Source organism: Oryctolagus cuniculus, chromosome 8 (genome assembly GCF_964237555.1).
Source record: "Oryctolagus cuniculus chromosome 8, mOryCun1.1, whole genome shotgun sequence".
NCBI lineage: Eukaryota > Metazoa > Chordata > Mammalia > Lagomorpha > Leporidae > Oryctolagus > Oryctolagus cuniculus.
The window spans coordinates 140,688,068-140,760,156 of record NC_091439.1 but is presented as its reverse complement, the minus strand read 5'-3'; the positions used below and the strand labels follow the sequence as shown (position 1 = coordinate 140,760,156).

At 40.2% G+C, this 72,089-nt stretch overlaps 1 protein-coding gene across 1 annotated transcript; it reads left to right on the top strand.

The window, feature by feature from the left end:
* The first annotated feature begins 18,921 nt into the window (after window positions 1-18,921).
* Window positions 18,922-44,600, top strand: LOC138843177 (zinc finger protein 717-like). Its single transcript, XM_070047285.1, has 5 exons — window positions 18,922-19,360; window positions 35,803-35,859; window positions 38,391-38,517; window positions 39,326-39,418; window positions 42,486-44,600. The coding sequence occupies exons 2-5, from the start codon at window positions 35,824-35,826 to the stop codon at window positions 43,913-43,915; spliced, it is 1,686 nt and encodes a 561-aa protein (XP_069903386.1). The 5' UTR covers window positions 18,922-19,360; window positions 35,803-35,823; the 3' UTR covers window positions 43,916-44,600.
* Window positions 44,601-72,089: the final 27,489 nt, after the last annotated feature.

Sequence of the window (72,089 nt, the reverse complement as noted above, 5' to 3'; positions counted from 1 at the left end):
CACCTAAAAACCTCCTCACAACATGGCGAAGAGAGGACCCGGATTCAGTTTACCTGATTGATAGGACTTGTAAGAACCTGTGGCAACTCTAGCAAGTAGAGCAGAGTGTGTGCCGTGGGACACCGAAGACAGGCGCGTATCAACGCCAAAAAATAAAAAGAAAGGGGGATCTGTGGGGAGCAGCTTGGACTAGACTAAGTTCCTGGAATTAAGACTTATTCTATGCATCTGCTCTCCCACAATATGGCGCTGGGAGAGGAGAAAACAGCTTCTACGCAGCTGCCTCCAGTTCAGCCAATAAACTGTAGGACCTGCTCCTGATTGGAGGAGAGCAGCGTACTCGGCATGTGGGCAGCCGAGTTGGGATTGGCGGAGGAGGACTATAAAGGAGGAGGGAGACGGCATGCACCAGGAACATCTAAGGGGAACATCTAAGGGGAACATCTAAGGGGAACACCTGTGCAGCCCCCGAGAGAGCCGGCCGGCGGTGTGCCGCTCCCCTGCGGAAGTGGGGAATGTGGCAGGGGGAACCGCCCTTCCACGGAGGTGGAAGGGACAGTAGCCACCCCGGGAGGAACCAGCAGCAAACCCGGGGAGGGCCGAGCAGACGAAAGAACAGCGCAGGGTTTAGTGTCGTTCCTCCACGAAGAGGGGGAGCGACAAAAGCCCTGCGTAAGTTGGTTAACATCCAACTATCCAGTGTCATTGCCATCCACTTTTTTTGCAGATACGTTCCTCCATATTCTCATAATCTCTGAAGGCTTATATGTTTTTTCTCAGTCTGGTCTATGAACGTTTCTTTACTCTTGTAAAAATATGATCTATCACTCTTGTAAAACTCTTGATCAGAGTAATTACAGTAGTGCTGAAGATCAGCATAATTAACTTCATGTAACCCTCATTTTAAAATTTATTTTGAATTTTGTTTGGTTAATACCTGCTTTGAGGGGAGCTGGGATCCATTTTCACTTAGTAAAAAATAAGGGAATGGAAATAATCTGCAGAGTTTTGATTTTATTGGAAAATATTTGAAGGACAGAACATACCAGCCTTGTAAGTCTTAAGAGAAAAAAGTCATCCAGAATACTGTACCCTGCAAAACTCTCAGTTTTGAATGAAAGTGAAATAAAGACCTTACATAACACACAGAAATTGAAAGAATTATTCAACACTCATCCAGCCTTACAGAAGAAGATTAAGGGTGTGCTACACCCAGAAACACAGAAAGATTGTCATCATTATGAAAGAATGTGAATGCAGAAAATCTCCCAGTAAAAGTACAAAGAAAAAATCAAAGCAAACCATAGGAGTTTTTATGGGAAAATGGCAGGGCCAAGTTGTTACTTATCAACAGTAACTTTGAATGTAAATGTCCTAAACTTTCCAATTAAAAGATGCATGCTGGTTGAACATGTTCAATGCAAGTCCCATCTATTTGCTGCCTGCAAGTAACACACCACAACAACAAAGATACCACACAGACTGAAAGTGAAAGTATTGAAAAAGATACTCTGCTAATGGAAAGCATAAAGGACCAGGTGTAGCTTTCCTAATGTCAGATAAAATAGACTTTAACACAAAAACTGTTAAAAGAAATAAAGAAAGGAACTATATAATCATTAAGGAATCAATTCAACAGGAATATGTGACTATAATAAAAGTATATGAACCCAATGCTGGGGCACATGGCTATTTAAAACAAATGTTGGGGCTGGTGCTTTGACACAGTGGGTCACTTTGACACAGTGCCCTGGTCTGAGGCACCAGCATCCCATATGGTGCCAATTCTAGTCCTGGCTGCTTCTCTTCCAATCCAGCTCTCTACTATGGCCTGGGATAGCAGTAGAAGATGGCCCAAGTCCTTGGGTTCCTGAACCCGCATGGGATACAAAGAAAAAGCACTTGGCTCCTGGCTTCAGATGGGTGTGGCTCCAGCTATTGGGGTCATCTGAGGAGTGAACCAGCATATGGAAGACCTCTCTCTGTCTCTACCTCTCTCTGTAATTCTCTTTCAAATAAATAAAATAAATCTTTAAAAAACAAATGTTAAAGGATCCATATGGAGACATAGATGCTAATACAATAGTAATGGAGAATTTAAATACTGCACTTACATCAATAGATAGATCAACCAGGCAGAAAATCAGCAAAGAAATAAAATGTTAATCTACAATATGGATCCAAAAACTAACTGATGGCTACAGAACAGTTAACCCCATAGTTGGAGAATACACATTCTTTTAATCACTGCAGGGAGCATTCTCTAAGATCATATACTGAGCCATAAAGCAAGAAAGTCTCACAAATTCAAAAAAAAATTAAAATCATTCCATGCATCATTTCTCACTACAATGAATGAAGATGGAAATCAACAACTCAAGAATCTTTAGAATATGTGCAAACACATGGGGACTGATCAAAATTCTCCTTAATGAACAGTAGGTCAAAGAAGAAGTCAAAAGAGAAATAAAAAAATCTGCAAATAAATGACAATGACAATACAACATATCAAACTTATGGCATACAGCAAAAGCCATGTTAAGAGGGATGATTATAGCAATTGATGTCCACATCAAGAAGTTGGAAAGACACCAAATAAATGAGCTATCAATGCTTTTCAAAGACCTAGAAATACAACCAAAAAACTCACAAAATTAAGGATGAAAGAAATAAATAAAATTAAAGGTAAAATAGACAAAATTAAAAACAAAATATACAAAAGATCAGTGAAATGAAGAATTTTCTTAAAAAATAAACAAAAGGATGCACCATTGGCCTAACTTACCAAAAAGAGGAAGAAGACCCAAATTCATAAAATTAGAGATGAAAAGGGTAATGTAGGATAACATTAACAAATTGAAGAATAAAACCCATATGATTATTTCAATAGATGCAGAGAAAGCATTCAATAAAATACAACATCCTTTCATGATGAAAACTTTAAGTAAATTGGGTATAGAAGGAACATTTCTCAAGACAATCAAGGACATTGATGACAAACACACAGGTGGCTTCTTATTGAATTGAGAAAACTTGGAAGCATTCCAACTAAGATCCAGAACCAAAGATGCCCACTCTCATCCTTGCTATTCAATATAGTTCTGAAAGATTTATCCAGAGCTATTAGGCAAGAAAAAGAAATCAAAAGGATACAAACTGGAAAGGAAGAGTCAAACTTTCCCTATTTGCTGATGACATGAGGCTATGTATAAGGGAGCCAAAGGACTCCACTAAGAGACTATTGGAATTCATAAAAGTGTTTAGTAAAGTGGCAGCATATAAAATTAATGCAGAATATTGTAGCAGGAGGTTTTGAGTCATGCAGGGAAAAATAGATACTTAATGAGCAGAAACAAACAGGCAGCAGAATCTAGAGAAGTTTGTGCAGAGTGGGCCAGGAGTCAACAAGAGACTACTCAGGTCTGTGGTAAACAGAGAGGAGGGAGATGTGGTCGATGTGTAGTGAAGGAGTGGCACAGGGACTGAGAGAGTAGATTGGTGTCACCACCCCCTGAAGCAAACCAGATGAAAGGTAGCAAGTCCACAAGCTGTGGATAGTGGTGGGCAGAGAAACATGCTGAACTGCATTTGGAGCTCTAAGTGGGAAGAAAGAAATTGTAGGGGGATGGGCAGAGAGGTTGAGCATGCCATGGTCGATCTGCGTCTTCCCCTTTCCCCCAGCTGGACTTACTGCTGTCAGGGAAAAGCTATATTGATTGTTTACATTTTAGAATGTAAGCAGGGGACTGCTGCATTTGCCACCCATGCACGTAACCATCAATTGCAGGGTCACCTCACAACACTCCCCACCTGGGAACAGGATTCACAACATTTCAGAGTGATTTCCTCCCCACCACGCAAATTGTATAGCAAGAAGTAATCCTAAACAGCAAAAACCCAAGTTCCTTCATGCAGAGTTACACTAGTATAAGAACCCATCTTTTGAATATGTGATAAAATTTTGAGTGTGGCCTGGTAATGCTGAGGGTAGGACCCATGCTCTACCCTGAGAATTGTAGCTAGTTGTAAATTCTCAGGCAGCCCTAGGGGCAGTGGGAAAACATAGAATAGAAGAGCACTTCAGAGTGGGGTTGGGCAATCTACCCATGGTTTAAAGCATCTATGGCCTTTGGAAATATCCTTGGGCCAAACTAAGGGACTGTAACTGAAGACTTCACATCCTTAGTCTGATAATTTCTGTTCATGTCCACAAGGATGCAGACATTCCTCTCTGGGTGGGTAGTTGGATTGCTCATTATATAAACTCCACAAAGCTGGGGACAAAGGGGTCTTTTTTATTAAAGATCCATTTATTTGTTTGAAAGTTACAGTTACACACAGAGAGACGGAGAGGCAGAGAGAGAGAGAGAAAGAGAGAGAGAGAGAGGTTTTCCATCTGCTGGTTCACTCCCCAGTTGGCTGCAATTGCCCAAACTGCACTGATCCAAAGCCAGGAGCCAGGAGCTTCTTCTGGATCTCCCATGAGGGTACAGGGGCCCAAGGACTTGGGCCATTCTCCACTGCCTTCCCAGGCCACAGCAGAGAGCTGTATCAGAAGTGGAACAGCCAGGACTCAAACTGGCACCCATATGGGATGCCAACACTGCAGGAAGCAGCTTCACCCATTACATCACAGCTCTGGCCCTGATCAAGGGGTCTTATAGGCTCATTTTTTCAAGGGCTTTCAGATGGAGGATGATCAGATATCTTTGTGGTTAGCAAGACTTGTGATGGAGCAACATCAATGGGTCAAATCAGAGTGCTAGCCTCCCCTCCACTGTTCCAAGAAAGATGGATGAAGAGCATATTTAATAAGTCACCCACATTTCTGACCATGAGTTTCATTCCCACGTTTGAGCTGTGGTGTGGGGATGTTGCTGTACATGCTCAAAGCAAAGGATACATTGTTGTGCATGTTCAAGGCAGAGGATTCAGGCCCTTCAGAAGTTCTTTGGCTCTTAGCTCTAGGAGGGTTTCAGATAACATTTAGGATTTTAGTGGTAGTGAGCAGTCTTCTTGGGTAAGTAAACTCACACATAATCAACTGTAAATTAAGAAGTAACTGAGACACAAATATGTATGTGCATATTTGTTAATATGTATAAAAGGAGGTAACAATACAATGAAAATACCTGGAGAGTCTATGAAATACATGTTTATTCAAACATATATTTCTCAATGGATGATTCACCTTATCATATAAGACACTCATAAGTTCGCTTCATTATTTATAGGTATACTTACACATGTGCTGATTTTTCATACTTCCAAATGAATTACATGGACAAAGATAATTTTTAAATGTCCCAAACAGGAGCATATAAAAATGTATATGCAGCTATATAATATATATATATTAATATATATATTATTACTGATAGGAACCCAATACCTGACACAAACACAGTGGTTCAAACAGGGTTCACTGAAGCTTTAATGGAACCCTTGCCCTCTTCTGAAAACTGTCAGTGGAAAAATAACCACAGTCTCATTGCTATCTGTTCCAGCCTTTATGGACTAACAGCAGGCTCAGACTTATATACTATTTCCCCTTTATGCCCTTTTTTAGGTTATTCACTTCATTTGTGGAACTGGTGAATCATACTTCTTGGTTTTTACTTATTTACATATATCTATACTTCCTCTTGAATATAGGGCGGAATCCATCCTCTATGTATGTTTTTTGCTTCTCTTAGGATTCTGTCTATGATATGGTAGACACAGTAACTGACTTACTGAGTGGGTGAGCATATAAATAATTGTTTTTTAAGTTCTTTTCTTTTTTTAAAGGATTTGCTTATTCAAGTGAAAGGCAAAATTAGAGACACAGAGGGAGAGACAGAGAAGGAAAGTCTTCCATCTCCTGGTTCACAGCTTGGTCTTGGCCAGGCCTAGGCCAGTAGCCTGGAACTCCACCCATGTCTCTGATGTGGCCAGCTGGGGCCAAAGTATTTGAATCGTTATCTGCTGATTTCTCTTTTATATTATCAAAGAGCTGGATTAGATTCTGAGCATCTGGGATTTGAATCACTACTTCACTGTGGAATGCCAACATCAAAAGTTACAAGTTAACATGCTTAACCATGATGCTGGCCCTTTCTGCTCCCATTTAGATTCATTTTTGTCCATATTAAAATGGAAAGGAAGTTATCATCATACTATTTAGAATAATTGCTCCCACAACATAAGTTTACGTAGCCCGGGAAAAAAAAATCAGTCACTAAAACTGGATTCAATTTTTTTATAGGAGGATTTTTTAAAAAGATATATTTTATTCATTTGAAAGACAAAGTTAACAAAGAGAAGTAGAGACAGAGTGAGCAAGACAGGTCTTCCTTCTACTGGTTCACTCCACAAATGGCCACAATGGCCAGAGGTGAGTTGATCTGAAACCAGAAACCAGGAGCTTCTTCCTGGTATCCCATGAGTGTGCAGGGGCCCAACCTCCACACCTTTCCCAGGCACATTAGCAGGAAGCTGGATTGGAAGTGGAGTATCTGGGATTGGTACCAGCTCCAAAATGATGCCAGCATGCAGGTCAGGACTTTAACCCACTCCACAACAGCGCCGGCCCCTATAGAAATATTTTAAGTCATTTATTTGTGCCTCTAATAATTTTTCTTCCTCTTCTAAAATTTCCAATTTCTCCACTTCCTTTGTTGACCAGATCTAATGAACACACAGGCTCTAATGAAAACCTGACTAATTGGCCGGCGCCGTGGCTCACTAGGCTAATCCTCCGCCTAGCGGCGCCGGCACACCGGGTTCTAGTCCCGGTCAGGGCGCCGGATTCTGTCCCGGTTGCCCCTCTTCCAGGCCAGCCCTCTGCTGTGGCCAGGGAGTGCAGTGGAGGATGGCCCAGGTGCTTGGGCCCTGCACCCCATGGGAGACCAGGAAAAGCACCTGGCTCCTGGCTCCTGCCATCGGATCAGCACAGTGCGCCGGCCGCGGCGGCCATTGGAGGGTGAACCAACAGCAAAGGAAGACCTTTCTCTCTGTCTCTCTCTCTCACTGTCCACTCTGCCTGTCAAAAAAAAAAAAAAAAACAAAAAAAAAGAAAACCTGACTAATAAGGACTTCATTGGGATGCTATCCTATCTGAGACACACTTCTCCAATTCATCTTCTAAGCTTTCTCTGAATATAATTAGGACCTCACTACCTGCAAACCTGAATGAAGACTGAACAATGAGGTAAGTTAAAGCTGCCATAATCAGATCTCAAACTGTTCATCTCTTTCCTGAGATGATCCGATGGGAGTCAACAGATGTCTGACCCCAAAGTCACATTCTCACCTTTGTTCAAAGCATTGTGGAGACTTACTAAGGCCAAGTTACATTTCATTTTTACTGGCCCTAGATCTACTCAAATCCATCACTGTGACAATAAGAAATTAAATAATCCTAATGGTTTTTTTTCTTTGTTACAAATGTATATAAGTTCAGTACTCCAGACGTTTCCATCTGTTTGCTGATTGATTATCTGACAATCAGGTCAAGTGTCTCCTCTGAAGGGCTGGCATTGTGGCACAGCAGGTAAACCACTGTCTACAGTGCCAGCATCCCATATGAGAGTGCCACATTGAGTCCTATGTGCTCTTCTTTCAATACAGCTCCTTGAAAATGCACATGGAAAAGCATCACAATATGACTCAAATATTTGGGCCTCTGCTACCCAAATGGGAAACACAAATGGAGCTCCTGCCTCCTAGATTTGGCCTGGATGACTCCCTAAATGACAGCAAAGGCCAGAGTTAGGCTAGGTCAAAGCCAGGAGCCAGGAGCTTCTTTTAGGACTCCCACATAGTGGCAAGGACGTGGGCCATCTTCAGCAGCTTTCACAGGTGCATTAGCAGGGAACTGGATAGGAATTGGGGCAGCCAGGACTCAAACTGGCACCCATGTGGGATGCTGATTTTGCAGGCAGTGGCTTAACTTGCTATGCCACAATGATGGTCCCTGGAAATAATCTTTTTTAAAAAATATTTATTTTATTTATTTGAAATACAGAATTAAAGAGAGGCAGAGGAAGAGAGAGAAAGAGAGAGAGAGGTATTTCATCTGCTGGTTCACTCCGCAGATGGCTGCAATGGCCAGAGCTGTGCTGGTCCAAAGCCTGGAGACAGGAACTTCTTCCATGTCTCCCACATGGGTGCAGGGCCCCGAAGACTTGGACCATCTTATACTGTTTTTCCAAGCCACATCAGAAAGCTGGATTGGAAGTAGATTAGCCAAGAATCAAACCGTTGCCCCTATGGTATGCCAGCACTGCATGCTTTACCTGCTTTGCCATAGCACCAGCCCCAAGATAATCTTTAATCAGGCCCATATCCTGGTAAATTGTGAACTATCTTGCCCTAGGTCTGGAAAGCCTTGATGCCTAAATCTAGGAAGGAAATTAGTGATACAGGTATTTAAAATATGGACTACATTATGTCATAGGCATTTAGATGAATAATTAAATAAATAAGTGTGGGGAGCAATTCGGACTAGACTAAGTTACTGGAATTAAGACTTATTCTATGCATCTGCTCTCCCACAATATGGCGCTGGGAGAGAAGAAAACAGCTTCTACACAGCTGCCTCCAGTTCAGCCAATAAACTGTAGGACTTGCTCCTGATTGGAGGAGAGCAGCGTGCTCGGCGTGTGGGCAGCTGAGTTGGGATTGGCGGAGGAGGACTATAAAGGAGGAGAGAGACGGCATGCACCAGGAACATCTAAGAGGAACATCTATCTGAAGGAACACCTGTGCAGCCCCCGAGAGAGCCGGCCGGCGGTGTGCCGCTCCCCCGCGGAAGTGGGGAATATGGCCAGGGGGAACCGCCCTTCCACGGAGGTGGAAGGGACAGTAGCCAACCCGGGAAGAACCAGCAGCAAACCCGGGGAGGGCCGAGCAGACAAAAGAACAGCGCAGGGTCCTGTGTCGTTCCTCCACGAAGACGGGGAGCGACAAATAAGTACATATCCTAGAGAGAGATGCAAAATGGCCTCGATAGACCAAACTGAGACACAGATATGGTTATACCTTCAGAAACATGGATGGGGACCTCTCCAAGAGACGATAACAAAGCTCCATAGTTATCTGAGTTTACTCACTTTACTGAGTAAACTCACTTCAAGCCTAGAAACATCCATACATAAGCCATTGCTATGAAGCAGGAGGCAGTAAATGCCGTAATGGAAGTATCAAGTGATTATGAGGATTCAGGTTCATAGGCAATAGGTATGTGTGGGATTTTAGTCTCATGACCCACTAATGTTTACTCATTGACTGAAATCTATATCTGTGAGAGAAACATTACAGTATATTAAGATTATAGATACTTTTTTCCCAAACTAGGAGATCTTACATCATCAGATTCCAAAAATACAGCCAAATCCCTTTGCCTGGATAGGCAAAGGTTGCCTTGTGTTTCACTCTTGAATCCCTAGGAGAGGCAAAAGTGCCAACATCCCTTTGGAAAACAGAATTCAAAATAACTCTTTACATCACCCTCTTCTGAAGGCTGGCTGAGATGGGAGATACTAATATTCTCAGATTTTTCATTCAAGGTGTGATGCAAAGTCCTTTGGTGCCTCAAACTCTTCTCTACTCCCATCAACTTAGGTCATATATAAGACCTTTTGGAAGTCTTAACCTTGGGCTAGCACTCTGGCATAGCAAGTAAAGCCATCGCCAGCAGCTCCAGCAACCCTATGGGCTCTGGTGGGAGTCCCAGCTGCTCAATTTATGATTCAGCTCCCTGCTGATGTGCCTGGGAAAACAGTGGAGGGTGACTCAAGTTCTTGAATCTCTTACCCCAAGTGGGAGGTACAGAAGAAACCCCTGATTTTGGATCCGTCCACCTCTGGCCATTGCAGCCATTTGGGGAGTGAACCAGTGGATGGAAGACTTCTCTCTCTCTCTCTCTCTCTCTCTCTCTCTCTCTCTCTCTTTCTTTCTCTCTGCCTTTCAAATAAAATAATTAAATCTTTTTAAAGAAAAACATTTTGAAATCTGTAGACAGTGTGTATATATATATATATATATATATACAATATATACAATCAACTGGACTGACAAATCCAAATAAAAAGTAACCATCATCATTAAGAAATGCTTACAGGTTTGAATGCTGACTTTGTCATGCTTAGCAATAGCATGTTGGGTAATCTCTGTTCCTCTTCACCTGGAAAATGATGACAATAGTTATATCTAGTGCTTAAGCAAAAATGAAATGGGACAACACATTTAAAATACTAACAACCATGTCTTGCATATAATGACTTAATAAATACTAGTTAACCACTATTACTACTATGTCCTAACAGGCTATTTCCAATGGGCCACACTTGAGTTCCCATACTCTGAGTTTATAAGCCCAATCAACACATCATGCAGTTGCAGAGAGATCAGTATCTCCCATATTCCTCCCTAGAGTGCTCTAGACCACACATAAGGCAAACTATATCCAAGGAGACTTTTAAAAATACACAAGAAAAATGGAATTAAAAAGCCAGCGCAGTGGCACAGTAGGCTAATCCTCCGCCTGCAGTGCCTGCATCCCATATGGGCACCAGTTCTAGTCCTGGCTGCTCCTCTTTGAATCTAGCTCTCTGCTGTGGCCTGGGAAAGAAGTAGAAGATGGCCCAAGTCCTTGGTCCCCTGCACCCATATGGGAGACCAGGAAGAAACCCCTGGTTCCTGGCTTCAGATTGGTGCAGCTCCAGCTGTTCTGGCCATTTGGTGAGTGAACCAACAGAGGGAAGGCCTTTCTCTCTGTCTCTCCCTCTCACTGTCTGTAAATAAATAAAATCTTTTAAAAAATGGAATTAAAAGGTAAGTTAATTTTATTACAATTAAAAATTTATACCTAGTTTTTCCCTGACACACATTTTTAATGGAATTTTTGAAGACTCCTCATGTACCCTAGTCTCTATTATGGACAACATATTGATTTTCAGAGTCCTTTTGCTTGCACACTATATTTTATCACTTGATTTACTCACATATAAAAGCTTTAGGAAATCATAGGAGCAGCCATTAATAGGTCAGGCCTCCCACTGGGTTCCACATTCCCCTTCCTTCTCATAACTAAGTTCAGCTAAGTCAAAAAAAAAGGGTAGTTCTTTGTATTTTCCTCCTGAAAACATCAATCTTAAAACACTGTAAGTCCTGTTTCAAAACTTCAAGTTGGAGGGAGAACATTTATCCAAGGTCCATGATCTAGGTAGCTGATTATTTTTAGCATCTTTGAGCAAGAATTGTTAATGAGCTTTTAATCTGAAGGTCTTAAATCACCAAAGTGTTCCAAGTTTCAGGGAAGCACCACAGAATTCAAAGGAAATCTTATCAATTCCTTTCTATCAGTTCACTTCCTGACACTCACCTTCCAATAAAAGCAGCCAAAAGAATTTCTAAGATCACAGACACACTTTAGTGGAGCCACATTCCAAGTCCATGTTTATAAATTGGTTTTGAAATGGTCAGGAATTGAGGTAATATACTTAATCTCCATACACAAGTCCACAAAACAAGAGAAGCTGTGTGCCAAGAAAGAGGAGACAGGGCATGGAGCCACAGGCAGACCAGGTTTATTCAGAAGGTTGATTCACTCCAAGGTGAATGCATGGCAGAGAGTTCCCAGCAAACACAGCAAAGAGAGAACTCCCTGTCTTACAGACTGGTGCTTTATATAGCACAAAGTGGTGGGAAGGAGCTTGGAGGTCTGAGCTACAGCAGGGCTGCTGAGATAGAGAAGAGCTTGGGCTAGATTTAAAGGTCCTTTGAGGTCACAGTGTGAGCTGGGAGGGGTTTGGGCTGAGGCTGGACTCTGAGGCTGAGTGCTGAGATAGCGGGAGACAGCTTGGGAGGAGTGGAGATCTCAGGCTGATAGCAGAGTTTTCACATAGTGTTGTGTCCAAAAGTTGAGGCAGGGCAAGGCTGGTCAAGGCAGGAGTGGGGAGGAGAGGCTGTATTAGCAAGACAGAGAAACAGGGGCCTGCTTGTTGTGTAGGTGAGAGGTCAACATGGATGTAAGATTTTTTTCCTTCCTCCATCACTGTGTATGATAAATCCAGAATAAAGGATACTTTGATGGCAAATTTCTGATATAAATTCTATAATAAAAATTTAGCCATCACAATCTTTCTCAGTTCAAATAGATTTCTGTGGGTGATCCCATGGGACTGCTTGCCCTGCCCATGTGGGAGGTTGAGAGGGCATGGTGTGCCATGCCTCCCTAGAGGGACCCCACAGCCTGGCTGCTGGCAAGTGGCAGGAGCTCCAGACCCATTTCCTCCATCCTCCCTTCCTGTTGGAATCCTTGTGGCTGTGCTTTTGTGGTTCATAAACAGAGAGCTGAGAAGCAACTCCCAGATGTGGGCTGGTTGCACAAAGGAGCCCAGGGGCCTATGTGTCCTACGTGACCTATAAGTCAATTAGTTAGAAGTCTTTTTGCATGCTGCTCCTTCTTCCCTATAGAATTCCTGTTACCACCCAAGGATTTTTCTTCCCCACTTACCCTATAAAAATCTGTGCCTGATTGCTAATAAACAGACATGCCCATCAGACCTGTCTCCGGTGCTTCTTGTTGAGTGATGCCGTTGCTCTTCCAGCCTGACAGCTGACGGTCTCAAACAAAGAGACCACAGATGTCAGCCTTTAGATAATGGGATTCATGTTTGGCTGCCTTTCAGCTGGAAACCTGAGGAAATGTCTAGCAAGGGTAAATATCATAGGAGTTGTCAGAGACCTAGTAGAGAAAATGATGTGCACCACCAAAGGCAAAATCCAGCTCTAATGACAAAGCTCCAAATCCCTAATATGGAGCCACACATTTAGCATCTTTCAAGTCAGCAAGGAGTACTTATATTTTGCAAGAACTCTCAGTCAAGTCTCAAGTTATATGCATGCCTATATTTGTTTTAAGAAAATATCATTTGTTGGGCCATTTTTAGGAAATACAAGCAGAATATTAGCCACATTAGGCCCTTTATTCACAAGTTCTAACATCATTACTGGCACCAATTCAGATTTAAGAGGAGGGCAATTGCTAACCTTGGGTGTGCATCTTGGGGAAGGGGCAAAGGATATGTAGTATTTCCTATCTCTTTGCTCATTTTCAAGCCTGCAAACCTCCCTTCCCCTTCTCTAGTAGCCCCAGGTAAGAAATCAGCCTGCTTCACTTGCTCACACATCCTTCTTGAAAATCCTATGGCCCACTCTCCCTCTGTCCAACCCTCATTCATATCAGGCATGTGGGTGAACACATGGGACAGCACCCAACATTGCACATACAATTGTCATTATGACCCACAACCTGCATACATTAACCAGAATCTCATCTGGTGGTCTCAGCATCACCCACCCAGGTTGTTGCACTCAACTCAGGCTCATCTAAGTTCAGAGGAGCATAAGGGGAAGGACATGTAGTCCGGAGTCCTTCCTGCCTTGCAGGGCTATCCCTGCCACATCATCTTCTGAAAATATTGTTGCCATGGCAACTTTCCAACCTTGAGGCCAGTGCTTCATACTTCCTCTGACTGTAGGTCTATACACATTCCTTGGCCTCATCAGGCACTCCAGGAGCAGACTCACTGCATGCATACTGCAGTGCTGGCCAGGTAGAGGCAGTATTAGCTCAAACCACTGCCCACTAGTCATCCCTGATGTGTGAACTGGGCTGGTGTGTGGCTGCAGCCAATACCATGAGGCCACAACTCACAAAACGTCTTCAGGTCTTCTGTGATCATCCTACTCTGTGGGCAGATGTGTGATGCATCAAGCCTCTAAATCTTCTGCTATATCCTTTGACCAATGGGCTCTAGTGGGGCAGGGATTTTCCTCCCCAAATGCTTTCTACACTGTCAAGATAGTGCCTTACCAATTCTGGTCTTTGGGGATTTCCCACTTTTCCAAGAGCATGTACTCAGGAGGTGGGTGGCTGGGCACTTCTGAAGTGTGAATAGGATTTTTTTTGTAAGGAGTACTCTATGGTTGAGCATGACCAAAGTCCCCTGCCTCAGTTTTCTCACCTTCAAGTACACCCATAAGGTGAGAATAGATTCATGAGTCTTCCATTTACATGATACCTCAAGATTCTGTTCATTCAGCCATTCATTATCATGTGCCCTGTGATGTGGGTCTATGGGAGGTCTGGTGTCATGAGAGGTTTATGCTAAGACAAGGCCAGAAAAGCCTTCCTATGAAAGAGGGAATCTCAGGGTTAAAAAGATTCTGGCTTCAAATGTGGGGAGCTCCCACAGTCCCCTCATCCAAGGCCAGAGATGATTTTCTCTTTCTTGGTTATGCCTCTGCAAAGACATGAGCACTAGGATAGAAGTTGGGAGATCCCAGCCTTGTCCAGATTAATTATTGGTTTGACAGCCTGCCAGTCAAGATCCGTGTTCTGATCCCAGCTTCAGTTACCAAGCTTCTACCTGCCATCTGCCTATTTTTATTTTATACAATTCTGTCATTTCTGGGCTCTGCTGCCTCTGATATCTGGCCCTTTTTTAAAAAAAAGATTTATTTATTTATTTGAAAGTCAGAGTTACACAGAGACAGAAGAAGAGGCAGAGAGAGAAAGAGGTATTACACACGCTGGTTCACTCTCCACTTGGCTGCAATGGCTGGAGCTGCACTGCTCAGAAGCCAGGAGCCAGGAGATTCCTCCAGGTCTTCCCATGAAGGTGCAGGGGCTCAAGGACTAGTACCATCTGCCTTCCCAGGCCACAGAAGAGAGCTGAATCAGAAACGGAGCAGCTGGGAATTGAACTTGTGCCCATATGGGATGCTGGCACTGCTGGGAGTGGCTTTACCCTTTACACCAGAATGCCAGCCCTGAGAGCTGAATTTAACCTTATGGCTCCTGTCTGATGGACATGGCATCCAAAATGATGTAGGTGATTGTATTGTACACCTACAACTTTTGTCACATTGTTTTTAATTATCTATGTCCTTGTCATCTGTCCACCAGGACTGAAATTGCCTTTAGGGTAATCATGATATTCACATTATTTGTGTTGCATCAGTTATACCCAGGAGAATACCAGGCATAATGCAGATAAGTCATCCTGTCTCCATTCACCCTCTGCTCCTCATTCCCACAGTGCTAGGGGCTCTTGCTCTTCTCCTCCTCCACTCCTTCCTCGGCACAGCTACCACCACCATGAGACTTACACACCATGCTCCTCTACTCCCTCTGACCCTATACACTCTCCAGTACCAGAGGCTCCAAACAAAATGACATATCAAGTGTGGAGGTTTAGTTGTCCTCATGAAGTGAAGCTACAGTGCTCCACTATCACTAAGTGAATTGTGGATGTTGGACTTGAAAGCTCTGATTGTTGTGCTCAGCTCTATGGTCCTATGACAACTGAGGACATGGCAGAAATTAAGGAGACGCTGGCCTGCATATCACATTCAGTTAGGAGCCACAGAGCTCTGCAGCATTGTTGTTGGAGCCCTTTCCATTTATTCACTGCTCAAACCTATTGCTTTCTTTTCTGCTTTATGTCCATCCACTCATATCAGAGTAGCCAAGACAGAGTGAGTTTTTATGAGTCATGATAGTGAGCTAGTGGCTAGACACCTTACTTGGACTTTATAATGTGCATTTTGGTTATTCCACAAAATTATTTTTTTAAATATTTATTTATTTACTTATTTGAAATAGTTACACAGAGAGAGAAGGAGAGGAAGAAAGAGAGGGAAAGGTCCTCCATCTGTTGGTTCATTCCCAGTTGGCTGCAATGGCTGGAACTGTGTCAATCCGAAGCCAGCAGCCAGGAGCTTCCTCCAGGTCTCCCATGTGGGTGCAGGGGCCCACGGACTCGGGCTATCCTCTACTGTTTTCCAAGGCCACAGAAGAAAGCTGGGTGGAAAGTGGAGCAGCTGGGTCTCAAACAGGTGCCCAAATGGGATGCCAGAACTTCAGGCCAGGGTGTTAACCTACTGTGCCACAGTGCCAGCCCCTGAATTTAACTTTTTATTTAGATCATTCTTATAGACACTGATTATGCCTTCTAGTTTCTAAGCAACTGCTTCATAAAGAGGACCATTGTATATTGTAGCAGTTAAAAATATTGGCTTGATGATCAGCATAAGGCTTATAGATAGTAGCTACCCATGAAATTGTGTCCTGGATTTAGGGGAAGTTTATAAGTCTGTTGGAGGTAGTCTTTTATTACCGATGAACACTAATGTACTGAGAACTCCTTGCCTATTAATTAATAAAATCCAAATGAAGATTTACATATGAGTTCCCTCCTGCCATCATTTAGCATTGAAATCCTGTTTTTCTGCATTTTAGATCTCCTTGTAATCTGTTGCCTCTTATTCATTTCCACTAGCACCATACCTTAGTTCAAATCCTACTAAATTACCTTTGATAAACTTTTTAACTGACCTCTCTGCTTTTTGTTTTTCTTACCTTTGTGTCAAAAGCCCCTTAGTTCATCTCAGCCTTTTTCAGATTGCTCAGATCTCTTATTCCAATATCCAGGAAAGTCATGTGGCTGGTAGTTATTTCAACACACCACACAAAATAATTCTCAGTAAATGTTTACTAAATAATGAATGGAATGCCTTACAAAGCTAGGGTGAACATTTAACCTACTTGGCCCTGGATGGTTTCTGTTTATACATTTCAACCTGTGTCATTATTAATATGTCTCTTTTATTATCAAATTTGTCTCTGAGCAACAAATTATACATTCATCTAATTGTGGCAGTTATCAAATAGATATATATTTCACTGTCTCTTCAAGTAAGTAGTTCTTGGTGATCAGAAATTGTATTTGTTTATTTTTTATATCCTCATTGAGTTATTCAACTATAAGAATAACTCTATCAAGATGCTGAGTTTTAATGTCAAAGCAAACGTGTTTCTTGCCATCCTGAATTTTCAGTCTGGCTAGAAAAAGCAGTCTATACAAAGAATATTACCTGATATAATAAACATTATTGTGAAATAAATGGATACATTTAAGCATTTCTAATCCTGCAATTCTAATCCCATGAATTATAATTGACAGAAGTAATCACAAACAGAACACCTTGTCATCCTGCTTCCATTTACATTCCTACTTAAAATCTTAAAAATCACACACCACACATATACCTAAAATGCATAATATTTATATGCTATGTTGATATTAAACATGAGAAAAATACAGGCATGGAAAGCCAAGACACTGTGGCAAAAAAAATGAAATGACCTAAATGAAAGATCTCTGCAAGTGAGAACCCAGTGGAAAGAACAGGTCATCAAATAAGGAGGTACCTTTCTCTGAAGGGAGGAGAGAACTCTACTTTGACTATGGCCTTGTCTAAATATGATCAGAGTTGGTGAACTGAAAAGGCTTCCATAGCCTTGGCAACTCACAACAAGAGCCTAGGGTGATTACTGATGCCATAAACAAGAGTGTCAATTTGTTAAGTCAACAACAGGAGTTACTGTGAACTTACTCCTCATGTAGGATCTCTGTCCTTAATGTGCTGTACATTGTGATTTAATGCTATAACTAGTACTGAAACAGTATTTTTCACTTTGTGTTTCTGTGTGGGTGCAACTGTTGAAAGCTTTACTTAATATATGCTAAATTGATCTTCTGTATATAAAGAGAATTGAAAATGAATCTTGATGTGAATGGAATGGGAGAGGGAGCAGGAGAGGGGAGGGTTGCGGGTGGGAGGGAAGTTATGGGGGGGAAAAAGCCATTGTAATCCATAAGCTGTACTTTGGAAATTTATATTCATTAAATAAAAGTTTAAAAAATGAGAAAAATAACCATACAGCAATAGCAAATTTGAATCTCTTTTTTTTTTAGGTAAGTTATAATCTTATGTGTTTCTCTACAGTGAAGATTAGCATTGCAGATACTCTTCCTCTCCCTCACTTTTTATTTTAGAGATGAGAAACCTGGGGTTTTAGAAACTGAACCCCAAGATAAAAGGAATATTTCCTTTTTTAAAGAAGATTTTTTTTATTTGAAAGGCAGATTTACAGAGAAACAGAGGCAGAGAGAGAGAGAAGTCTTCCATCCACTGGTTCACTCCCCAAATGGCTGCAATGGCCATAGTTAAGCTGATCCAAAGCCAGAAGCCAGGAAGTTCTGGGTCTCCAATGTGGATGCAGGGTCCCAGGCATTTGGGCCATCTTCTACTGCTTTTCCAGGCTAGAGCAGAAAGCTGGATTGGAAGTGGAACAGCAGGGACTTGAACCAGCACTCATATAGAATGCTGGTGCTGAAGGCAGAGGCTTAGCTTACTATGCCACAGTGCTGGCCGTGAAAGATTTCTTAAACCAATATTTGACTTTGGTTGGCCTTTAACCTAGACTTTTTAACCATATTTGCATGGGCAAATTCAATTCTAAACTCTTTACACCTCAGCTTTCTCTTTGTAAATTTATAATACTGTCTCCAGAATTAATCTAAGGTATAAATGATACAAAGTAAGGCATTTACTTTGTTAATCTGGCCCCTAGAAGATGCTTGGCAATGTTAGTCCTGTATCCAGTTCTTCTGATGTTTTGTTTTGTTTTGTTTTGTTTTGTTTTTGTACTTGGTGAATTAGAGGGTGGTGTAAAATGCTTTGAAAAGAACAACAAACATCAACAAGACACAAATAAAAATTGTATCCTCAAATCTAGATGTTAAACTATGCCGTGTACACCTGTGCTAAGAGTTACATTGAAATCCTTGTCATTCATTACTTGAGAGAAGCTGTCCAGGAATAAAGCAGCAGGGGGATTTTTCTGAGGGAAACAGTGTGTGTGAGGGAACCGGATTTGGGACTCAGCAGCAGTAGCTGTCACTTCTTAAGATTTTGTTCAAGAAAGGAAGAACAGCAGCTGACCCTTGAGATCTGGGGTGGGAAGGAAGGGAAGGAGGGATGTAAACAAAAGCAAATGCTCTCTGGTTCCCAGCCTGTCTCCACCCACCCTGCACTGAAGCCCTAGGAGAGGGCCAGTAAGTCTATCTAGGAATGCCCTGGCCTGAACTCCATTTCCCAGAGTCACCCGGTGCTCTAACATTTCCTGCTCTGAATGCCTGTGCATGTGCATGTGGGAGAACGTGCGCATGCGTGCCTTTCCCTGTGGCTCGGGGCTGGGAAAAGAAGTTCATTTACTGATCAGAGAGGTCCCTGAGAGGCCGCGCTGCTCCTTCTCCCACATTCCCTGGGGAGTCTTGCTCTGCAAGTGCAATTGCAGGCGGTTCGGGAGCACACACCCCAGACCTGCCGCCCGCTGCTTCTGTGCCTCTGCATCTGCCACCGTGGGCCCCAAGTTCCAGCGACTTCTCCTGTCCCACACTCTCCGCTTTGCTCTCCAGGTGTCCTGAAGAAAGGGGACGTGCTCCTGAGATTTTCCACGGCAAGTATGGAGAACAGGAAGGGGCATCTATGCGTGTGTGGGAGAGGGGAGGGTGCAATGGTGGGTGGCGGCTCCCAGACCTCTATTACTTGCTTCTCAGTGATCCTGGGAGCTTCTCCGCTAGAGTCAAGGCTGGAGCCCAGGTGTTGTGTCTCCCACCATCACTTCCCAGTCTCCCGACCCTCGGGCAGTCCCATGGGCTGCCTCGCTCAAATTCTCCTTAAAGTACACTGGAGGAGGAACGGCACAAGCAGGGCAGTTGAGAGCACTCTGAAGGAAGGAGTCCCATTCTCTATATTTAAATCAGCCCTGTTCTCACTTAGGGTGGGTCAAAGAATGCCTTCTAGGTGGGCCTCCTGCTATATCCCATCATAGTTCCAGCTGAGCAGGGCTCGGTGGCCTTCAAAGTAGGATTTGGCCTTGCTTAGTATATGCTAAGTTGATCTTCAGTATATGAAGGTAATTGAAAATGAAACTCGAATGTCAGGATGGGAGAGGGAGTGGGAGAGGGGAGGGCCATGGGAGGGAGGGAGGTTTGGGGGGGACGCCACAACAATACACAAGTTGCACTTTGTAAATTCACATTTATTAAATAAAAAAAACTATATAACAAACAAAAAAAAAGAAAAAAAGAACTTAATACTTTACCCTTTTAGTATTTTTTATGTTATACTTAAAACTATTGGTTGAACTCTGTAATTAATACACAATTACTCTTAGGTGTTTAATTAATGCTATAACTAGTACTCAAATAGTATTTTACACTTTGTGTTTCTGTGTGGGTGTAAACTGTGGAAATCTTTACTTAATATATGCTAAATTGATCTTCTGTATATAAAGATAATTGAAAATTAAAAAAAAAAAAAAACAAAGTAGGATCTGGCTCCTGGCCCCCATGCTGGACCCCAAAGACACATTTGACAGCTGGGGTGCTATGTGTTTGGCTGACTTTCCCAGCAGCCCGTGAAGGTTGTGCAGTAGCTTTGTGGATTGATCTCTCTTCTGTGTATAATTAACAGACTCTTTCAATCTGGAGCTTGAGGCCATGGAAACGTAGCTGATTTATTTTCATGCTTTTCAACTTCTGTCTTCAACCCTTGTTATGTTATTAGGGATGTCAACCATTATTACCTGCTGCTAATCCCTTTGCAAAGTGAAAAGTGAACTGAAATTAATGCAAGTCTATCGCATGAGTCAATAATGAGCTACATTAATATGGGTTTTCATAAAGTGGAGAGCTACAAAAACATAAATACAGAAAAGTCATAATGGCCAGAACTGCTTGGATCTGAAGTCAGGAGCCAAGAGCTTCTTCCAGGTCTCCCACACAGGTACAGGGGATCAAGCACTTGGGCCATCTTCCACTGCTTTCCCAGGCCATAGCAGAGAGCTGGATCAGAAGTGGAGCAGCCAGGTCTCAAACTGGCACCCATATGGTTTTACCTGATTGGCCACAGTACCAGCTTCAAGTTATTTTTTTTATTCTGGGTTCTGTGTTTAACCCCATGACACTTGCAACATTGGAGGATATTAGTGATAGATTTTTATAATTACTGTGGTCTGTGGAAGCCTTCGTTCAAGGTATTAATGTGAGGAGGGTAAGGAAGAAAGAGATGCCCACATGGTAGGGTAAAAGATGTGGCTTTGGGCTAGCACTGTGGCATAGTAGGTTAATCCTCTGCCTGTGGAGCCAGCATCCCATATGGGCACTGGTTTGAGTCTCAGTTGCTTCTCCTCTGACCCAGCTCTCTACAATGGCCTGGGAAGGCAATAGATGACCCATGTGCTTAGCCTCTGCACCCATATGGGAGACCCAGAAGAAGCTCCTGGCTCCTGGCTTTAAAGCAGTTAAGCTCTTCTGGCCATTTTGGCCATCTGGGGGTGAACCAGCAGAAGGAAGGCCTTTCTCTCTATCTATCCCTCTCAGTATCTGTAACTCTACCTCTCAAATAAATTAATAAAACATCTTTTTAAGAAAAGAGAGATGTGGCCCTAAAAACTATTGCTGTAGACTTTCAGTATAATGAAGTTTTCACTTGATTAACTGAGTGATTCATAGGTTCTGTTAGAATCCTGTTGTCACCAGATTACTAATCTGTGAAACTCATTTAGCATAGTAAGGTTATCTAGGAAGTAAAAATAGGAAGTGAATCCTGGATAGAGGTTGCTAGGGTAACAGCATTCTTCCTGTCAAACCCAGTGCGTTTTTGACCTTTTTTCCCATGTACTCTCTATTAAAGTGCTTGTGAGTGGACAAGCAGTTATGTGTTTCTGCTGAAAAGAGCTGCTTCACACCCAGGAAACAACTGTAAGACACTTTCTCAGTAACTATGTTGTGTGTATATTCATATGAACTTGAAAACAGCCAACAACAGGATTCCTAGACTACTCAGACTAACTGACTGTTCTTGGCACATCATTCCCTGCTCCGCTATAAGTTTCTGGCAAGTTCTTTAAAATTTTTAGGAGAGACATGTTTCATATGAGAGACATAATCTGGTAATATAGCAGTGATGTCTTTAAGGAAGCAGTCTGATGGTATCTATTCATCTTCCCATTAATAACTTTCACTGATGTCTACCACAGGGTGGCAGAAGGCAATCCTCCTCCTGAATTGCATCAAGCCAGGAGGATTCATCTACAGTTTATCTGAGCTTTCTTTGTATGAGGGAATAACCAAAATACTTTGTTTAGGTTTTTTTTTTTAAGATTAATTTTATTTACTTGATAGGCAGATTTACAGAGAGATGGAAAGACAGAGAGAGGTCTTCCATCCATTGGTTCATTCCTCAAATAGTCACAATGGCTTGAGCTTGGCCAGGTGAACCCAGGAGCTAGGAGCTTCTTCTGGTTTTCATACTTGATTGCAGAGGCCCAAACATGTGAGCAATCATCCTCTGCTTTCCCAGGTGAATTAACATGGAACTAGATTGGAAATGGAGCAGCCAGGTCTTGGACCAGTGCCCATGTGCAGTCATGGCCCTGCAAGGGGCTGCTTAACCTACTACACCAGCCCCATATGCATTTTTTCAAAATAGGGGGAGGGGTTAAATTTTTTATAATATGACTCTCAATATAAAGATAATAATTTGTAGTAGTTGATTTTGGTTATATTTGAGTTTCATTGAATTTCTATATTTTTGAAGTTAATAAGTATTAGTAGTTATGTTATCCTTGCTTTGATAAACAAACTCCCATCCCTCATTTAAAATGCTTTTTAAGATAGATTTAGTTTGGGGACTGGCACTTTGGTGTGGCAGGTGAGGCCACCACTGACAGTGCTGACATCCCATATGGGTGCTGGTTAGAGATCCAGCTTTCTGCCATGGCCTGGGAAAGCAGTGGAAGATGGCCCAAGTTCTTGGGTTCTGCACCTGCATGGGAGACCTGACAGAAGCTTCTGGTTCCTGTCTTTGGATAGATCCAGCTCTGGCCATTGTAGCCATTTGGGGAGTGAATCAGTGCATGAAAGATCTCTCTCTGTGCCTCTGCCTCTCTGTAACTCTGCCTTTTAAATAAATAAATTTTTGCATGCTCCACCATGGTGCTGGTCCCAAGACCTAACAGGTTTTCTGGGTGCTTATCCTGGGGTTCACCTTGAGCACTAAGTACAGTTATTCTGTGTGACTGCATATTTCATGTTCATTCTTATGGAAAAGTTTTTCTCATGTTCTGAGTGTTTGGATGGGCTACATCTGCCCATAGTGGAAACTAAACCTCCATTTGGCACTTGGAGACAGAGTGCTGAGTCCTGCAATCTTCTGAATGAATTTAATCAGAAAATGTGTTTTGAAACATTTGGTCTATGGGTAGGCAGGGCAGTTTTCCTGGATCCCTGTGAGAACTGATGAACTGATAGTGTTTTTCTACTTAACATTATATTCTGAAATTTACTTCATTTTATTTTCTTAAAATAACTATATTTGAAATTTGCTCCCCCCTTCTGAAATTTTTGTGCTTCTATCCTCCTTATAACCATGGACATGAGTAGCCCTTTTCATTATCTTTATGATACTAGAAGAACAATGGAACATTGCAACTCTCTCCCCTGGCAGCACATCTTCCTCAGTACGTCTCTTTGAATTAGACACTGGGTTAACTTGGCTGCACAAAAGACTTATATCTAAACCCAGTGTACCTTTTGAATGAAAGTCATCATAAAATCAATATGCCTTGTAAACCTCTCATCTTTTGTTTTGAAATATGTTGTGAATGTGTCTTTTATGTCAGTGTCTACAAGCCAGAGACTTCCCACTTAAGGCAGAAGGCTGCTGAGGGACAGCACAATTGTAGCTTTGCTCTGTTACTTTACTGTGGCTACTGTCTCACCCTTTCTCTTTATTTGTTTTAAGATTGAAAAATTTTATTTTAAAGGCAGTGTTACAGAGAAAGAGGCAGAGACAGAAGGATGGGGATCTTGTGTCTGCTGGTTCACTCAAGAGACTGCAATGAATAATGCTGGCCCAGTCTGGAAGTCCAACCAAGTGTCCCATGTTGGTGCAAGGACCCAAGTACTTGTGCCATCTGTTTCTGCTTCCTCAGTTGCATTAGCAGGGAGCTGGATCAGAAGTGGAGCAGCTGTGACTCAAACTGGCACTCATGAGGCTGGCATTGTGGCACAATGGGGAAGGCCACCATCTGCAATGCCAGCTTCCCATATGGGCAGCTGTTCATGTCCCATTTGCTCCACTTCTAATCGAGCTCCCTGCTAATGGCCCGAGAAAAGCAATAGAGGATGACTCAAGTGTTTGGGCCATTGTAACCCATGTGGGAGACCCAGATGAAGTGCCTGGCTCCTGGTTTCTGTGTGCTTCAGCCCTGGCCATTGCAGCCATCTCAGATGGAAGATCTCTCCTTTTTAGCTCTTATTTATTTATTTGCAAGGCAGAGATAGAGGAAGGGAGAAAATAAGAAGAGATTTTCAATATGCTGGTCTACTCCCTAGATGGCTGCAATGACCAGGACTGGGCCAGGCCCAAGTCAGGCACCAAGAGCTTCATCCAGGTCTCCCACATGGGTGGCAGGGACCCAAGTGTCAGACCATCTTCTTTTCCAAGGCCACTAGCAGAGAGCTAGATCAGAATTGGAGCAGCCAAGACATGAACTGGTGCCTCTATGAGATGCCAGCATTGCAGGCAGCAGCTTTATGCTAATCCACAATGCCACCCCATCTGACTGTCCTCTCCATACCTCTGATTTTTTAAAGATTTATTTTATTTAATTGACAGAGTTACTGACAGAGGTAGAGACAGATAGAGGTCTTCAATCTGCTGGCTCACTCCCCAAATGGCCACAGTGGCCAGATATGAGCTATTATGAAGTCAAGAGCCAGTAGCTTCTTCCAGGTCTCCCATGTGGATATAAGGTACCAAGGACTTGGGCCATACTGTGCCACTTTCCAAAGCACATTAGCAGGGAGCTGGATTGGATGTGGAGCAGCCAAGACCTGGACCAGGGACCATATGGGATGCAGGCCAGGGCCTCAACCAGCTGTGCCACAGCACTGGCCCCCAAAACTGACTTTCAAATAAGTAAATCATCTTTAAAGGGTGGACACACATTGGATCCCAGCATTTTATTTGGTGGTGGCTTAATCCACTGTGCCACAAAGCCAGCCCCACCCTTTATCCTTCTGATGACTTGTCTGTCAAGATCTTGGTGATATCTGCTGAATAAATGTTGGTATTATGTTAAACTCTTCTGTTTTATTTTGGTTCTCGTTTGTTGAGTTATTTTGGCTGTCACTTTTGGGCAGCAAGCTGTGATGTCATCAGTGGCTAAAGCTGCCGTGTGTTAGGCTGGCACTGGTTCTACCTTTCCATTTCTTCTAATAGAAGTGGAAAATGAAATCCTCTCAAAACTAACATGCTACAAAGTAACAACTGGAAATCAAGCTTCCTTTCTTCTCACCTAACAGACCCAGCTGGTCTCTGTGTTTCTCATTTTAGCCCAAACCTACATCAGATTCCTAGAGCAGAAGGAAGCTTATTTTTCAAGGCAGAATTCATAGATGTGGTTGTCCATTCACCTCTGAGAATTAAAGCCATCACTCTGCTTTTTGACTGGTTTTCAGTCTGTGGTGGTGCCATCTCACAGGAAGACAGATTCCTCACAGAAGAATACACCTAGGTGGAGAAAACTTTATGGAGTGGGTTTTCCAAAGCAAAATGGAATTCTGGCCTGGACATCCTTGAGATCATGATCAGCAGAGTGGGGAAATTCTTAGCTATGTCCATTCACATCCTTTCCTTCTTTTGTTCAATGTATTCCTCTCTTACATAGTGCTCCATGCTCTCCTTCTGTTGCACACACACAAGGTGTGTCTGTGATTGAGGCTGTTTGTGTACCACTGCAGTATCTGGAGTTGCCTTTGTCTCCATCTCTGACCAGAAACTCAGATGCAGAGTGAGGAGGGGACTGCCACCCTGCCACACAGAGTTGGGGCCCCTTGCTCCTTTACTTTTCTTCAGTGCAGGAGCAGCCTTAAACAGAGCTGTACTGGGTAGTATTATTTCTTTTGGATTTGAGTGCTTGGATAGCAAAAGAAACAAATATTTTTTTCTTATAGAACAGATTGAGGAGGCACCACATAAAGTCAGCTGCAACTTTCTTGGCTCCTGTACATGTCAAGATAAGTCAGGATATTTAGGGCTATTTGTTAAATTTTTTTAAAAATTAAAAATATTTATGTGAAAGGCAGAGTTATAAAGAGAGAGACATAAATCATTTATCCACTGTTTCACACCCCTAGTGGCCGCAACAACTGGGGTTGGACTGGATTAAAGTCAGGAGCCAGTATCTTCTTCCACATTTCCCATGTGGGAGTAGGAGCACAGGCACCATCCTTTGCAGCTTTCCTAGGCACATGAAGGAGCTGGATCAGAAGTAGAGCAGGTGGGACATGAGCTCATGCACAATATGGAATACCAGCATTACAGGCAATGGATTTCCCAGTATGCTCTACTGTCTTTTTATTATTATTATTTTTATTTGAAAGGAAGAGTTAGAGAGAAGCAGAGGCAGAGAGAGAGAGGGAGGGAGAAAGACCTTCCATCTTCTGTTTTACTCCCCAGTAGGCTGCAATGGCTGAAGCTATGCCAAACTGAAGCCAAGAGCCAGGAGATTCTTCCAGTTATCCCACATGGGTGGAGGGGCCCAAGGACTTGGACCATCTTCTACTGCTTCCCCAGACCTTAGAAGAGAGCTGGATCAGAAATGGAGCAGTTGAGACTCAAAGCAGCACCCGTATGGGATGCCGGCAATGCAGGCAGCAGCTTTTCTTGCTAGGACACAGTACCAGATCCTCTATTGTCTGTTTTATGGAAATATGTATTTAAGGGATATTAGAAGGCCATTCAGGCCCTTGATACAAAACATTTTGAAATAATGATTGACAGTCCACAAGACTGCTTCCAAACGGAGAGAGCTGCAGGGACAGAGAGGCAATGATTTTGAAAGGGTATGAGGAACAAAGGAAGGCGAGAAGGCCAGAAGAAATCTTGAAAAGTATTCCAAAGGATAAAATAATAGGACAAAGGTAATTTGTGCAGATGTCTATTATAGGGTTTTCCTTTTATTTTTTAAATTAGAGATAATTTCTAACATAATTTGTGATATACTTGACTCACTTTCCAGTTTTTTTCTTACAAATAAGATGTGCTTATAATATGTAGAGGGACTGGTACTATAGTTTAATCCTCTGCCTGTGGCACTGGTACCCCATATGGGCACCAATTCTAGTCCCAGCTGCTCCTCTTCTGATCCAGCTCTCAGCTATGACTATGACCTGGGAAAACAGTAGAAGATGGCTCAAGTGCTTATGTCCCTGTACCCAAGGAGGGGACAGAGAAGAAGCTCCTGGCTCCTGGCTTCAGATCAATGCAGCTCCACGTGTTATAGCCATTTGGGGAGTGAACCAGCAGATCTGGTTATCTCTGTCTCTTCCTCTCACTGTCTATAATTCTACCTCTCAAATAAATAAAATCTTAAAAAATAAGATGTAGAGAAGTACTGTAATTAAATGCAAGAGTATACTCTTAAATATGCAGTTAGCATTAAATATTTGTTGAGAAAGGGATGAGCTTGGCTTTGTGTGTGTCTTGCTTAGAGCAGAATTTTTATGACTGAATTTGTGATAACTAAAAATCAGTTTTATAATTGAAACATTGACCATTTTTACTGCTGCAGCCTCCCCCTCACTCTGTGTCCCTATGCAGATAGTCCACATGAGAGTACAACAGAAAGAGGCCTGCATATATGGAGTAATACAAATATGCCCTTTGCTTAAACCAGGGGATTGATCCACTGGAGTTCTTTGTGATTCAGTTTGCATTTTTCTGTAGAGTGAAATATAGTTACTTGGGTAAAGTATCTTGTCTTCTAGTAGCTGATTCCAATTGGCTTTCTTATCCATCTATTTCACATCACAGGTGATTCCCAAGACAGGTATTGGACTCTATGGAAGAAAAAAAAAGTAGCCTTTTCAGAGTTGATGTATTTCTCCTGGAAAATTGGAGAAATGTTTTGTAAGAAGCAGTTCATGTATACTTCCCTAGAAATGAGACTCAAGTGATTCCCTTTATTTGCCCCTCCCTGAGCTAGTTCCTGAGGCTCATTGATCAGGGAAAGAATGCTAATATTTATAGGCCAATTATGAATGATCCATGTTTGTCTTACACATGAGATGTCTACAGATCTGTTTCTCAAGGCCTTTAAGATAAAATAAGAAAATTTTACAACAAAAGAGAAGGTTGGCATTGTCTGTTGCCTTGGTCTAGGATCTGTGCATTTATTACCCACTTAGTTCTCTGACTCCTATTGTGTGCATCTCCTAATGGTTCTTTTTTGGCCATTCCTGTGTCCAGATTCCTTAATGGGTGACAATCTTTGACCAGACTCCCAGTCTGATAACTTAGCCCAAATTGGAGTTGACTAGTTTGTATACCCACTTCAGGATTAAGGTGGTCCAAAACTGCCAATGACCAATGACTGGGCTGCCTTTATGCTCACTCAAGAGATAAGATTCTGGGCACAGGTCCCAAATGGCTTTGCTTGGTCCTCTTCCCTTGATCTCCCTGGTGACCAGGCTGATTCTCAGGTAGGCAGGGAACTTATTGGCTCATAGAAGTCTCCAGATTTCTGTTTTGCATTCATCTTCAAAATACTTGAATGTTTTCCCTTGGATCTCAAAAGTCCTGAGTAGGGAGCTTTATTTTGTATTGAGCTGTGTCTTTATAAAGACAGGTGTCACTGAAGACTGTGTGTCCTCAGAATCAACTGAACTCACCCAGGCCTGGATAGAGTTCCAGGATCCTGGCTTCAGGCTGAACATTGCCTGCTGTTGTGAGTATTTGGGGATGTACCAGAAAATGGAAGAAATCTCTCTCCCTCTCCATCTTCCCCTACCTTTCAAATAAAATGAAAAACATAAAAATTGGGGAAAAATGTGTTTTGCCTTGAGTCCTAAGGAAAAAGTAATTACTGTTGTTATAGGTAGAACTCAAATGAGTACACTTCACAAATACTTATCAATCTCAGGTTAAAGACTTGGTCATCACTGTTAGCTGGGCAACCTACTTAGCTCCCATTCTGTAATGCATCCCCTTCCGTCATCTGCAGTTCACTTTGGGTGCTCATAAAACACCAAACTGCCTCCTGACTTTGCATCCCTGTGTTCTTTATACATAGCTTGGCCATCATCTCATTTTCTTTAGCAGCATGCTAATTTTTATGAGTGCTTCACAGGCAAAGAATAATGGGGACATTTATTTTCTCTGAGCTTTCACCCTAAGTGGTTTATTTTATGAAATTGATTCTGGGTGATGTGTAGAACTTTGCTGGATTAGAAGTTGTGGTGCAGAATTTGATATTAGAGAAATTGGGCTGTCACTGCCACTTGCACTGTGCCCCACCCTGCAACCCATGCCTGCCTTTGGATTCTGTTTTTATAGAGTGTTGGAATGAGGCAGTAGTGATTCAATAAAGGAATGAATTTTCAATTGATAAATATTTTTATTTTTATTAATACAAAGAGAACAGATTGCATAAGAATTTAATTCCAGAAGAACATAACCATACTTCTCTATTTCCTCCTCCTTTCTTCCTTTCTCTTTTTAAGGGTTTAGTACGCTGGCTTTTTTCCCTAACCTAGTTTTTACCCCTTCGCTTCCAACCTTCCTGTTCATTTGTTCCTACTTTACAATCTAGTACTTTAAGCTTTTTTCCTTTTTTTATGCATGTTTTTGCCTACTCCTACCCCAATTTCAAAGAAGGAAAAATGAATAAAAATCATGAGATATTGATTCAAAGACAGGAATCCTATCCAGAAATACCCTGCTGTGTATCTCACTTCCCATGTTGGATTGCTCTCCCCCTTTTTTTATTCTATCAGCTAGTATTTGCAGACACTATTCTTGTTTATGTGATCCCTTTGGCTCTTAGTCCTATCATTATGATCAATTGTGAACAGAAATTGATCACTGGGACTAGTGAGATGGCATTGGTATTTAAACACCTAAGAATAATTGTGTGTTAATTACAGAGTTCACCCAATGGTACTAGAACAAAAAAAATACTAAAATGGATAAAGTATTACATTGTACATCAACCGTCAGGACAAGAGCTGATCAGGTCACTGTTTCTTATAGTGTCCATTTCATTTCAACAAGTTTCCCCCTTGGTATTCAGTTAGTAGTCACCAATCAGGGAGAACATATGATATTTGTCCCTTTGGGACTTGCTCAATTCACTCAGCATGATGTTTTCCAAATTTCTCCATCTTGTTGCAAATGACCAGGTTTCATTGTTTTTGACTGCAGTATAGTATTCTATAGAGTACATGTCCCATAATTTCTTTATCCAGTCTACTGTTGATGGGCATTTAGGTTGGTTCCAGGTCTTAGCTATTGTGAATTGTGCTGCAGTTACAATAATGTGCAGACAGCTTTTTTGTTTGCCAATTTAATTTCCTTTGGGTAAATTCCAAGGAGTTGGATGTCTGGGTTGAATGGTAGGGTTATATTCAGGTTTCTGAGGAATCTCCAGACTGACTTCCATAGTGGCTTAACCAATTTGCATTCCCACCAACAGTGGGTTAGTGTCTCTTTTTCCCCACATCCTCTCCAGCATCTATTGTTGGTAGATTTCTGAATGTGAGCCATTCTAACCGGGGTGAGGTGAAACCTCATTGTGGTTTTGATTTGCATTTCCCTGATTGCTAGTGATCTTGAACATTTTTTCATGTGCCTGTTGGCCATTTGGATTTCCTCTTTTGAAAAATGTCTATTGAGGTCCTTGGCCCATCTCTTAAGTGGGTTGTTTGTTTTGATCTTGTGGAGTTTCTTGATCTCTTTGTAGATTCTGGTTATTAACCCTTTTTCTGTTGCATAGTTTGCAAATATTTTTTCCCATTCTGTCGGTTGTCTCTTCACTCTCCTGACTGTTTCTTTTGCAGTACAGAAACTTCTCAATTTGATGCAATCCCAATAGTTGATTTTGGCTTTGACTGCCTGTGCTTCTGGGGTGTTTTCCAAGAAGTCATTGCCAGTACCTATATCTTGCAGGGTTTTCAAATGCTCTCTAATAATTTGATGGTGTCAGGTCGTAGATTTAAGTCTTTGATCCATGTTGATTGAATTTTTGTGTAAGGTGAAAGGTAGGGGTCTTGCTTCATGCTTCTGCATGTGGAAATCCAATTTTCCCAGCAGCGTTTATTGAATAGACTGTCCTTACTGCAGGGATTGGTTTTGGATCCTTGATCAAATATGAGTTGGCTGTAGAGGTTTGAATTGATTTCTGGTGTTTCAATTCTGTTCCATTGGTCTATCCATCTGTTTCTGTACCAGTACCATGCTGTTTTGATTACAACTGCCCTGTAGTATGTCCTGAAATCTGGTATTGTGATGCCTCCGGCTTTGTTTTTGTTGTACAAGATTGCTTTAGCTATTTGAGGTCTCCTGTGTCTTCATATGAATTTCAGCATCATTTTTTCCAGATCTGAGAAGAAGGTCTTCGGAATCTTGATTGGTATTGCATTGAATGTATAAATTGCTTTTGGGAGAATGGACATTTTGATGATATTGATTCTTCCAATCCATGAGCATGGAAGATTTTTCCATTTCTTGGTATCCTGTCAAATAAATAAAAATAAATCCTTAAAAAAAAGATGATGTGTCTGACAGAAGACCAGTGGGCCTCCAGGTATACAGAAAGGGGTTCTAAAATTTCTGTAGACAACTGGTCTCATACAAGATGGCTGTGAGGTGGAGATGGGTGTTCACACCATTTGAGCTGAATTGTATATGAGTTGAATGTAGGTTGCACCTCTGCCACTATTTACTCATTTCTGAGATGAGCGTAGCAGTAATACTAGTGAAATGTCCTTACTGTGAGATGTGTGCAGCCTGACTTACACTGTGTTGCAATTGTATTTATGGGGTTTCTGGTATATCTTCTTCAAGTGAAGTTTCTGGTTTCCTTCATTGTATAGCCTGCCCAGTACTACTCATTCAAGGTTACAGAACTTACACAATACCTAGTTTCTGGGGACATGGAAGTTTGGGTACTGGGGGACAGTCCCTTTTCCTTTGGAATTTAGTAGTTGTTATGGTATTTGAAGAAGGCACCTCCAGAAATAGGAATTTTTTCTCACAGAATACAACTTAATGCTCTCTGAGACAACACCTAAGGCTCAGAGCACAGACAAGAAATCATTGAAAAGTAAAGATCCTAGTTGCATGGTCCAAGCAGTTACAGATCATACTGACCAGAGTGAACAAGATGTACATGATATCAACTTATCTCATCCATTAGTTTTTAAGACTTGGTGGTACTAGAAGTTCTAGACCAGCATTCAAAAGACAGCTGTGAATAGATTAGAAAGACAGTGGTCTTAAGGGTGCAGCCTGGGGTAGAGGGATAACCTCTCCTATCTGAGAGTCACTATCCTCATTGCTTCCTACCACATGCCCATTACTTCATTCCACTACCAGGATCTCTAGAAATAGGGGTCTGTGAAACCTAGTCTGTCATATACTTAGAACCTGGGCTATGCTACTACCCCCTGACTTCTTCCTGGTAGCTCAAGGAAGTTTTTCCAGGATCTCTGTAAAAAAGATGAAACAAATTTTATTTCCGGAGAAAAGTGGTTTGTGTAGTGTCACATGATTTGTAAATACCCAGCACCCTAACTTCTGTCTAATGTTCTCTGTCTTGCCACACTTAATTAAAAATCATTTATTTTTGAGATCTGTTTCAGAAACTGTCACCAGTTCAAATAGCACTGCTTTAGAAAACTTCCCTGAGCATGTCTTCCCTTTTGCTACTAATGCTATGTTTGGAGTGTGTGACTTCAAAAAGCATATCATGAGGCTGGTGCTGTGGCACAGTGTGTTAATGCCCTGGCCTGAAGCACCTGCCTCCCATATGGGCATGGGTTCAAGATGGCTGCTCCACTTCTGATCCATCTCTTTGCTATGATCTTGGAAAGCAGTAGAAGATGGCTCAAGTCCTTGGGGCCCTGCACCCATGTGGGAGACCTGGAAGAAGCACCTGGCTCCTGGCTTCGGATTGGTGCAGCTCTGGCTGTTGCAGCCATTTGTGGAGTGAACCATCAGATGGAAGACCTCTCTCTCTCTCTGCCTATGCTCTATGCTCTATACTCTCTCTGTGTAACTTTGACTTTCAAATAAATAAATAAATCTTTAAAAAAAAAAACAAAAAGCATATCATAAAAATTTTCCCCCTTTAAGTAATTTCTTTTTGAACAATATGCAGTATACATGCAGCTACAGAAAATTACTGTGAACCTTTATCCTGCTTTCTGGAATAGTAAAATTATATTAAATCAGATTCATGTGATAATAAGCTTCTTAAAATATAAACCAAAAGAACACAATAACCATATAGTGAAGAACAACCTTATGATCTCCAGATAATATATATGTATGAATCCCAGGACTTTTTTTGTGTGTGTGTGTGTGTGTGTGTGTGTGTGTGTGTCAGCAGCTTTCCTAAGGTCTAATTGATAGGTAAAGATTGTGTTTATAGGAGCTTTTTTTCTAAGTTTTTTAAAAATTTATTTGAAAATCTTGTATATAGAAGAGAGACCCAGAGAGATCTTCCTTCTGCTTGTTCACATCACAAATGGCTGCATTGAGCAGGGCTGGGACAGAATGAGGCCAGGAACAAGATCTTCATCTGGGTCTCCCACATTGGTAGCATTTGCCCGAGTATTTGGATCATCTTTCATTGCTTTTCTCAGGCCATCAGCAGGAAGCTGGATCAAAAGCAGAACAGCCAGAACATGAACCAGTGCTCATATGGGGTGCTTGTATTGCAGATGACAGGTTTAATTGCTATGTGACAATGCTGGCCCTGTTTTATGGATTTGAGGTTGTATGAATTGTTTGCATGTAATTCAACTTCCTGCATACTTAATGGTATGTATCAGCATTTGATGTAGGACAAATCAGAAAACACAATGGCTTAACAAATAACCATTTGATTTGCAGTTCTGACTCTGTTTTATGGGCTTGGCTCAGCTGGGCAGTTCCTATGATCAGTCTGGGAGCGGAAATGAGTTTAGTCATTTGGGGAACTGATTGAGGCTTCATTTAAGTGTCTGGGGTTTGCGGTGAATCTTGGCTACATACTATCTCTTCAACCGGAAGGCCCCATGGTTTTTCAGAAGATAACTGTCAAAAAAAGAAAATATGAGAAGGCAAATACTTTACAAATCATCTATTTCTGGGGCTGGTGCTGTGGCATAGCGGGTAAAGCCACCGCCTGCAGTGCCAGCATCCGATATGGGTGCCAGTTCAAGACTCAGCTGCTCCACTTCTGATCCAGCTCTTTGCTATGGCCTGGAAAAGCAGTAGAAGATGGCTCAAGTCCTTGGGCCCCTGCTCCTATGTGGGAGACCTGGAAGAAGCTCTTGGCTCCTATATTTGGATCTACACAGCTCCAGCCACTGCAGCCATCTGGGGAATGAACTAGTGGTTCAAAGACCTCTCTTCCTCCCTCCCTTTCTCTCTCTCTCTCTCTCTCTCTCTCTCTCTCTGCCTCTCCTTCTCTCTGTGTGTAATTCTTTCAGATAAATAAATCTTTTAACAAATTGTCTATTTCTGTTACATTTACTGATATCTCATGGGGTAAGTCAAGTGAAATGGTGAAATTCAGGGTCTTTTTTTTTTGTTTTATTTATTTGAAATAGTTACACACAGAGAGAGGGAGAGGCAGAAAGAAAGAGGTCTTCCATCCACTGGTGCTCTCCCCAGTTGGCTGCAATGGCCAGAGTTGTCCCAATCCAAATCCAGGAACCAGGAGCTTCTTCTGGGTCTCCCACATGGGTGCAGGGGCCCAAGGTCTTGTGCCATTTTCTGCTGCTTTCCCAGGCCATAGCAGAGAGCTGAATCAGAAGTGGAGCAGCTGGGATTTGAACCAGTGCCCAATGCCCGTGCTGCAGGTGGCAGCTTTACCCACTAGGCCACAGTGCCAGCCCCAATCCAGGGTTTTGTGAAGGGATGAATACAGGGAAAGGTGCTACTTGGAATCATTACTGGTAAAGTGCACTGCATTTTATATACATTATATGTATTTGTTTCAATGCATTTTTGGCCAAAAAAATTTGAAACTATAAGTTGCATGCTTTCTATAGAATTTCAGATGTAAGTAAACAAGAAGTGTTAGTGTTCTTAATATAGAATCCTGTGTGGTACATTTGTGTTAAAAGACAAATAATGTCCAAAATAAATAACTTTCTTTAGTATAAACTGTAATACAACATAATGTTTATCTCTTTGATAACCTCATTTATTTGAACACTCTTAAATTTTCTTTTTACTTTTACATTATTATTTTACAAAATTTGTAGATAATGCTTTCATTAAACCAATGATAACTTCTGCTTAATCTCTGCCACTTAATATAGGTGGGTGCATTTTCCTGTATATTTCCATTTTTACAGGTTTATTCCTCCACAGTGAAGCTGATATTTCCTTGGTTAATGTATTCATTATTCTTTATTCATTCTATCATATTCCTTTTTTACATTGTTCAGTGCAGAAGGAAACCAGAGGTTTTTTTTTTTTTTAAGATTTCATTTATTTATTGAATGAGTTGCAGAGAGAGAGAGAGAGAAGGTATTCCATCTGCTGGCTCACCCTCCAAATTACTGCAAAGGCCAGAGCTGAGCAAAAAAAATCCAAAGCCAAGACCCAAGAGCTTCTGGGTTTCCCATGCAGGTGCAGTGGCCCAAGGACTTGGACCATGTTCCACTGCTTTCTCAGGACATAGCAGAAAGCTAGATTGTACATTGAGCAGCCAGGTCTCAAGCCAGTACCCATGTGGAATGCTGGCACTGCAGGCAGCAGCTTTACCCATTATGCCACAGAGTTGTCCTCCAGAGTTTTCTTTGAACTCCTTCCATTCATCTTCTCTCTCAGGTATGATTCTGTGTCCTCCACATGTTTCTAAGAGGAAAGAAAATTAATATATCACCTGTAAGTATTTTTTTTAATTATTCCCCAGCTTGTCAGTACTCATTTTAGGTGTTTAATGCTAGTTTATTTATTTTTTTAGATTTGTTTATTTATTTGAAAGTTAGAATTACAGAGAGGCAGAGGGAGAGAGAGAGAGTTATCCATCTGCTGCTTCACTCCCCAGTTTGCCACAATGGCTGGAGTTGCACTGATCCATAGCCAGAAGTGAAGAGCTTCTTCTAGGTTTCCCACACGGGTGCAGGGGCCCAAGGACTTAGGCCATTTTCTACTGTTTTCCCAGGCCATAGCAGAGAGCTGGATTGGAAGTGAGCCACCGGGACTTGAAGTGGCACTAATATGGGATGCCAGCACTGCAGGCAGCGGCTTTATCCACTATGCCACAGTGCCAGCCCCAATATACTAGTTAATTAAAGTGGAAAAATATGGGGCCAGCTCTATGGTTCAGTGGGTTAACTCCCTGATCTCAAGCATCAGCATCCAATATGGGTGCCGGTTTGAGACCCGGCTGCTCCACTTCTGTTTCAGCTCTATACTATGGCCTGGGAAAGCAGTGGAAGATGGCCCAGGCCCTTGGTCCCCTGCATCCATGTGGGAGACCTGGAAGAAGCTCCTGGTTCCTGGCTTCAGATTGGTGCAGCTCCAGCCATGGCGGCCAATTGGGGACTGAACCAGTGGATGGAAGACCTCTTTCTTTCTGCTTCTCCTCTCTCTGTGTAACTCTTGACTTTCAAATAAATAAGTAAATCTTTAAAAAAATTTAAAATGGAAAAATAAACATAAAATCTGTTCTCATGGAATATACAGAAATGAATTATGAATTTGGCATGATTATGAAACATTACTGTCATCTACAATATTGCAGTTTGGTCTCTTTCTGTTGCTATAGCAAAATCTATATTTGTTACATGAATTGAGTTGAAGCTAAGCACAATATGCTACATTTTTGGGGTCATGATGTCTGAAACAGTCTTTATTATCACATAGAAGATGTACTGAGCAGTGTTTTAATGCTACCTATGAAGTAAACACTTAGCATTCTGCAAGAGGAAGAGTAACCGAGTGCTAAAACACAAATCAGTTAAGTTTGTTTTTGAATTGTTAGAGTAATGGAGTCCTTAATACCTTTGAGAAGCTGAATTGCATTCAGGAATAGGATAAGGAATATGTGGGAGAAGGAATCTGCTGGAGAATCTCTTATTTTTTTAAGATTTATTTATTTATTTGAGAGGCAGAGTTACAGAGATTGGGAGAGACAGAGAGACAGAAAGAGATATCTTCCATCTACTGTTTCATTCCCCAAATGCCCACAATGTTTGAGACTGGGCCAGACCAAAGCCAGGAGCCTAGACTCCATCTAGGTCTTCCACATTGGAGGAAGGGTCCAAATACTCAGGCCATCTCCCACTGGTCTTTCAGTCAGATTAGCAGGGAGCTGGATTGGAAGTGGAGCAGCCAGGACTCAAATCCTCTGTTTACATGGGATGCCAGCAGTGATGGTGGAGGCTGAGCCTGCTGCATCACAATTCTAGTGACTATTACAGGTTCTTAAATCTCTAAGCATTTTTCTCAGTGAGTCACAAGTGCAGATTGGACTGCAGACATTCCCAAGTTTTCTTTTTGGGAAATAATTCCATTGCTTTTCCTTTAATTATGTATAATATCATTTCAAGTGTTTATCATTTGAATGTTTTGGGCAAGTAATTCCATTGTTTTCACTTTAATTATGTATAATGTTATTTCAAATGTTTATCAGTAGAATAATCATAGACAAGAGCAAAAGCTAATTTGTGTTCTTTCTTACCCATATTTTCTCTTACTTAAAAATATTTATTAGCTTGATAGAGAAAGAAGTTGATGGACTGAGACAGAGAGAGCTTTGACACATTCATTCACTCCCTAAATAACAATACCAAACAGAGTTGGGGCAGGACTGAAGCCCGGATTGAGAAATGGAATCTAGGCCTCCTTCATAGGTGACATCACCACTGCTTCCCCAGGTCTGCATTATCTGGGAGCTAAAAACTGAAGCTGGCATTGGAAATCCAACATAGGCACTCCAAGGTGGCATCATAAACACTAAGCTAAATGTCTGCCCTGTCTTTTAGTATATTTTTTTTCTCTGACATATTGGAAGTGATATGCATGGTGTTTTCCTGGAAATTATTTTCTGTTTATTCCCATAATAGTTTCACTGATCGTTTCTTGCCTTTTTTCCTCAATGATTCTACATACTTCCCTTAACATTGCCCATTCAAGAGTCTATATTGCCCCTCTTCTAGCCTGCTGTGCAATTCGCCTTGACAGATGTGGCCTTTGTGATTTGAAACTCCTGTTTTCCTCCAGCTTGGGCATTTTTCACAGCCTGTAGATCATGGGTTTGACTCTGTTGCATGCTTCTGTGTGGCTTTCTAAACACTCAACAAGTCTAATGTGAAACCATATCCTTCCTTTTTTCCTTCATATCCACACACAATTGTCAGTGTTTGTTTTGTGACAGAGTTAACATGTTGACTGGAAGTGTAATGTAACAGGTAATGATAGCATTTGAAGACCTAGCTGTGTACTTTACCTGGGAGGAATGGCAGAAAATGAACAATGCTCAGAAAATCCTGTACAGAGATGTGATGCTGGAGACCTACAGCAACCTGTTCTCCTTGGGTGAGCAACAACCATCACATGCCCAGTGATAACATTTTCTTGCTATTTGACAAATAAAGGAATATTTTATAATGTTTAATATTGCACAGGTATAGAATTTGAGTCCATGACTTGTCTAAATAAGATCAGAGTTGGCAAACTCAAAAGGCTTCCATATTCCAAAGCCTTGGGAATTCATGACAAGAGCCTAGGGTGATTACTGAAGCCATAAAAAGAGTGTCAATTGTTAAGTCAACAACAGGAGTCACTGTGCACTTACTGCCCATGTAGGATCTCTGTCCTTAACATGTTGTACAATGTGAATTAATGCTGTAACTAGTACTCAAACAATACTTTACACTTTGTGTTTCTGTGCAGGTGCAAACTGTTGAAATCTTTACTTAATATATGCTAAATTTATTTTCTGTTGTATATAAAGATAATTGAAAATGAATCTTCATGTCAATGTAATGGGAGAGGGAGCGGGAGATGGGAGGGTTGCATGTGGGAGGGAACTTATAGGGGAAAAGAGCCACTGTAATCCAAAAGCTGTACCTTGGAAATTTATATTTATATTTTATGTTTATAAATATAAATATATTTAAATTTATATTTATATTGATTAAATAAAAGTTGAAAAAAATAAATTTAAACCAACACACACACACACACACACACACAGAATTTGATTCCATGAATAATCTGAATATCTACCATCCAACAAAAGATTCAAATTGGAAGATTTGTTGCATAGCTCTTGGACCAAGCTGTAGTCCTTTAAATAATCCAAGATAGTGATTTCACAATCTCACATTGTTTCCATAAATAGGGCACTGCAGTACCAAACCTGACTTGATCTTCAAGTTGAAGCAAGGAGCAGAGCCATGGGTGGTGGAAGAATGCCTGAATCCAAGCCTTCCAGGTCAGTCTGCACATAAGGGACAGGGAGACCAAGCAGATAGTGTGCAAATGTTGACTGGTGCTCTTTCCATGAATTTTTCAGAAGTCTTACTCCTGATGACAGCTGGTTTTGTGCATCAGCCACAGGCATTCTAGAGTGTTTAGAGATACCAGTATCATTCTAACTTTTGTTCTTAGTGAAGATGTTCTTTGATTAAAAAAAATCCAATCATTTTCTGATGTTATTAAGGCTTTTATCTAGGTTTGATACATTCCCCAAATTCTAACTTGTCCTTCTCTACACTTTCATACCTTTTCCTTCATGCACTTATTAGTTCCTTAGTGCTTGTTAATTAGGCAACATACAGATACTTATTTTTTTTTAAGATTAATGTTTCTTTCTGTCTTTTTGAAAGATTTATTTATTTATTTGATAGAAGAAGGAGAGACAGAGAGAATAAGACAGAGAGAGAGAGAGGTCTTCCATCCACTGGTTCACTTCCCAATTGGCTGCAATGGCTGGAGCTGCACCAATCTGAAGCCAGGAGCCAGGAGCTTCTTGCAGGTCTCTAAAGTGAGTACAGGGACCCAAGGATTGGGCCATCTTCTACTGCTTTCCCAGGCCATAGCAGAGTGCTGGATCAGAAGTGGAGCAGTTAAGACTCAAACTGGTGCCCATAAGTGATGTTGGCACTACAGGTGGTGGCTTTACCTGCTATGCCACAATGCCAGCCCCCAGAAACTTATTTCTAACTCATTGCTCAGATTGAGTTCCCATTCATGATTTTGCCCAGGCACAGAACTTGCTGAGGACTGAATCAATAAATGTGAACTCTCTGTTAGTCTCTTTCTTTTTTTTCTCTGTGCCTCTCAAATAAATAAGAAAATTATAGTTTGTTGAAACATTTGAGGAGTGAGCCTATAGCTTGCAAACCTCTGTTTCATTCTCTCTTTGTCTCTCTTTCTATCTCTGATTCTCAAGTAAGTAAATAAGTAAATGCTAAAAGATGGTCTTGGGGCCAGCACTGTGGCATAGTGGGTTCACACCCTGGCCTGAAGTGCCGGCTTCCCATATGGGCGCCATTTCAAGACCCAGTTGCTCCACTTCCAATCCAGCTCTCTGCTATGGCCTGGGAAAGTAATAGAAGATGCTCCAAGTCCTTGGACCCCTGCACCTGAGGGAGACCCAGAAGAAGCTCCTGGCTCCTGGCTTCAGATCAGCACAGTTCCAGCCATTGTGGCCAAATGGGGAGTGAACCATTGGATAGAAGACCTTACTCTTTCTTTGCCTGTCCTCTTTCTGTGTAACTCTGACTTTCAAATAAATAAATAAATCTTTTAAAAAAGAAAGAGATGGTCATGAGTAAGCCTCTGTGCTCTGACATCAGACATTATGAAGGTAGGAATGACACTGTGGTGTAGTGTGTTAAAGTTGCAGCCTGCAGTACTAGCATCATATATGGGTGCCAGTTCAAGTTCAGCTGGTCCTCTTCTAATCCAGCTCTCTGCTAATGCACCTGAGAAAGGAGCAGAGGTTGGCTAAAGTCCTTGGCCCCCTGCACCCATGTGGGAGACATGAAAGAAACTCTTGGCTCCTGGATTCATTTTGGCCCAGCATTGGTTGTTGTGTCCATAGGGGGAGTGAAGCAGCAGATGGAAGACTTCTCTCTGTCTCTCTCTCCATAATTCTAGCTTTCAAATAAATAAAGTAAATCTTTGAAAAAAAAAGAAATCATAAACTAAGCATAAACATGTATAAAACATGAAAATAAGTGATCCTGGACCCACCAAGAAAGTAATGAGATTTTGAGACCCAAGGTTTATGTTGAATGGCTCCGATTTCTTGAAGGGTGGAGTTTGAAGTATGATTTCTCTCTTATTTTTCAGTATCATTGAAAAACAAGCAAACAAAAAGATAAGAAAGGCATAGGAAATTAAGCTTTCTGTGAAAATAAGAGGCAGCTGATCAAACGCCTCCAGAAATTCAAATTATCACACAAGAATGTTTATAGAAAGAATTGAGAGGAGGTAACCAGCACTGATGATTTCAAAATGAGCTAGAAAACACTTTTCGAAGAAGATAAAACACATCCTGGTTTGAAGAATCAAATTCTTCAAACTGATTGGGAGTGTTTAAGGTGGTATATTAGGACTTTCTCTACCTGTTGTATTTCTGAGAAGGTGAAGGTGTCCGGCGTCCTTAGGAATTTGTGGAAGCTGTCATAGAGTAGAGACAAAGTAGTTTTTCATTTGAAAATTCCCACAAATGATGTTTACCTAGGAAGATTGAACATGAGACAATCATAGATTCAAATCCTACTCCTTAAATGTTGTCCTGCTTAAACTACAGGCACAAATCACACTTCTTCACCTGCAAGTAAATGATCAGTAAAACTTTTTCATGTTTATGGTTGAAATATCAGAAGTACAAAACACACAATTTTTATAAAAATGAACTGGAGAAAAAGGACAGGAAAAAAACTGGTTGCTAGGTAGTGCATGAATATTTTTATTAAATGTCTGTCCATTCTTTAAAATCTTTCAGTTATTTCAACTTTGTGAAAGCAGAGTGATAGTGAGAGGAGAGAAAGAGGTCCTCTATTAGCTCACTACCCAGATGCCTGCAACACTTAGGTCTAACTAGTCTGAAGCCGAAACTCTAGAATTCATCTAGTTTTCCCTGGTGTCTCACAGGTTCCCAGGCACATGAACCATTATCTACTTCCTCCCAGTTTACATAGGCAGAGAGCTGTACTGAAAGCAGAGTAGCCAGTGCTCAAACTGACACTGTTTTGAGATGCAGGCATCCCACACATCATAGCACAAAAGTCATTCTACCATACTTGAAAAATTCCCATGGTAAAAAGGATCATGTTTGAATATTGGGAAACCTCATGGTGCAATTTAATATATTAATGTATTAAGGAGAAAAGCTATGCTATATAATGGTCATAAATAAGTACCTCATACTGATTTTGTGAAAATCTTATGCCACTTGGATAACAAGTACCTTCAGTCCCTTTACATGAGTATGCCAGGAGAAACAGTTACATGTGATTCAGTGACATGATTGCTTTTTCTCATTTCAGTGGGCATGAAAAGAGATGACCTGCTTAGGATCAACCAGGAAAGTCAGGACAAAAATCTGAATCAGGATTTTATGAAAAATAACAAGGCATCAGCTCTCAAGAGATTTGAATTAAGAAAAACACTTAGTTTAAATTCAAGCCATATTCCAACACTGATCATTAAAAAGAGAACCTATTCAGGATTGAAGCCTGAGGAATGCAATAAATGTCACAATATGTATAGCCTCAGTGGGCCTGATCAACTACAGGCTGGAGAAAAATTTGATAACACTAAGATACCTGGAAATTCTCTCCAGTTCTGTGAGTCTCTTGGTCAGCATGACAAGATTCACATCATGAAGCAGCCATTTGGACCCACTGGACAAGCAAAAGTCTTCACAAGAAAGATGTTCTGTAAATCTGAGAGGGTTCATATGGCAGAATACTCTAATAAGTCAACTGTAATACAAGCTTTTTCAACTTTTAGAAAAGCAACTCAAATAGAAAAAGCTATCCATGAAAATTCTAGCCTCAATATGCATCAACAAACTTACACAAGAAAGAAATTTTATAAGTACATTAGGTATGTTGAACCTGTCATTCACCAGTCACATCTTGCAATAAATCAGAGACTAAATGCAAGGGAAAAACTCTACACATGTAAACTTTGTGGAAAATCACTCAATTTTAATTCACCTTATGAATGTAATGACTATGGAAAAGCTTTTGGACAAAAGTCAAACCTCATAATGCATGAGAGAATTCACACAAGGGAGAAACCACATGAATGTAATGACTGTGGAAAAGTCTTTACACAAAAGTCACACCTCATAAATAATCAGCAAATTCACACAGGAGAGAAACCTCTTGAATGTAATGACTGTGGAGAAACCTCTACACAAAAGTCACTTGTCATAAACCATCAGAGAATTCACACAGGGGAGAAACTTTATAAATGCCATCATTGTGGAAAAGGCTTTCTGTGGAAGTCAGTCATCATTGTACACCAGAGATTTCACACGGGGGAGAAACCTCATGAATGTAATGACTGTGGAAAAGCCTTTACACAAAAGTCACACCTTATCGTACACCAGAGAATTCACACTGGGAAGAAACCTCATAAATGTAATGACTGTAGAAAAGCCTTTGCACAAAAGTCATACCTCATGAAACATCAGCGAATTCACACAGGGGAGAAACCTCATGAATGCAATGACTGTGGAAAAGCCTTTGGACAAAAGTCAGACCTCATCATACACCAGCGAATTCCCACAGGGGAGAAACCTCATAAATGTAATGACTGTGGAAAAGTCTTTGGACGAAAGTCAGACCTCATCATACACCAGCAAATTCACACAGGGGAGAAACCTCACAATGACTGGAAAAGCCTTTGGACAAAAGTAAGACCTCATGAAACATCAGCAAATTCACACAGGAGAGAAGCCCTATGAATTTAATGACTGTGGAAAAGCCTTTGGTCATAAATTAGGCCTCATGAAACATCAGCAAATTCACACAGGGCAGAAACCTCATGAATGTAATGGCTGGAAAAGCCTTTGGACAAAAAACAAGCCTCATATCACACCAGAGAATTCACAGAGGGTAGAAAACTCATGATTATAATAACTATGGAAAAGCATTTAGCCATAAGTCAACACTCATTGTGCATCAGAGAATTAACACAGTAGAGAAACTTTATGAATGCAATGACTGGAAAAGCCTTTGGACAAAAGTCAAACTTCATAATGCACCAGAGAATGCACACAGTGTTGAAACTTCAGGAGTGTAATGACTGTGGAAAAACCTTTGGTCTTAAGTTCCAACTCCAAATGCATCAGAGAATTCACACAGGGAAATATCCTTATAAATGTAATTACCTTTTTCTATAAGCCTTTTTCTATAAGTTATACCTCATATTAAAACAGAATTCACACAGGGCAGAAACCTTATGAATCCAATGAGTGTGGGAAAGCCTTTTGTTATAGATCATAGCTCATATCACACCAGAAAATTCACACTGGGGAGAAATCTCATGAATGCAATAACTAGAAAAGCTCTTGGCAATAAGTCACATCTCAGAATGTACTAGAAAATTCACATGAAGAGGCCAGTGCTGTGGCTCAGTAGGCTAATCCTCTGCCTTGTGGCACCAGCACACCAGTTTCTAGTCCTGGTTGGGGTGCTGGATTCTGTCCCGGTTGCCCCTCTTCCAGGCCAGGTCTCTGCTGTGGCCAGGGAGTGCAGTGGAGGATGGCCCAAGTACTTGGGCCCTGCACCCCATGGGAGACCAGGAGAAGCACCTGGCTCCTGCCTTCGGATCAGCATGGTGTGCCGGCCACAGTGGCCATTGGAGGGTGAACCAATGGCAAAAGGAAGACCTTCCTCTCTGTCTCACTGTCCACTCTGCCTGTCAAAAAAAGAAAAAGAAAATTCACATGAAGAGAAACTTTTTGAACATAATGACTTGGAAAGCTTTTTCCCATAATTCAGCCCTCATTGCACATCATCTAATTCATAGAGGGGGAAAACACTTTGAATATAATGCATATGGAAAAGCCTTTATCCTTAAGTAACACCTCATAAAACAGAGAGTTCACATGGGGGAGAAACCTTATGAATGGAATGAATATTGGAAAACTACCAAAATCACAAATGTAACATCAGAGAATTTATTACATGGTGGAAATCTTGTAATAAATGTAGGAAAGCCTTTTGTCAGAAGTAATAACTCATAACACATGTAGTTCAAACAAGGGAGAGAACTTAAGAATATAATGAATGTGAAGAACTTTTTTCCAAAATCAACATAACCATTGTGACAGAGCCTTTTGCTGGAAATTACATCCCATACAATAGAGACTGCCATAAGAAAGAAAGGTCAGGACCAGTGCTGTGGTGCAGGGGGTTAAAGCCCTGACCTGAAGTTCTGGGATCCCATGTGGGCACTGGTTCTAGTCTCAGCTGCTCCTCTTCTGATCCAGCTCTCTGCTATGGCCTGAGAAAGCAGTAGAAGATGGCCCTAGTCCTTGGGCCCCTGCACCCATGTGGGAACCCAGAAGAAGCTCCTGGCTCCTGGCTTTGGATCACTCCAGCCAATATGTCCATCTGGGGAGTGAACCACTGGATGGAAGACCTCTCTCTGTAACTGTCTTTCAAATAAACAAAGTAATTTGTTTTAAAAAAAGGAAGAAATGTCAGAAATATTAATGTGATGAATTCACACAAGGGGTTTCTTACGAGTGTAATGAATGTGGAGGTATATTTTCATGGAATTCAGGCTTGCATAAATATGCAAATCACCAAAGGTGATATCCATTAAGTGTAGTAGATATGAAAAAACCATAGCCAGAAGTTAAACATTGGGGCCGCTGCCATGGCACAGTAGGTTAATCTTCTACCAGTGGTGCTGGCATCCTATATGTGTGCCAGTTTTACTCCCAGCTGCTCCTCTTCCAATCCAGCTCTCTGAGGTGGCCTGGGAAAGCAGTAGAAGATGGCTCAAGTGCTTAGGCCCCTGCACCCACATGGGAGACCAGGAAGATGCACCTGGCTCCTGGCTTTGGATTTGTAAAGCTCTGGCCATTGTGGCCATTTGGGGTTTGAACCAATGGAAGGAAGACCTCTGTCTCTCTCACTGTCTGTAACTCTACCTGTCAAATAAATAAATAAAAATCTTAAAAACCAAGAAATTAAACATCAACAAACACCAGAGAATTTATACAGTAAAATGTCAATTTAATGAATGTGAAAAATTCTTCTACCATTAATGAATTCACATAAAGAGACTCAGAAATGAGAAAACATTCACGCATAGAAAAGTTATGTACCATACGTCATCTCTCAATGGTTACCTGACAACTCACAGAAAGAAAAAAGCCTATGACTGTACTGGAATGGAAATGCCATTATTAGGCAGACTTCCACAAAACATAGCAAGATTACAGAGAGAAGTCCTTGAAATATAATTTGTTTGGAAGAATTCTTTGGTGGAATCACACCTTAGTAAGTATTGGGCAGTTTTCATGATGAATTGTGATAGAGAGTGGTTAACTGTTCTTCAGAATTTTTTTCTCTTATACAATCTGCAGTTTTAGTTTCTCATTATTGTGAGTGGGATCAAGTATACGAACTGAACTGTGCTCTCTTGTATAAATTTTGTTAATAAATATTTAAATGTTGAGTAACGGTCATTGCAACAGTTATTTGGAAAACCATCTTCATCAATTACAAAGTTATTTATTTTATAGCTGCTTTGTTTTCCACCCAGGATTCTTTCCCCACATTATTTTAGTGCAAACAAGTGAAGTGACCATAGGCATATCAAGTGACACATGTTCCAGCCATAAAGGTGTACCCCAGCCTTTGATAATAAGTGTTGTGTGCAGCACAAGGGAATGGGTTTGTGGTGACTTATGTACCCATGAGAAATTTCAACTCATCTGTGTGCACATCTTGATTAGACTCCACTACCCAGGGTCTATTTGAATATGCAAGTAGATGTTGTCCCACACTCACCCTCATTCTTTAAAGGGACAACCTCAAACCCTGTAAGTTGCAACACTCATCTCCTGAATTTTCCTGTATTACTGAGTGCATAATGCCTTTTTCATTCATGATCCCCCTTTTCTACTCTTCTTCATTCAATTCCTAATTGCCTTGAGACAAGAACATGGAATGAAGTCTATCCAGGTGGTACGCATTGCAACAGAGAAGCAGGAGCATAAATGTAGTACACTTTTTTTAAAAGATTTATTTATTGGAAAGTTAGTTACACAGAGAGAGGAGAGGCAGAGAGAGAGAAATGACTTCCATCCTCTGGTTCACTCCCCAATTGGCCACAATGGCTGAAACTGTGCTGATCCAAAGCCAGGAGCTTCCTCCAGATCTCCCACATAGGTGCAGGGGCCCAAGCACTTGGGCCTTCTCCTACTATTTACCAGGCTATAGCAGAGAGTTGGATTGGTATTGGAGCAGCTGGGTCTCAAACTGGCACCCATATGGAATGCCAGCACTTCAGGCTAGGGCATTGACCTTCTGCACCACAGTGCTAGCCCCTGTAGAACACCTTTGTATCAATTTAACTTTACTGTAATTTTTATAACATTTTTTATTTTGTTATATTATTGCCTGCTCCTACAGGTGGCCCTCATTTTTATTGAAAATGTGTTTTTGGGCCAGCGCCGCGGCTCACTAGGCTAATCCTCCACCTTGGAGGAGGTTCTAGTCCTGGTCAGGGCACCGGATTCTGTCCCGGTTGCCCCTCTTCCAGGCCAGCTCTCTGCTGTGGCCAGGGAGTGCAGTGGAGGATGGCCCAAGTACTTGGGCCCTGCACCCCATGGGAGACCAGGAGAAGTACCTGGCTCCTGCCATCGGATCAGCGTGGTGCACCAGCCATGGCAGCCATTGGAGGGTGAACCAACGGCAAAGGAAGACCTTTCTCTCTGTCTCTCTCTCTCACTGTCCACTCTGCCTGTCAAAAAAAAATAAAAGAAAAAAAAATGTGTTTTTAACCCTTCCAATTTACAAAGTCCTTTCCTGATTTACATAAATCTAATTTACGTTCAGTTCATTCCTCAGGATACCCTCAAGAGGAACACTTGGTCTAGGTTGCATGGCTATCCCATGATAACAGGTTTGCAAATGCTAGGATGCATCTATCTGCTATTTCCCATTTAGATAATAGCTGTGCAAGTAATCCATTCCACCTCCATTACTACCCATCAGAAATAGCTCTTCATCCCTGTTTAAGTCCCCACAGATTCTTACAAGTGTTCATCAAATTAAATCTTATTATAAACAGATTTAATAGAAAATGGTGTGGCTGCTGGTAATTTCAGTGAGGTTGAGTGATTTGCTGGACTGCTGTTTTATCTGGGTTATCATTCATATTACTTAGAACTAATTTTTCACAATATTGCTTGCCTGAGCACTTTTTCTAGGGTCCTAGCTAAACAGGTGTTTGAAGAATAGATTTACTGTTAATTCTCATGGTACAACTCATTAAGGACAGAGGTCCCACATGGGGACCACAGATCCTTATGTGGTCCTTGGGACAGAGCAAATATTATACCCACTTGATTTAGTACTCAGGCACTGGTCTCCATTGAAGAGAAGAGCTCAACTGAACAGAATGTAACTCCCTTCTGTTTAAAAAAGAAGTATCACCATGCCAAACGTGGGTGTTTCATCTTAGGCATACGCTTTACCCTTGAGAACTGAACTGAGCTCTCTGGCCACACCCACTACAAGCCTCTAGAGATTCACTGAAGGCAGAAAATCCATTTATCTATAGTGAATACAATGATTTAAGCCGCCACAACAGAAAAAAATGAGTATCTCCACAAATGCCGAACAAATGCAAGAATCCAAGAAACAAGAATAAGGAAGACATCATGATGCTCCCAAAACAACACGACACTTAAAGTAATGACTTTGCCATATTTCTCTGTGTACCACATCTTTAAACATCTTTGCAGGGCTGGACAAGTGGTGGCAAATTCTTTCAATTTCTCTTTGTTATGAAGTCTTTATTTCATCTTCATTTACAAATGAGAGATTTGCAGGGTATGATAATCTGGGATGATAGTTTTTTTCTATTAGGACTTGGGCTAGATTTTGCCATTTTCTCCTAGTCTGCAGGGTTTCTGATGAGAGTCTGCTGTGAGTCTAATTGGAGATCCTCTGAAAGTAATCTGGCATTTCTCTCTTAGGCATATTAGAATTTTGCTTTTTGTTTCACTTTGGTTAGTTTGATTACAATGTGTTATGCAAAGGATGTCTTCTGGTCATGTCTATTTGAAGTTCTGTGTGCTTCCTGTACTTGGACATCTTTTTCTTTTTCCAAACCCAGAAAGTTTTCTGCTAGTATTTCACTAAAAATGCCTTCTAATCCTGTCTCTCCCTCTCCATGCCTGCAGGAATTCCTAGAACCCGAATGTTGTGTGTGTGTTTTTTTTTTAATAGTATCCTGTAGATTCCCAACAGTATTTTTTAGATTTCTAATTTCCTCTTGTCTTTGGTTTGACTGTATACTTTTCTGTGCTCTGTCTACTAAGTCTGAAATTCTCTCTTCTGCCTCACTGCTTCTATTTTTAAGGCTCTCTACTACATTTTTTATTTGTTCTATTGAATTCTTCATTCCACTTTGATTTCTCTAATATCTAAGTTTCATGTTCTGTTGAATTATTCATTTTGTTTTGATCCCTCTTTATAATTTCAATTTCATGGGAAAGATTTTCTTTAATGTCCTTCATGGATTTCAGTAGTTTGTGCATTTGTTTTTGATTACTTCTATGTAATCTTATAATCAATTTTTTAGTTCTATTTCTTGCATTTCTTCTATCTCATCTTCATGATGTAGTATTGAAGTTTCATGTTCTTTTGGGAGTGTCATAATGTCTTGTTGTTTCTCATATTGTTGCATTTGTTGTTTAGCATTTTTGAGATACTCATTGGTTTCTTTTTTATTTTTTTCCACTGTGGTGCATTTTATCTTTGTACTAGGACTCTGTAGGTAATTTGACTGTCTGCTTTCACTGAATCTCTGGAGGCTTGTAGTGAGTGTGGCCAGAGAACTCTGTTCAGTCTCCAGGGTTAAGGGTGTGCCTAAGGTGACATAACCAAGTTTGGCATGTTAAGTCTTTTCTCTCCTTTTTTTCAGTCAGAAGGGAAGTATATGCTGCTCAGTTGGTCTCTTCTCGATGGAGACCAATGCCTGAGTACTAGCCCCAGTAGGTATAATATTCATCTGCTCTCTGCAAAGAACCACACAAAAGATCTGTGTAGTCCTCAGTGTAAGTTCAGATTCTCCAGCAATGTCTCTCATCAGGTAACCAGGAACCTCCAAGCTTGTGGCATTTCCCACTGAGAGTGCTCAAAGTCTCAGCCACACTGTGAGTCTTCTTACGCACCCTCAGTTTTTTATTTTTTCACAGTCCTGCTTCAGAAGCTTCACACAGTCATGAGTCCTAGGTTCCTGTTATTTCTCCCCACCAAAGTCAGGAGTCTCCACTCAGCTGCCTGCCAGGTGCAGAAACAAGCTGGCACAGCTGTTATGTATGTCCAAAATGGCTCCTGCTCTATCAGCTTGCATGCCTTTGTGAGGTGATTGGAGAGAGAGAAATGTGTCTGTACTGTGCCTTTTTTTTCTCCTCTAATTTGGTTGGCACACTTTCTCCCATGGAGAGTTAAGCCTCATTCCCTCTAAGTTCCTGCCACTTTTTTGCTGGTGGCTCAGGCTACTGTGTTCTTGTCTCACCCCACTTTCCAGTTCTGGTGCATAGGCTCTCAGCTGTTGGAGTTGTGAGCCGTGGGCACCACACCCTCCATGTGGGTCCACCATGTCCCTCTAATGTCAGTAGAGTTTCCTCTGTCATTTTTTTGCTAACTCTTCCCTGAGACTGCTCTATTTCCACTTTTTTCAAACCATCTCCTGGGCTAGAGCAGTAAGCTCCCTCCCTACTCTGCTATCCAATTATTAGCGTATCTCTATATGATTATGACTCTGTTTCTGCCAAATTACTAATTTATACACCATATAATCAAAATTAAATGCTGTCCATGGAATGCATATTTATTTTGTCATTTACTACTCTCACCTGCATGTGTAATGAGTAACTCAATTTGTGACATTCCTAACACAGGGAAATGATAGGTACCATGGCTTGATTTATAATTGTGTGGTCATCAACTCACTCTAAATGCTGAAAGTTGTCCCAGCAGCTGTCATGTGTATAGGATTTGAGTACATTGCAGTGCCAGCACCATCATGGTCATCAGCATAGGATACATTCTTAATGTTTCTAGATGCTCCTGGAACTGTAAATTGTTTTTTGCTTGTGGAAATTTTCCAAGCTACAAGTCTGTATCATACTGTATTTTTCCAGTTTATTTTGGACTGTTTTTTCACCAAATACTCATCCACATATTTGTTTTTTAATTATGGCTCACATTAAAATACATGTTGTTACTAAGGGCAAAGCGAAGTTTTAATTTCCCATGTGCATCAGTTTTCTATTTTTTATTTTGTCTTTCATTTTATTAATTTCATCTGAATATGTCAATATCCACATGGAAACCAATCGTAGCACAGCCAAGGTAAGATGATTCTTTGGGCACTTACATTTTTATGTCATGAATGCACTAAATAATGTTCATGTTGTCTTAGAAACCTCCATCTTTATGGCCTATCAAACAATTTTAGAACGTTACATTCTTTTACACTTTCAAGGACACTTTTTTATAACTTCTTTATATTTAGAGAAGCAAATTGTCATTCTCTTTAAAATTTCCATGCATTAGATCAGACAATTTTATCTTGGTTTTAAAATTACTGAATTCAATGGCATAAGCTTTCTTTGATTTAAGAGAGGAAAATTTTTCTGTATTTAAATGTGTATTTAGGGCTATTTTTACTAATATCTGTTACATCTCCTTGTAACCTTATTTCTGCTTCTAGTAAATTTAACATTTGTACACACAACTTTGAATATACAACATATATTGAAATGAATACATTTCTCTTTTTCATGCTGATTCAAATTTATTATTACCACCTCAATAAATATCAATAACCAAATTTGTGCCAATTCTAGTGCAGGGAACTTCAGGTTACCATGATTTACTTTATCATTGTAAGGCCATCAACTATCTAACTTCTGGAAGATGTCCAAATTTTATTTTCACAGTATATGAGAACAATTTAGGGCCAGTTCCATAACTCATTAGCAGGAGATTTCATTCTTAGCCTGACAGACATTCATGGAACTTGAAATTAACCTTTAATTATGAAAATTTAAGTTAATTTTTAAATTCACTGAAGTCACTCTTTTGCACAAATATTTTCATCTAGGCCAATTGTAGCCCTGTGAATCTGTGGCCATGGTGATTTCACTTTTATTGTAAGATCATCATCACCCCCAACATTCTGTAAGTTGCCCTGGAAACTGTCAGGTACACAGTGTCTCAGGGACATTTTAGCCAAGGGTAATAATTCTTTCTCCTCAATATAATATATATATGAATATATGTAACTTATATAATATACCTATATTTTATACATATATAAATGTGCCACTGTGTGTCTAGATACTAGCATATTTCCTGAAAATTATGTGAGAAAATAGTGGGATCTTAATGTTATTTTTATCCCAGAATTATGTATGTTCATTTAATTTTAGAGGTTGGTAGACTTGGAGACACAGAGAAACAGAGATTATGAACTACAACTTGGTGGCTTATTCTTTCTTGTAATGATCAGAAACTGGATTATTATGGAAATCTGTGCTTTTCTTTACTGATGATAAATTCATTATAAAAATTTCAAAGTGTTGCTCTATATACTTATATTATAAATTATTTATATGTACATTTACATTGTAATGTCATAAATTAAGCATGCACACGTATATTTGATTATAAACACCTTTAAAATTCTCCTGGTTATTGCTATAAATTTTTTGAATTTTAAATATTTACTTTTTAAAATTTTATTTAAGTAATATAAGTTTGATATATTTCATATATACAGATTAATGAACATGGTACTTTCCCCAATACCCTCCCTCCCACACACAATCCAACCCTTTCTCCTCTTCCCTCTCACATTCCCACTTAATTTTTATAAAATCTGTTTTCAGTTTACTTAATGATTGTATAGTTAACCCTACACTAAGTAAGAGTTCAACAAATCAGCAAATAGTATAAAGAAAAAAAATAAATTAAAAAAAAATCACTGTTCCTCAATGGAAGAGAAAGGGCTGTAAACAATCATCAAATCTCAAAATGTGTATCTAACTCCAATACATTAAATTTTAGGTACTCTGTTAGCTACTTCAGATCAGGGAAAACATATCTGTCTTTTGAGGACTGCCTTATTTCACTAAGTATACTGGTTTCCAGTTGCATCTATCTCATTGCAAAAGACAGGGTTTCTTTTTTTTTCTTTTTTTTTTTTTATAACAGTAGTATGTCATAGTGTGTATATAACATAATTTTCTTATCAAGTCAACAATTGATTGATATCTGGATTGTTCCCAGATCTCAGCTATTGTGAATTATGCTGCAATGAACATGGGGTTATAGATAACTCTTTCATATGCTAATTTCTTTTGGTTTGGGTAAATTCTAAGGAGTGGGATGGCTGGATCATATGGTAGGTCTATAATCCGATTTGTAAGATATCTCCATACTGTCTTTCACAGTGGCTTGCACCAGTTTACATTCCCACCAAGAGTAGACCAGAGTAACTTTTTCCTCACATCCTCATCAGCTTTTGTCATTTATTGATTTCTATATGCAGGCCATTCTCATTGTGAAACCTCATTGCTTTTTTGATTTGCATTTCCCTGATGGCTAGTGATCCTGAGCATTTTTGCAAGTGTCTGTTGGCCATTTGAATTTCCTCTCTCACAAAATGCCTGTTCAAATCCCTTTCCCAATTCTCCACTGGATTGTTTGTTTTGTTGTTTAATTTCTTTAGCTCTTGATAGATTCCGGATGTCAATCCTTTTTTTTTTTTTTTTTTTGACAGGCAGAGTTAGTGAGAGAGAAAGAGAGACAGGTCTTCCTTCGATTGGTTCACCCCCCGCCCCAAATGGCTGCTACAGCTGGTGTGCTGCACCAATCCAAAGCCAGGAGCCAGTTACTTTCTCCTGGTTCAATCCTTTATCAGTTGTGTGATTTGCAAATACTTTTTCCCATTCTGTCAGTCACCTGTTCACTTTGCTGAGTGTTTCTTCTTCAGTACAAAAGGGTCTCAGCTTGATGTAATCCCATTTGTCAATTTTAGCTTTGATTTTCTGTACTTCTAGGGTCTTTTCCAGGAAGTGTTTGCCTATGCCAATGTCTTGCAGAGTTCCCTCAACGTTCTCTAGTAATTTGATGGTATTGGGTTATACATTTAGGTGCCTGATACATTTTGAGGGATTTTTTTGTGTAAATTTTAAGGTATGGATCTTGTTTCATACTTCTGCATGCATAGATCCAGTGTTGCTAGCACTATTTGTAGAAGAGACTGTTATTGTTCCAGGGATTGAGTTTAGCTTCTTTGTCAAAGAGAAGTTAGTTGTAGATATGTACATTAATTTCTGGAGTTTCTATTGTGTTACATTGTTCTATACATCTGATTTTGTGCCAGTATCAGGCTCTTTTTGTTATAACTTCCCTGTACTATCTTAAAATCTGGCTTGAGATGCCTCCAGCTGTTTTTTGTTGTTGTATAAGATTGCTATAGCTATTTGGGGTCTCTTGTTTTTCCATACGAATTTTAGCATCTTTTTTTTTTACATCTGAGAAAGAAAATTATAAAACAATAAAAAAGATATATAAGAAGACATTAAAAAAATTGAAAAACCTTCCATGTTCATGGATTGGAAGGGTCAACTTCATCAAAATGTCCCTACCACCAAAAGCAATTTACAGATTCAATGTGATCCCAATCAAAATACCAATAACATTTTTTGCATATCTAGAAGAAATGATGCTGCAACTCATTTGGAAACACAAGAGACCCTGAATAATTAAACCAATCATATAGAACAGAAACAAAGCTGGATGCATCACAATATCTGATTTCAAGACATACTACAAGGCAGATATAGTCAAAACAGACTGGTATTCCTACAAAAAAAAATGGTAGACCAATCAAACAGAATATAAACTCCAGAAATCAATCCATGCATCTACAACCAACTTATCTTTGTCGAAAGTGTATATTTTGCTTACATTCCTTTGTTTTCCTTACTTTCTGTTTTTAATGTAGATTTGTGCTATTTTTCAAAAAAAATTCCTTACATGTGATTATCTCATTATTACTGATATTATCAAGTAACTGACTTCCATTCACACTAATAAAAGTATAATTTACATTCCAGTTAGTATACCTCTTTGTATATTTTGTTTTTTTTTTTTCTTTGAATTTACACTTGTCTATTGTGTAAATTGTTAGTAGCCTAATGAAAGTCCATCCTGTGGGGTCAATGCTGTGGTACAGCTGGTTAACGCCCTGGCCTGGAATGCCAGCATCCCATATGGGCACCGGTTCTAGTCCCGGCTGCTTCACTTCCAGTCCAGCTCTCTGCTGTGGCCTGGGAAAGCAGTAGAACATGGCCCAAGTGCTTGGGCCCCTGCACCCACGTGGGAGAACCAGAAGAAGCTCCTGGCTTTGGATCAGTGCAACTCTGTCTGTTGTGGCCATCTGGGGAAAGTCCATCCTAGGACTAAACCTATCAGTATTCTGCTCGAATTTTATGTTAGAAGATCATAAACAATGGCAAATTTTGTGAATTTTTGCCACTTTTATGTATACAGTTCATTGGAAGCACTTTTGGCCAATATTATCATTCTCTGTTTCCAGGTAATATACTTTTAACTTTCTCTGGTGGTTTATCAGAATGTACATAAATCTGTGATTATTAGCATTTTCCTAAGTGTCACTGTAGATGTCAGTATCTTACATTTCAGCATTTTTTGATAAATGGCATGATATTTTCTTTATTTATCATTGTTGATTTTTTCTTTTATTTCTCAAGTTTAATGCACATTTAGTATATGTTGTATAAGTTTGTCATTCAGTTATTGCTCCTATATTATTCCTGTCATTTTCAGTAATAAGAATATAGGTTATATATTAACATGCACATATTTTTAAATTTTTATCTTTTATTTCTATGATACATACACATCATGATGTAGTGTATATCAATCCTAGTACAGAGAATTGTAGCCTTTCCTGGTTAACTTTTTCATTGTGTTTTTGTCAATTTGATGAAAATTATTTATGTTTACTTTTCAGTATTCCTTGATTTAAATTCCTTGAATTTAAAAATTTGCTGACAGTAAAATAATTTCCTGGGTTATTATTCACAAAGTTTTTTTATATCTACTGATCACTCTATTATCCTAATTCCAATTACAATTATCAAAATGCAATTTATGTTATAAAATTTGCATTTATTTATTGTCTTAATTCACTAATATGACCTGTTAAAATGATCGATATCTGATTATAAGCCAATCTAACTACTATTAAACTTAGTCCTTCATTTTTTATCAAAAGAAACCTTTTATATAAGGAAGACAGACGATGAATTGCACAAGTACAGCTTTAAGAATATAGTGATTTGTTCCATGGAGCATGCCTTCTCACATTCCCACTCTCTTCTTTCCTCTCTTATTCCCCATCATATTTTATACTAAATTTTATTTTCAATTAACTTTATACACCAAAGATTAAGTTTATAGTAATTGAAGAGTCCAACAAACAAACAAACAAAAAAAGAAGAAGACAAGGGCTATTCAAAGTCATTGCTCTTCCCAAGTTAATTTCCCTTCTTTTTTTTGAGAAACTTTATTTTTTAAAAAGATTTATTTATTTATTTGAGGGCTGGCACTGTGGCACAGTAGATTAATCCTCCTTCTGAGGCGCCAGCATCCCTGATGAGCACCAGTTCAAGACCTGGCTGCTCCTCTTCCAATCCAGCTCTTTGCTATGGCCTGGAAAAGCAGTAGAAGATGGCCCAAGTCCTTGGGTCCTTGCACCCATGTGGGAGACTCAGAGGAAGCTCCTGGTTCCTGGCTTTGGATTGGTGCAGCTCCAGCCATTGCAGCCATTTGGGGAATGAAACAGCAGATGGAAGACATTTCTGCATCTCCTTCTCACTGTCTGTAACTCTAACTTTCAAATAAATAAAGAAAATATTTTTAAAAACTATTTATTTATTTATTTATTTATTTGAAAGAGTTACACAGGAGAAGCAGAGAGAGAGAGAGAGAGAGGTCTTCCATCTGATGGTTCACTCTCCAATTAGCCACAATGGCCAGAGCTGCACCAAGCCAAAGCCAGGAGCCAGGACTTCTTAGAGGTCCCCCACTTGGTCACAGGGGCCCAAGGACTTGGGCCATCTTTTACTGCTTTCCCAGGCCAAAGCAGAGGCTGGATCAGAAGTGGAGCAGCTGGGACTTGAACCAGCACCCATATGGGATGCTGGTTCTTCAGGCCAGGGTATTAACCTGTTGCACCACAGCACTGGCCCCAAGAAACTTTATTAACTTTAAAGAAGCACCCAAGAGAGGCCAGCACCATGGCTCACTTCGCTAATCCTCTGCCTGTGGTGCCAGCATCCCATTTGGGTTCTGGGTTCTAGTTCTGGTTGCTCCTCTTCCAGTCCAGCTCTCTGCTGTGGCCTAGGAAGGCAGTGGAGGATGGCCCAAGTTCTTGGGCCCCTGCACCCACATGGGAAACCAGGAGGAAGCACCCAACTCCTGGCTTTGGATCAGCACAGCATGCTGGCTGTAGCGGCCATTTAGGGGGTGAACCAATGGAAGGAAGACCTTTCTCTCTGTCTCTCATGAACTCTGCCTTTCAAAAAAAAAAAAAAGAAGAAAAAAAGAGAAGCACCCAAGAATGATTCATCTTTTGCAAGCACTTAGACATAATTTTAGCTTATGAGACATAAGGATATCCTCCTCTTAATCCATTAGAAGAAAGTAAGTCTTTGGGAACAAGTTTTATCATTAATTAAAGAAGCACCTAAGAAAATAAGCGATGAAGTTGGACACTTTGACATAACTTAAACTTATGAAAATAAGCGATGAAGTTGGACACTTTGACATAACTTAAACTTATGAGACATAAGAATATCCTCCACTTAATATACTAAAATGGAATAAATCTTTGAAAACAAGCTTTACTGCTAACTCTCCTGACACAACTCTTTGAAGGCAGAGATCTTGCATGGGTAGTGCACAGTGACTACTGTTGTTATTTTAACAATTAACACCCTTATGTATGCCACCAGTGATCACTGAAGGCTCTTGACATGAGCTGCCTAGGCTATGGAAGCCTTTTGAATATACAAGTTCTGTAAGGATTTAGAAAAGGCATTAAGCAAAGTGGAAGTTTTCCCCAAAGAAACCTTTTATTTAAGGAATACAAATTTCATAAGTACAACTTTAGGAATATAGTTATTCTTCCTACTCTACCTACCCTCCCACACACACACTGATACCTGTCCCTTCTCCTTCTACCATTTCCAGTCCCATTCTCCATTAAGATTCATTTTCAATTAGCTTTATATAAAGAAGATCAACTCTAAAATAAGTAAAGATTTCAACAATTTGCACATACACACATACACATACAAAACTGAGAACAAGTTTTACAGTACAATTCATTAAGGACAGAGGTCCTGCATTGGAAGATAGTGGACAGTGTCTCTTGTTTTTAAATTAAAAATTAACACTTCTATGTATGATGTCAGTGATCACCCAAGGTTCTTGACATGAGCCACCTAGGCTATGGAAGCCTTTTGAATCCACAAGCTCCATCAGTATTTAGATGAGGTCATCAGCAAAGTGGAATTTCTCTTCTCTCTTCTGAGGAAAGTACATCCTTCTTTGATGACAACTTCTTTCCCCTGGGGTCTCACACTTAAAGGTTCTTCATGTAGGACATTTTTTTGCCACTGTGTCTTGGCTTTCCTTGCCTGAAATGCTCTCATGGTCTTTTCAGCCAGAATAGAATGCCTTAGGTGCTGGCTCTGAGGTCAGAGTGCTTCTTAAAGTGATTGTCATCCTATGAGTCTGCTGTATGGACTGCTTCCCATGTAGGAGCACTCACTCCTTTTTAATTCTAGTATTATTACCAAACAATAAATCCTATTTATATGATCATTTTAACACTTAACCTATCTATATGATAATTTTAACACTTAATCATATCCATAATATCACTTTAACACTTAAAATGCTATTTTTACTCCAAACTTAAGAAAATTTGGAGTCCCATGGCAAGTTTTTAAAGTGCACCCTTAGGGGACGGTGCTGTGGCACAGCAGGTTAAAGCCCTGGTCTGTAGCACTGGCATCCCATTTGGGTGCCAGTTTGAGTCCCAGTTGCTCTACTTCCAACCCAGCTCTCTGCTGTGGCCTGGAAAAACAGTAAAAGATGGTCCAAGTCCTTGGACCCCTGCATCCACACAGGAGACCCAAAAGAAGTTCCTGGCTCCTGACTTTGGATCAACGTAGCTTTGGCTGTTACAGCTATCTGGGGAGTGAATCAGCAGATGGAAGATTTTCTCTCTCTCTCTCTCACTCGCTCTCACTCTCGCTCTCTGTCTTTGTCACTCTGCCTTTCAAATAAATAAATAAATATCTAAAAAATCAATAAATAAAATAAACTCTACCCTTAGCTATAAGTCCATAGGAATATATTCAGAACTGTACAGCTTTACAGTCCCAAACATAATACTTATAAATTTGGAACATGGCATTTCTCCCCACTGTGCCCACCTTCCCAACCACACTCCCACCCCTTTTCTTCCTCCCTTTCTTATTCCCAATCTTATTTTTTACTATGATCTATTTTCAATTAACTTTATGTACATATGATCAACCCTTTCCTAAATAAAGAGTGCAACAAATAGTAAGAAAAAAATAGTCATGACAAGAGCTGCTCAGAGTCATTTCTTCTCAAAATGTCAATCTCACTGCTACAGATTGCCTTTTATGTTGTCTACTACTTATCAAGGGTCAGGGAGAATGTATTGTATTTGTCATTTTGGAACTGGCTTATTTCACAAAATATGGTTTCCGGTTTCATCCATTTTGTTGCAAATGACTGGATTTCTTTTTTTTTTTACCACTGTGTAATATTCTACGGTGTACATACCCCATAATTTCTTTATCCAGTATTCAGTTGACAGGATTTGGAATGATTCCATGTTTTAGCTATTGTGAATTAAACTGCAATAAACATGGGGATGGGATATAGATATCTTACATATACTGTTTTCATTTTCCTTGGGTAAATTCCCAGGAGTGGGATGGCTGGGTCATATGGTAGGTCTATATTCAGATTTCTGAGCTACTGCCATACTGTCTTCCACAGTGACTTTACCAGTTTACATTTCTACCAAGATTGAATTAGGGTACATTTCCCCCCATATCATCACCTGCATTTGTTGTCTGTTGATTTCTGTATGAAAGCCATTCTGACCGTTTGAGGTAAAACCTTATTGTGGTTTTGTTTTGCATTTCCCTGACAGCTAGTGATCCTGAGCATTTTCTCATGTGTCTGTTGGTCATTTGGATTTCCTCTTTTGAAAAACACCTGTTAAAGTCATTTGACCATTTCTTAATTGGGTTGTTAGTTTTGTTGTTATTGAGTTTCTTGATCTCTTTATATATTCTGATAATTAATCCTTTATCAGTTTTAAAGTTTACAAATTTTGGGGCTGGTGCTGTGTGTTGCAGGTAAAGCCACTGCCTGCAGTGCCGGCATCCCATATGAGTGCTGGTTTGAGAACCGGCTGTGCCACTTCTGATCCAGCTCATTGCTATGGCTTGGGAAAGCAGTAGAAGATGACCCAAATCTCTGGGTACCTGCACCCACGTGAGAGAACTAGAAGAAACTCGTGGCTCCTGGCTTTGGATTGGCACAGCTCCAGCCATTGTGGCCAGTTGGAGAGTGAACCATCATGATGGAAGACCCTTCTCTCTCTCTTTCTTTTCTCCTCCTCCTCCTTCTTCTCCTCTTCCATCTCCTCCTCCTCCTCCTTCTTCTACTCCTTCTCCTTCTCTCTCTGTGTAACTCTGACTTTCAAATAAATAAATAAATCTTTAAAAAAAGTTTGCAAATATTTTCTTCCATTCTGTCCATTGTCTTTTCACTTTGCTGATGTTTCTTTTGCAGTACAGAAGCTTCTCAATTTGATGTGTTCCCATATGTCAGTTTTAGCTTTGATTGCATGTACCTCTGGGATCTTTTCCAGGAACTCTTTGCCTATGCCAATGTCTTACAGATGTTCCCCAATGTTCTCTAATAATTTTATGATATCAGGTCATAGATTTAGGTCTTTAATCCATTTTGAGTGGATTTTTGTGTAAGGTAGTGGTCTTGCTTCCTACTAATGCATGTGGTGATCCAGGTTTTTCAGAACCATTTGTTGAAGAGACTCCTTGTTCCAGGGATTGATTTTATTTTTTAAAGGTTTAGTTATTTATTTGAATGTCAGAGTTACACAGAGAGAGAGAGGCAGAGAAAGAGAGAGAGAGAGAGAGGTCTTCCATCCACTGGTTCACTCCCCAAATGGCCACAATGGCTGGAGCTGCAGCAATCTGAAGCTAGGAGCCGGGAGCTTCTTTTGGGCTTCCCAAGTGGGTTCAGGGGCCCAAAAACTTGGACCATCCTCTACTGCCTTCCCAGGCCATAGCAGAGAGCTGGATCATAAGAGGAGCAGCCAGGACTAGAACTGGTGCCCATATAGGATGCTGCCACTTCAGGCCTGGGCACTAACCAGCCCCCAGTGATTGATTTTAGATTCTTTGTCAAAGATCAGTACATGTCGATGTTTGCATTGATTTCTGGTATTTCTGTTCCATTGGTCTATCCATCTGTTTTTGTACCAGTACCAGGCTTGAAGTCTGGTATTGTGATGCCTCCAGCTTTGTTTTTGTTGTATAAGATTGCTATGACTATTTGGGGTCTCCTGTTTTTCTGTATGAATTCCAGCATCATTTTTCCTACATCTGAAAAGAATGTCCATGGTATTTTGATTGGTATCACATAGAGTCTGTAATTTGCTTTCAGAAGAATGCATATTTTGATGATATTTTGAGTAATATTTTGTTAAGGATTTTTGCGTCTATGTTCATCAGAGATATGTATCTATATTTCTCTCTTTTTGTTGCATCTTTTCTAGGTTTGGGTATTAAGATGATGCAAGCTTCATAGAAGCATAAAGCAAGACCCCTACCTTACACCTTACACAAAAATCCACTCAACATGGATTAAAGACCTAAATCTACAACCTGACACCATCAAGTTATTAGAGAACATTGGAGAAACCCTTCAAGATATTGGCACAGGCAAAGAATTTCTGGAAAAGACACAGGAGGCACAGGCAGTCAAAGCCAAAATCAACTATTGGGATTGCATCAAATTGAGAAGTTTCTGTACTGCAAAAGAAACAGTCAGGAGAGTGAAGAGACAACTGACAGAATGGGAAAAAATATTTGCAAACTATGCAATAGATAAAGGGTTAATAACCAGAATCTACAAAGAGATCAAGAAACTCCACAAAAACAAAACCAACAACCCACTTAAGAGATGGGCCAAGGACCTCAATAGACATTTTTCAAAAGAGGAAATCCAAATGGCCAACAGGCACATGAAAAAATGTTCAAGGTCATTAGCAATCAGGGAAATGCAAATCAAAACCACAATGAGGTTTCACCTCACCCCGGTTAGAATGGCTCACATTCAGAAATCGACCAACAACAGATGCTGGCGAGGATGTGGGGAAAAAGGGACACTAACCCACTGTTGGTGGGAATGCAAACTGGTCAAGCCACTATGGAAGTCAGTCTGGAGATTCCTCAGAAACCTGAATATAACCCTACCGTTCGGCCCAGCCATCCCACTCCTTGGAATTTACCCAAAGGAATTTAAATTGGCAAACAAAAAAGCGGTCTGCAGCCTAATGTTTATTGCAGCACAATTCACAATAGCCAAGACCTGGAACCAACCTAAATGCCCATCAACGGTAGACTGGATAAAGAAATTATGGGATATGTGTTCTTTAGAATACTATACCGCAGTAAGAAACAACGAAATCCAGTCATTTGCAACAAAATGGAGGAATCTGGAACACATCATGCAAAGTGAAATAAGCCAGTCCCAAAGGGACAAATATCATATGTTCTCCCTGATCAGTGACAACTGACTGAACAACAAAAAGGAAACCTGTTGAAGTGAAATCGACACTATGAGAAATGGTGACTTGATCAGCATAGCCCTGACTGTTAATGAACAACTTAATACATTATCCCTCTTAGTAGTTTTTTTTTGTCTGTTCTACTTAATATGACTGGTTTAATTCTGTAATTAATACACAGTTATTCTTAAGTGTTGAAAATTAACTGAAATGTGATCCCTGTTAAACATAAGAGTGGGAATAAGAGAGGGAAGAGATGTACAATTTGGGACATGCTCAAGCTGACTTGCCCCAAATGGTAGAGTTAGAAACATACCAGGGGACTCCAATTCAATCCCATCAAGGTGGCATGTACCAATGCCATCTCACTAGTCCCAGTGATCAATTTCAGTTCACAATTGATCATAATGAAAGGACTAAGAGTCAAAGGGAGTACATAATCAAGTCTAGTACCTGCTAATACTGACCGATAGAATAAATAAAGGGGAAAGTGATCCAACATGGGAAGCGAGATACTCAGCAGACTCATAGAATGGCGGATGTCCTAAACAGCACTCTGGCCTCACAATCTGCCCTAAAGGCAGTCTGATCTGGCTGAAAAGCCCATGAGAGTATTTAAGGCATGGAAAGCCAAGACACTCTGGCAAAAAAACAAACAAAGAAACAAAAAACACTTAAATGAAAGATCTCTGTGAGTGAGATCCCAGTGGAAAGAACAGGTCTTCAAAGAAGGAGGTACCTTTCTCTGAAGGGAGGAGAGAACCTCCACTTTGACTATGACCTTGTCTAAACAAGATAAGAGGTGGAGAACTCGGGGGGCTTCCATAGCCTTGGAAACTCATGACTGGTGCATAGGGAGATTACTGATGCCATAAACAGGAGTGTCAATTGGTAAAGTCAACAACAGGAGTCACTGTGCACTTACTCCTCATGTAGGATCTCTGTCCTTAATGTGCTGTACATTGAGACTTAATGCTATGATGAGTGCTCAAACAGTATATTTCACTTTGTGTTTCTATGGGGGTGCAAACTGTTGAAATCTTTACTTAATCTATACTAAAGTGATCTTCTGTAAAAAAAAAAAAAAGAAGAAATTATCAATTCCCAACTTGACTCTCACTGGGATTAAACATGACAATAGGTCTGATCTGATTTCATCATCATTTAAAAAATCATCTATTATTTTTCACTTTATGTTTCTGTGTGGGAGCAAACTGTTGAAATCTTTACTTAATGTATGCTAACCTGATCTTCTGTATATAAAGAGAATCGAAAATGAATCCTCATGTGAATGGAAGGGGAGAGGGAGTGGGAAAGGGGAGGGTTGCGGGTGGGAGGGACTTTGTGTGGGGGAAGCCATTGTAATCCATAAGCCATACTTTGGAAATTTATATTCATTAAATAAAAGTTAAAAAAAAAAGTTTGAGAGGATCCCGCCTTTTTAGTTTTTTTGAATAGATTGAGAAGAATTGGAATTAGTTCTTCTTTAAATGTCTGTTTGAATTCAGCAGTGATGCTATCTGGTCTTTTAGGTTTCTTTGTTGTGAGAGTATTACTGATTCAATCTCTATTTTGGTTATTGGTGTGTTTACATTTTCTATAAGTTCATGACTTAATTTTGGGAGATTGTATCTTTCTAGGAATCTATCCATTTCTTCTAGGTTTTCTATTTGTTGGCATAGAGCTCTTTGCAATAATTTCTGATAATTCTTATTTCTGTGGTATCTATTATTACATTTCCTTTTTCATATCTTATTTCATTGTTTTGACTTTTTCTTTTTTTTCTTGGTCAGCTGCACCAATGGTATATCAATTTTGTTTATGTTTTTTTAAAAAAAACTAGCTTTCCATTTCATGGATTTTTGTAATTTTTGTATCAGCTTTGTTTATTCTCTAATTTTAATTATTCTTTCTTTCTACTAGTTTTGTGTTTGGTTTGTTGTTGATATTCTACATCCTTTAGTTGCATTGATAGCTCATTTATTTAGTGCCTTTCCAGTTTTTTCATGTAGACAGTGATTTCTATGAACTTCCTTCTTAACACACTTTTGCTATATCTCATAGGTTTCAATATAATGTATTGCCATCTTCATTTGTTTCCATAAATTTTTTGATTACTCTTTTGATTCTGTTCAGTCCCTATATTTAATTATGTTCTAGAGATACTTGAGTTGTTGGGTTCTAGCTTCATTACACTGTGGTTTGAAAGGTGTGTGGATGATCTCAATTATTTCTAATTTGCTGAGACTTGCTTTGTGATCTACATTATGGTTTAGCCTAGAGAATGTTCCATGTAGTTATGAGAAGAATGTGTATTCTGTCACTGTGGGGTGAAAGGTTATGTAGATATCCTTTAGGTTCATTTCATCTATACTGTCAATTAACTCTGTTGTTTCCTTGCTTATTATCTGTCTGGCTGATCTGTCCATCAATGAAAGTGGGGTATTGAAGTCTATGTCTCCCTTAGGTCTATTAACATTTTTTAAGTAGCCAAGTGCCCTGTAATTGGGTATATATACATTTATTATAGTCACATCTTCCTATTGGATTGATCCATTAATCATTACATAGTGCCCTTCTTGTCTCTTTTATCAGTTGTTATGTTAAAGTTTATTTTGTCTGATATTAGAATGGCAACACCAGCTTATTTTTGGCTTCTGTTAGCATGGACTATCTTTTTCATCCTTTCACTTTCCATCTGCATGTATCTTTGTTGATGAAGTGTGTTTCTTGTAAGTAGCAAATAGAAGGGTCTTGATTTTCAATCCATTCAGCCAGTCTCTATCTTTTAACTGGAGAATTGAGGCCATTTACATTCCAGGTGAGTATTGATAAGTAATGACCTGGCCCTCCATTTTTCCATAAATATCCATATTGTTTACTTTGTATTTATTTTATATTTCTATTGGTGGGGTTTTCTGCCTTCTCATGCTTTCATAATGATGGCTATCTTTCTGTGTTTCTGTGTGTGGCACATCCTTAAGCATCTTCTGTAAGGCTAGATGAGTTTTGATGAATTCTTTCAATTTCTGTTTGTTGTGGAAGGTCTTTATTTCACCTTCATTCATAAATGCAAGCTTTGTAGGGTACAGTATCCTGGGTTGAAAGGTTTTTTCTTTTAAGACTTGGACTATATCTCAGTATTCCCTTCTGGCCTGTAGGGTTCCTGATGAGAAGTCAACTGTGAGTCTAATTAGCGATACTCTGAAAGTGATTTGTCATTTTTCCGTTGCCCAGTTTAGAATCTTTTCTTTATGTTTTTCTGTAGAAAGTTTGACTACAATGTGTATTGGTGAATATCTTTTCTAGTCATGCAGTTCTGTATACTTCCTCTACTTGAACATCTCTAACTTTCTCCAAATTGGGACAGTTTTCTATAATTATTTCACTTAATTGGTTTTCTATTCCCTTTTCTCTTTCTTCTCCTTCAGGAACTCCTAATACTTATGTTGGGTCATTTGATAGTATCCCATAGATTTCCAACACTGTTTTCTAGTTTCTTCTTTTTTTTTTTTTTTTGTCTGTCTGTAAGATTTTCAAAGCTTCATCTTCTAATTCAGATATTCTTTTTTCTGCCTGTTCAAATCTGCTGTAAAGACTTTCCACTGCAGTTTTTATGTGATCCATTTTATCTTTCATTACTAAAGTTTCAGTTTGATTTCTCTTTCTATTCTAAGTTTCCTGGGAGTTTTCATTCATGTCTTGTATGGTTTTCTTTAGTTCGTAGATTTTCTTCTGATTTTTTTGAGTAATTCTATGATTAATTTTCTAAGTTACTTTTCTAGCATTTCCTCAATCTTTTCATCTTAATATTCTAATATTTAAATGTTGTTGTGTTCCTCTGGGGGTCATGGTGACTTCCTTATTCTTGTTTCTTAAATTTCAAGTCTTATTTTCTGGCATTTGTGGAGTTGATTTTTTTTTTGACAGGCAGAGTTAGACAGTGAGAGAGAGACAGAGAGAAAGGTCTTCCTTCCATTGGTTCACCCCCCAAGTGGCCACTATGGCCTGTACACTGCACCGATCCAAAGCCAAGAGCTTTGGATCCTCCTGGTCTCCTAAGTGGTTGCAGGGCCCAAGCACTTGGGCTATCCTCCACTGCCTTGTGAAGCCACAGCAGAGAGCTGGACTGGAAGACAAGCAACTGAGACAGAACCTGGTGCCCCAACTGGGACTAGAATCTGGGGTGCCAGTGCCACAGGTGGAGGATTAGCCTAGTGAGCTGTGGCATCAGCCTGTGGAGTTGATTTTTAATTTTTTCTGGTGTTGGTTTTATCTTTGGGGTTATGCTTCTATGGCTTCATGGAATGTCTGCCCTTTCAGTTACTACCAGGAGGCATGTGGTGGGTGTGACCCAGAGGCTTGGATTAATGATCTAGGGTGGGGCTAGTTTTAGGGGTAACACCAACATGGGTGTGGTAGAACTCCAAAGCCAGCTCTTCCCTACACCTTTTTGTGTAGCTACAAATGTTCCAATGTCTTAGCATATAGGGCTCCCACAGATGCTGAGACTATAGGGTGCTATTGGTGCAGGTTCTCCTCTGTCTCTCATAGTTGCCCAGCCACCTTCCTGCCAAGCTCTGAGGCAGGGAGGGCTGTGGGCCATTCCCTCCATTGGTAGCTCTGGATCACATGTGCCCACTAGGGTCCCTAGTCTAAAGCCTGCCTGATGCTGCTGGCAGCTCTGCGTCCAGGTGTCCCATCTCAGTGAACTGTTATGTACATACCTGCAGTCTTCTGAGTTGTAGCACTGGTTTAAAAGTATGCCTACTCCCTCTATTGGTAGAGTCATGAGTTTTGTATTGGATAGATTGGTTTGAATTAGCTGTCCCTTCTACTTCAACTAGGACTGCCAGCAACCGCTAGCTCCCCAGGCTCCAGTTTGGACACACTGCATGCTCTCTTTTTATTATTTAAAAATCTAAGAGGGAAAGGAAAAGAGAGAGAGAGAATGGAGAGAGGGAGGAAAGAGAGAGGAAGAGAGAGATCTTTCATTGAATGATGCACTACACAAATGACTGCACCATTCAGAAGCAATGAAATTGAATAAGCCTCCCACATAGGCAGTAGTAGGAAGTTAAGAATTTTAGCTATTGTTTGTTCCCTCTTAGGCACACCAAAAGTGAGCTGGATCCAAAAGAGTGTAGATGGGACTCAAATGGTCAGTTTGATATGGGATGCAGGCATTGCAAACAGTGGCATGTCCCAGTGCATCAGGAAAGCAACATATACACATATCCTTGGACTAATGTAAAACTTCTCCCTTTCAGGATCATGTATTCTTTGCCTTCTTTGTAGTTTTTTTTTTTTTTGCATAGAACTTCAAATTATCCTTATGTTCTGAAATTGGCAAGTGTAATTCTTGATGTACATACATTTTAATACTATCCTAATACTTGGCCTGATCTTTCCTTGATTTAACCTTTTTTAAAAGGTTTATTTATTTGGAAGTCAGAGTTGCACAGAGAAGGAAGGAGAAACAGAAAGAGAGAGGTCTTATTTCAACTGCTAGTTCACTCACCAATTGGGCGCAATGGCCAGAGCAGCACCGATCTGAAGCCAGGAGCCAGGAGCTTCTTTTGGGTCTCCAATGAGGATGCAGGGACCTAAAGACTTGGGCCATCCTCTTCTGCTTTCCCAGGCCATAGTAGAGAGCTGGATCAGAAGTGGAACAGCAGGGATTTGAACCAGCACCCATATGGAATGCTGGTATGCAGGCAATGACTTTGCCTGCTATGCCACAGCACCAGCCCCGGTTTAACTTTGACTATTTTTTAATTATGTAATTCTCATTTAACCATGATGGATTATTGCTTAGCAAATTCTTTTTATCTGCTGTTGCCCTGCCATTGCTTTTTCATTATTCAGTACCACATCCAGTAATTAATATATACTTTTTTTTTTGCAAAAAAACCCTTTTATTTAATGAGTACAAATTTTTTTTCATGATATTTGTGTTTGTAAACATGACATTGGATCCACTTGCTGAACAGAAAGATTGTGCTTTTCTTTTTTTAACTTTTATTTAATGAATATAAATTTCCAAAGTACGGCTTATGGATTACAATGGCTTCCCCCCCATAACGTCCCTCCCACCTGCAACCCTCCCCTTTCCCATTCCCTCTCACATTCCATTCACATGAGGATTCATTTTCGATTCTCTTTATACACAGAAGATCAGTTTAGCATACATTAAGTAAAGCAGCTTAATATGTTATCCCTCTTAGTATTTTTTTTTGTTTGTTCTACTTAATACTTTTGGTTGAATACTGTAATCAATACACAATTCTTCTTAAGTGCTGAAACTTAACTGAAAAGTGATCCCTGTTAAATATAAGAGTGGGAATAAGAGAGGAAAGAGATGTGCAATTTGGGACATGCTCAAACTGACTTACCTCAAACAGTAGAGTTAGAAACATACCAGGGGATTCGAATTCAATCCCATCGAGGTGGCATGTACCAATGCCATCTCACTAGTCCCAGTGATCAATTTCTGTTCACAACTGATCGTAATGATAGGACTAAGAACCAAAGGGATCACATAAACAAGAATAGTGTCTGCAAATACTAGCTGATAGAATAAAAAAGGGAGAGAATGGTCCAACATGGGAAGTGAGATAAACAGCAGACCCATAGAATGGCAAATGTCCTAACAGCACTCTGGCCTCAGAATCAGCCCTTAAGGCATGCGGATCCGGCTGAAATGCCCATGAGAGTATTTCAGGCATGGAAAGCCAAGACACACTGGGGGAAAAAAAAACTAAATGAAAGATCTCCACGAGTGAGATCCCAGTGGAAAAAATGGGTCATCAAAGAAGGAGGTACCTTTCTCTGAAGGGAGGAGAGAACTTCCACTTTGACCATGGCCTTGTCTAAAAATGATCAGAGTCGGTGAACCCAGGGAGCTTCCATAGCCTCGGCAGCTAATGACAAGAGCTCGGGTGATTACTGATGCCATAAACAGGAGTGTCAATTGGTAAAGTCAACAACAGGAGTCACTGTGCACTTTCTCCTCATGTAGGATCTTTGTCCTTAGTGTGCTGTACATTGAGATTTAATGCTATAACTAGTACTCAAACAGTATATTTCACTTTATGTTTCTGTGTGGGAGCAAACTGTTGAAATCTTTACTTAATGTATGCTAAACTGATCTTCTGTATATAAAGAGAATCAAAAATGAATCTTGACATTAATGGAAGGGGAGAGGGAGTGGATAAGAGGAGATTTGCAGGTTGGAGGGATGTTATGGGGGGGAAGTCATTGTAATCAATATTCTGTACTTTGGAAATTTATATTCATTAAATACAAGTTAAAAAAAAAAGAAAAAAAGATTTCAACAGTTTGCTCCCACACAGAAACATAAAGTGAAAAATAATAGATGATTTTTTAAATGATGATGAAATCAGATCAGACCTATTGTAATGTTTAATCCCAGTGAGAGTCAAGTTGGGAATTGATAATTTCTTCTTCTTTTTTTTTTTTTAACAGAAGATCAGTTTAGTATACATTAAGTAAAGATTTCAACAGTTTGCACCCCCCATAGAAACACAAAGTGAAATATACTGTTTGAGTACTCGTTAGAGCATTAAGTCTCAATGTACAGCACATTAAGGACAGAGATCCTACATGAGGAGTAAGTGCACAGTGACTCCTGTTGTTGACTTTACAAATTGACACTCCTGTTTATGGCATCAGTAATCTCCCTATGCACCAGTCATGAGTTTCCAAGGCTATGGAAGCCCCTTGAGTTCTCTGACTCCTATCTTGTTTAGACAAGGTCATAGTCAAACGTCAGATTACTCTCAGAGGATCTCCAATCAGACTCACAGCTGACTTCTCATCAGAAACCCTGCAAGCTAGGAGGGAATGGTGAGATATAGCCCAGGTACTAAGAGAGAAAAACTGCCAGCCCAGAATATTATATCCTGCAAAGCTCTCATTTGTGAATGAAGATGAAATAAAGACTTTTCATAGCAAACAGAAATTGAAAGAATTTGTCGCCACTCATCCAGCCCTGCAAAAGATGCTTAAAGATGTGTTACACACAGAAACACAGAAACACGGTCATCAATGTGAAAGAAGATAAAGGAAGGAAACCTCACAGCAAAAGATCACAGGGAATTCAAAGCATATATTAGAAGTTATCTTTGGCAAATGGCAGGGCAAAGTTACCACTTATCATTAGTCACATTTAACGTTAATGGCCTGAACTGTCCAGTTAAAAGACACCAATTGGCTGATTGGGTAAGGAACAAAACCCATCTATTTGCTGCTTACAAGGAACACATCTTTCCAACAAAGATGCATACAGACTGAAAGTGAAAGGCTGGAAAAAGATATACCATGCCAACAGAAATGAAAAAAGAGCAGGCATAGCCATCTTAATATGGGACAACATAAACTTTACCACAAAAACTGTTAAGAGAGACAAAGAGGGACACTATATAATGATTAAGGGATCAATTCAACAGGAAGATATTACAATTATCAATGTATATGCACCTAACTACAGGGCACCGGTTTATCTAAAAGATTTGTTAAGGGACTTAAAGGGAGACTTAGACCCCAATACAATAGTACTGGGGGACTTCAATACTCCACTCTCAGAAATAGACAGATCAACAGGACAGAAGATCAACAAGGATACAGTAAATTTAAACTACACTATAGCCCAAATGGTTCTAACAGATATATATAGAACTTTCAATCCTACAGCTAAAGATTTTACATTTTTCTCAGCAGTACATGGAACCTACTCTAGGATTGACCACATACTAGGCCATAAAGCAAGGCTCAGTGAATTCAAAAGAATTAGAATCATACCATGCAGCTTCTCAGACCATAAAGGAATGAAGTTGGAAATTAGCAAGTCAGGAATCCCTAGAGCATACACAAACACATGGAGATTGAAC

What these genes read in the sequence shown, in the direction of transcription:
- LOC138843177 (XM_070047285.1), top strand. Translation starts at nt 35,824, where the DNA reads ATGTTTCTAAGAGGAAAGAAAATTAATATATCACCT. An exon ending in CAGCAACCTGTTCTCCTTGG is followed by an intron (nt 38,518 to 39,325) that starts GTGAGCAACAAC and finishes TTCCATAAATAG; the next exon opens with GGCACTGCAGTACCAAACCT. An exon ending in CCTGAATCCAAGCCTTCCAG is followed by an intron (nt 39,419 to 42,485) that starts GTCAGTCTGCAC and finishes TTCTCATTTCAG; the next exon opens with TGGGCATGAAAAGAGATGAC.